Source organism: Eumetopias jubatus, unplaced genomic scaffold (genome assembly GCF_037043125.1).
Source record: "Eumetopias jubatus isolate StellerSeaLion01/CBP00866 unplaced genomic scaffold, mEumJub1_p1.0 scaffold_1, whole genome shotgun sequence".
In the NCBI taxonomy this organism is placed as follows: domain Eukaryota; kingdom Metazoa; phylum Chordata; class Mammalia; order Carnivora; family Otariidae; genus Eumetopias; species Eumetopias jubatus.
This window is the reverse complement of record NW_028274807.1, coordinates 26,205,143-26,277,231: the sequence shown is the minus strand read 5'-3', so window position 1 is coordinate 26,277,231 and position 72,089 is coordinate 26,205,143. Positions and strand designations below refer to the sequence as shown.

Below are 72,089 nucleotides of genomic sequence, written 5' to 3'. Positions count from 1 at the left end.
AAGAACAGTGTGATTATGACATGTGCCAAAATGGTAGCAGTTGTAAAAGGGCTCCGTGAACCGAGGGGGGGACCCCCCCCGACCTGGGGAGTTGAGACAGATTTCACAAAGAGGGTACACATGAGGAGTATCTCCAGGAGTGGTAGATGGGCTCCCCAGAAATGGCCTCAAACTTCTAAATATGTGGGTCAAAATGGAAGAATCCCTAAAATTCCATGCAGAGCTCACAAAAGATGGCCTAAAAATGTTTGGGAGCAACACATATTTCCACTGACCCTCTTTTTTTCTCTCAGGCACTCAGCTAGCTCCTATTCCAAGACTTAACTATTTTGACCACATGGCTCTGTTGTGGTGAGCAGACTGTCCGTAATATTTTTATTAAGGAGCATAGTTTCTGTCCTCACCACCCTCCGCCTTCACATACTGGTTTATTCTTTTCACTCCACTTTCTTTTTTCAAAGATCCTTGAAAAAGCCTTGTTTTACAGAACCCTCTTGAGGAAGAGCTAATTAGTTTTCTCAGAAAAATTAAAGGTGAATCATCTTTGAAACTCATAGACCTTTACACATTTCTGAATTCTGCAATTTCCAGTAAGAGTCCCTTATCTTCTGATGAAATTTTTTTTTGCTGATAGTCATTTGTAATGCAAACAGATTGCTTAACTCTCTCTCGGGAGGGTGGAAGAGAATCTGTTTCCAGAGAAACCATGTAATACTTAAGACTTTTATGATTACATTAATTTGGGGGAACATTTTAGTGTGACCGTTTTTTAAAAGAAAAAGGGTGTAAAGTTTCATCCTTCTGATTCTTTATAGTCTAAGAACTTGTTTAAAAAAAGGAGGCTCCTGAAGACCCAGAGTTCCTGCAATGGGCGGTTTTAACCTTGAACAACAATTCTGTGTTCTCAAAATGGCTACAATGGAACCTTTGAAGCTTTGTGGGAATAAAAAGTACAGCAACTTCTTAGAACCTCAGGTTCTCTATCTACTAAACTAAAGCATTAACTCCTATCCCATGATGCATGATTATGTCGCTTTAGTTTTATTCCCTCAACATTGTTTTGAATAATGGGAGTAGGGGGCATGGATAGGTGGGAGATAGCCCACGTATGGGTTTTATTTGTTTTTATAGTGTGACACACATGAGTGTTTAATAAGGGTCTTTTGGTGAGTGCTTGTGTCATTGTTGAAGGAAGCAAGGAATACTGAAGGCAGCACAGAGACTACTGAGTTTTGTGCTTCCCTGGTGCAAAGATACCTCGCCCTTCATCTCCCAAATGGGAGTGGGGGTGGGTTAAAAAAGCTCAGAGAAATAGGTTTGATGGGAGGCCGACACTCTCAGCCTCCTAGGGAAGTGCCATGCACCCTCCTGCTCCCCATAGTCTCCACACAATTGGGGCAAAGAATGGTTTTTGTCTATTGTGTGGCATTGCTCTGTCCTCTTCCTTCCCCATCACCTCTGCCTGCAAAATTTGAACTCCACAAGCAAAAGATCCTGCTACCCATACTCAGCAGTTTCAGGACAGCTGAGAAGGTTGAAATAATTTGGGTTTGATTCTCTCCCCTGCACACCCTGCATATTTATCCATGGATTTAAAAGCAAAATCCTAAGAGTTATCGAAACAGGGTTTACTTGGTAACTGTCACAACTGCTAGGGCACCATTGTTCCCTCGGCGTTCCTTCCCCCGTGTGGAAACTTTCTTTTAAATATTACTTCCACCGCCAACCTAAAGTCAAAATAAAGGTGAAGCATGATGACAGATTCCCAAGAAATGTTTCACAATTTGCTCACTCAGAGTAAGGTAGAGTGGGCTGTTCACTTGCAAAACAAAAACCATCCTTCTCAGCAGAATTCGCTTTTGTTTTTCTCCCTGTAATTTACTGCCTGGTTAGGGTTTAATAACACAATATACTCTAGTTCACTGCCCCCGTAAAACTTGCAGGCGGAGAAACAGCTACAGTCGGATACGTGCCCACTATGGGTAAAGAAATGAAATCCTGAAGTTTAATCTTGGTGGCAGAGGAGCTGTGAAATGATAAGACAAATCAAGTTTACCAGACATTTTTGCTGAGATCAGGTTGCTAGACACTCAAACACTGCAACCCCCCTGGGGGCCTATTTCATTCAGCACGCTCTACTGCTCTCACTTGGTTTCATTTCTTTTTTTTTTTTTTTTAAGATTTTATTTATTTATTTGAGAGAGAGAGAGTGAGAGAGAGCATGAGAGGGGAGAGGGTCAGAGGGAGAACCAGACTCCCCACTGAGCGGGGAGCCCGATGTGGGAATCGATCCTGGGACTCCAGGATCACAACCTGAGCTGAAGGCGGTCGCTTAACCAACTGAGCCACCCAGGCACCCTTGGTTTCATTTATGAACATTTATTTGTGTTGATTGTTAGTATCGAGTGATGCAATATTGTAAGCGATGGCAGAGCTGAACAGAGCTTCCAGAGCTTTTCCAAACAGAGAACACTCTTGCATACCAGAGGGGTTAAATCTAGAGTGATTTCAACATGGTCTTTCCTTTTTTTTAAGAGAAGCATTTTTCACTTTGTGGGTGCTAAAGGGAGTGCAGGATGTGATGGGGTGCAGATTGTAGAATTATAGGAGATGCCTGTGTATGTGTCTGTTACAAAATGGGAGTTTTTATGACCTCAGGATAGGTTGATGAATAGACATTTAAATGCCGGCTGGAGAAGCAGCATCTTTTATTAGTTGTCTCCTAGTTTTTAAACTAAAAGATCATCTATGATCTGGTCCATTGAATTAATATCACATTAATATCACATCTCATGAATTAATATCACAATATAATTGAATGTATAGTATCTCCTTTCATAGACACTCTTTAGCATGAGGGCTGTTTGCAAGGCAAATCTGCTGGTGCTTAAAAAGCCAAACAAATGGGAAGAATCACAACAGGTGAGAAGAGCAGTAGTACATTTTGTACACGGATGCTAGAATTACTAAATGCTGGAGCTAGCAGCTGAGCCCAGACCCTGTTAGCCAGAATGCCTGGTCTCAAATCCCAGCTTCACCACTTACAACCTCATGATGTGGTCAACTCAATCTTGTGCCTCAGTTTCCCATCCATAAAGTAATAGTACCCACCTCTTAGTTTTTTATTTTTTTAAAGATTTTATTTATTTATTTGAGAGAGAGAGAGTACAGAGGAAGAGGGAGAAGCAGACCCCCGCTGAGCAGGGAGCCCAATGCAGGGCTCAATCCCAGGACCTTGGGATCATGACCCCAGCTGAAGGCAGATGCTTAACCAATTGAGCCACCCAGGTGCCCCAGTACCCACTTCTTAGGTTTGTTAAGAGGACTAACTCATTATTAGAGCAACTCGTGGCATATGGTGTTCATTGTTTTGTCATTATTATTTGCTATTATCATTTATCCCAAGTTCCTCCGGTCAAATATCTTGCCTTCTAGTTCAGTGCTCTTCTTTTATACTACGGCTACCCAGAAAAGAATCTCTTTGTAGGTTCAAGTGTGCTACATCATGCTGGTAAACACAGAAACTGGAATGTGTGTGTGTGTGTGTGTGTGTGTGTGTGTGTGTGTGTGTGTGTGTGTGTGTCTCAAATACGTCTATGCTTCCTTTTTTTTTTTAAGATTTTTTTTATTTATTTAAGAGAGAGAGAGAGCACAAGATGGGGGAGGGTCAGAGGGAGAAGCAGGCTCCCCGCTGAGCAGGGAGCCCGATGTGGGACTTGATCCTGGGACTCCAGGATCATGACCTGAGCCGAAAGCAGTTGCTTAACCAACTGAGCCACCCAGGCGCGGCACAGTCTATATTTCCAATCATGGTACAGTAGGGTACTTGAAAGAAATGTTGTGTCTCCTTCCATGGAGACAGGCCAGCTAGAATACTGTAAGAGCTTCCTAAGTGATGTGTCCTTAGCCGTCACTCTCACTGCCCTCCTCCAGAGTGGAACATACCTCCAAAAACTACATTTTGTAAATGATACTAGGTTTTCATCACTGACCACAATCAGCATTGGATTTACTGTTATAGTCCTTAAGACTCTTACTCTTTTCTGAAAACAAAAAAGTGCTTTTACCCGAAGGGCAAAATGTAAATGTGTGACACGCGCTTGTCCCCAGGCAAGTGACTCACTGCAGATATAGTGACAAGCTATCCTTCAGTTTGATAGTTGATCTGTGAACTGGATGTGGAACTGCAGGAAATTTGCAATGTTAGGAAATTAGATAAGCAAGATTATCTCTAAAATAAACCTCTACTTATTAAAATTACTACTGCAGCCAAAGTTAATGGCTATCAAAATTTGGAAGGAGTGTATTCGTAGATCCAATTCATTCCCTCAACATTAATTTAATGAGCATTTACTACCAGTCTCTGCAAGGGTTGAGGATCCAAAGACAAGGGGATACTGTCCTTGCCCTTTGGGCATTTTTTAGTCTTGGGCTGAAACTGATCCTAAATAAATGCTTTCCAAAATAGAGCTGTAAGCAAAGTGTTAAGGAAGCACAGAAATTTGGAGAAACCTTTTAAGAAGGTTAAACACTTAAAGTGGGTCTCAAAAGGTAAAGATAATTTCTGGAGAGAGAATAGGGGCAGGACATTCCAGAAACAGCCAGAGAGCGTATGTGGAGGCAGAGAGAAGGGGCTGTGTGGGCTGTGCTTGGGGACTTAGCTGGAGGGAACATTTCATTGAGAAGTGTAGTGAGAAATAAAGTCAGCAAAAGTAATTGGGTCCAAAGGTACAGTTTTGAATACCCTCCTGATGGGTTTAAACCCCACCCTAAGGCAACATGCCATCACACATTTTTAGGAATGAATTGTGACTTGGGTAAATGTCTTTGAAAGCTGACTTAGGAGATCGCCTATACTACAGGTAAGGATGGGGAGAGTGGGCCTCGGGGAAGTGTGTTGGTCAGCTCAGGCTCTGTAACAAAAATGACAGACTGGGTGGTTTAAACAACAAATATTTTTTTTTTCTCATGGTTCAGGAAGCTGAGAAGTCTAAGATCAAGATAGAGGATGATTTGGTTTTTGGGGAGGGCTCTTTTCCTGGCTTGCAGATGTCTGCTTTCTCACTATGTCTTCACAAGGTTGAGGGGGCTGAAGGAGGAAGGGGGTGTCTGTGTTGCAGGAGAACACTCCGGTCTCTTTTCTTCCTGGGCGGACACTAATCCCATTGTGGGCCCCCTCCCTCATGGCCTCACCTAAACCTAATTACCGCCCAAAGGCCTCACCTCCTAACACCATCACATTGGGGGTTAAGTCTTCAACACATGAATGCTGGAGGCACACCAACATTGAGGGCGTAACAGAATTAGAAGGCCCCTTAATAACCAAGGCATTAAATAGCAGGGCTGGAATTAAGGTTGAGATGGTTATGGGGGCAAGAGAGAGCTCCTACACAATGTTAATAGATCTTAGATGACCCATTAAATGTGAGGGGGGATAGAACTAAGGGTTAGGGTTAAGGATTAAAACTGCCTGTGTAATGATTAAATTCACCTAAGTTCACTCTGTGTGATGTGGGACTTGGTTCTTAAATTCTCTGTACCTCAGTTTTCTGATCTGTAGAGCGGGGATAATAATTATACCTGCCTCTTACAGAAATTTTGAAAGTTAAATGTCATAAGGTGTAGAAAGCACGAAGAACAACGCTTGCTATTTAGGAAGACACTACATGTCTGTATTTTATTACCCACTAGAACAAATAATAGTATTCACTACATTTTTGAGTTGATTCTTTCAGATTGGTGACATTTGAAATTCTGAGGGTCAGGATTTGTGTGGAGAGCCATTATATGATTTTTTTCTTTGCAAAAATCTTGTCATTTATTTTTGTTTCAAGCGCTTTGTTATCATGGGATAGCCTTAATTCATTAAATTTGTTTATTTTTTAGCTTTCAGTGAATCAGACATAAGAATAAGAGCCAAGAATTGGAAAATGTTTTCCAATTTGTTATTTTTATCAGTTTTATATTTATATCATTTAAAAAAAACTCAGATTGCATGTTCTGATGGAAAATAGCAGTTCCTTGCCTCTTCCCGCCCCACCTTCACCCCCACTCTCCAGCGTCACTTTGATTAACTTAAGGTGGAGCTGTAAAGTTACTCGTTTCTACTTTGTAAATCATAATTATTTAGGGGGAGATGTTTTGAGATTATGTAACTCTTCCATCTCTCATGACAAACTCAATTTATTCACTTTTAAAAATCAGCATGGACATCTATTTTCCCATCTTACTCAATTGATTCACAAATTGTTTTGATACTTAAATGGTCTCTGATTTTGCCAATGGGGTCCTTTTAATGTAGCTTCTGTGTTCTTTTACATGTCCATGTCAGTTTTTGAGCACTTTTCTACTTTTTGGAACAAAAGGACTCATCATGTTCTTTTGCTGCCCTAGCTCTAATGTCAATCATTTCCCTGAGGGGCCTGATTGAGTAGAGAATGATTTGTAGAAATTAAGGTTTGGTTCTAGGTTTCTAGGTGATACTTGTTGCTTTTGTCCAGGTTCAGTGTCCCAGACCCTTTCAGTGGACAAGCACATATAGATGCGTTTACACCTGTTTGCACCTTTGTTCCTCTATTTATCATCTACCTTGAAAATTATGAATTTATTATCTTCAATTCCATTCAAGCCCACAGCGTTCAGTCTAGGATTCCCCCTTTCCAATTTACAAATTGGAAGGCTCCCATTGTATTTGATCAATCTCTCTCTCTTCCTCCTCCAGATGCCATCCTCAGCCCATTGAGGCTCTGACACCCCATAGCCAGGTCTTTATCTCTCCTGATGCCCCCATGGGTGACCTCCTTACCTCTCTGGTGGTCCGTCAGCCGGCATCAGCAGCCCCCACCTCCAGCTCTAATACCCCGCACCATCAGGGCCCCCTCCGCCCACTCTGGACACCTCACTTATTTGTCTCATTTAGTAGTTATTACACCGAATTGTTCCAGAAGGAAAGGGAAAGAGGCAACACAAACTTCCTGAATTTTCTTAGGGCATCTTGCTTGTGCTATTTCTAGCATCTCCAGTAATGAGATTTCACCTAAATTGACTGATCAGAATAATTCAGCACACCCAGACATGTGGCCAACTGCAGGCTGCATTCAGACACCAGTTCATGCTTCGCAGTAGTCTCTCTCTTCCTGTCCACTAGCACAACAGGAAACCAAGCAGTGGGTAATTGGATAGGGCCTCCTTTTACTTCTAATGAGCATTAAGTTAGTGGTAAGAGGGTGACTTACCTAACAGTTTCAGATCTTGTTCTAAAGTTTCTTTGTATCTAACTAGGTTTCCATTTCAAAATCACTTAGGTATGGGATTGGAATTTGGCTTAATGAGATCTGCTGGTCCAGCTACCTTAGCTGCCTTCTCATTGATTCTAGCGTGTGATTCAGAAATACGTCACTTCTGCAAAAGAGATTAATATAATATAATATAATATAACATAATATAATATAATATAATATATATAGAATATGGGCCATTTGGACTTTAGACATGCTGTTATCATTTCCTTCTTTTGACAGAGGAAATTCCACCCACATCATGCACAGTCCCTTTAACATGCAATTATTACAGTAATATATGACTTTAGCACCTCTGTTTTGAAGAACCAGTTAGGAGCAATGGGGTATATGTTTTCCTTTTTTTTTTTTTTCTAGGTAATAGCAATGGGCATTTCTAAGCTTTCATTTTTCCTCAGAATGAATTTTGCTGAAACTGGCTTTTTGATGTCAGGAATGCACTTGCTGTCTTCAGGTTCTGATAGGAACTGTTCCTGGAGCCTCTCCTGGTTGCCTTCCAGAATGAGGATATCTAAGATACTCTCTGGATTCACTAGCCATTGTCCTGGTTCAGACAAAACCTTGCTTTACTTAGCAGGGAAAACTTGCCCTATTTTTTTCTTTTCCCTGTGTTTTCCTCTCCTGGTTTTTTCCGTGGTCCATCAGAGTGAAGAAATATCCTACAGAAATATCCTTGACAGAAGATCTTGTGTGATAGAAATAAAAACTAGGAGCCCAGGTACAGGTGGGGACTCTGGAAATGGAATCAGGTGATTTGGGATTTGATCCTTGCCTTTGTGGCTAATAAGCTCTGCAGAATGTTTGGAAGTTTCTTAAGTGCTTTAGGCCACTTTAGGAGGTGAGACTAGATCAGCAGTTTCTTACAGCACTTTGTAGGTACCCCAGGGCTGTAGTCACTCAGAGCTGACCTACAGCTTTGGTGCAGGTGACAGTTCGGGGGAACCGGCGGGATAGTCACTGACAAGGATGTGAAGGAAGCTTTGCTCCAAGAATCTCCATTGTCTTTCACGTAGAACAGTGGCAGCATCTCTACGTTCATATATGTTACAATTTATGTTCTTCAAGGATCTTTTTGTTTTGTAGGGCTCTCCTACAATAAAATGAAATCAAATCAAAGGTCCCTTTAGTGCCACATGTTTAGTGGTTTCCTATGATATTTATGTATCTCCCAGGCTGGGTCACTTTGTTCTCAGAGATGAGACCAGGCTGTGTCGATCCGAGACCGAAATTCCCTCCATACTTTGATAAAAAGCAGGGTAGCCCAGCAGGATGTGAACTTCTATTTGCTGGCGCTTTGTTCACACAGGTATGAAGATGAAAAGAGAGGGAGGTAGCAAAGGAAGTATGGTTTTCTATGTCAGTCGCTTGACTCCCCCTGCATTTTCTTTTCTGTTAAGGGAAACTCCCCCAATCTCTCTGAAGGGCAGCAGCAGTGCCCAAGGCCCCCACATTTTTTTCTGGTGCTTTTCTGAGAAGCACTGTGGCAGCAACTAGCAGGGGGCCCAGATGCTACATTTTCTAGTCTCTGAGCTATCTGATTAGGACAGAAAGGAACTAACTCCCCACAGTGAGATCACCAGAAACTTAGTGATTTACCCTATTAATTGTGGGGAGCACTAGGGCTCTTCTGCCCTCAGGACTAACTAAATTTATTTCAAAAATGTTTGCTTTGGAGTGATGGTGGTTGAGATTTGGTGATATCTTTCTCTGATACAAAATAACTCTCTAGAGAATGATTTGTGTGGTGGAGGTAGGAGAGTGCGAAGATGATAAGAGATGTACAAACCAACATTCAGTATTCCAAAACCTTCAATAATTTATCTAAAATTATTGGGTATTGAGCCTACTAGGGGCTCTATCTTTTACTTTTTGTAGAACACTCAGTTTTCAAATAATTCAAGATCAACACCAGATTAAGAGGAAACATATTGGTAGATAACTGTCTTTGTTACTCAAAAGATTATTTAAGAAATAATGAAAAGTTGTTCCTCTAAGCCCTCTTAGAACACATGAAAACATTCAGAATAGAAGAGCTTGTTGAGTGCATTTCCTTCTCTGGCGATCATAACCTAAGCTGACCGTTTTGGGGGAAGTGCTGCTTAGTGGCACTTGCATGGATGAGGTAATGTCAGATCCATGGTTTTCAGACTTATCAAATGCATGGAGTGTTAAAATAAAATGAAAAATAGTGACCAACAATGGTTCAATGGTTGAATTTATGTGTCAACTGGACTAGGCTATGGTGCCCAGTTGTTTGGTCAACACCAGTCTAGGTGTTGCTGTGAAAGTATTTTTTGATGTGGTTAATATTTAAATAAGTAGACTTTGAATAAAGCAGACTCCATAGTGTAGGTGGGCCTCATCCAATCAGTTTAAAGGCCTTGAGAGAAAAGACTGAGGTTCACTGAAGTGGAGAGGATTCTGCCTCCAGATTGCCTTTGGGTTCAAGACTGCAACATTAAGTCTTTCTGGAATTTCTAGCCTGCCCTGCAAATTTTGGACTTGCCAGCACCCACAGTTGTGTGAGCTAATTCCCTAAAATCAATCAATCTCCCTTTCTGTGTGTGTGTGTATACACACACATGCACACACACACACACATACATATATATACATAATACATATTTATACACATACATACATATATACATATTTATACAAATATGAATATATACTATATATTAAACATAGTGGTTTTGTTTTTCTGGAGAACACTAAGTTAATCACTGACATAAGATTGTGGTTTTAATTTTTTTACCAAATAAGGACTCAAAATTAAACAAATAAAAATAAAAACTACCATCTACTGCTGCTATCACTTTTTGAAAGAAAGAACAATTTTCCACTCCCATTATAGGAAAGCTATAATCTCAGGATACATGGCAGTTCTGCTGATGGAATACATGATGTTCTACTACACAGATTATCACACTGCTTGACATTTTCATTTTCCATGCATAGGTGCAAATGTCCGAGCCAGGTATCAGGAGCTGAGCTGCAGGTGACCCAACTTCTGATTGTGTGGCAGAATCATTCCACTGTTACTCTTTAAGAGAAATAATTTTCCCTGATATAAGTCTGTGGGAGAGTAATAAGGTGTCAAGACTTAGTCTTTTTTTTTTTTTCCCCCTTTCTCCAGACAGTACACAGAGAATCGTATAGCTGTTTATGAGCCAGGTTGATTCTGCTGTCTTTTCTGTCACAGATGATCATAGAAATATCTTGCTGTAAAATCACCTCACAGTTTCTTCTTAAATGAAACCACACTTCCTTTATGTTCTTTTCAGCTCAGTTCTGCTGTTCATGCTGGGGGCTGGGGAGATTTTCCTTTGCAGGCTTCTTAAAATTTATGATCCTTTTAGGGTATGGGCTGGCAGTTCCCCTAAAGAGCACCGAGTTCAATGCCACTCTTCACAGATGAGAGCACAGAGGCTAAGAGAAGAGAGGTAGAGCTGTGCCCAGCAGTGACCAAGGAGGGTTAAAACCCAAGTTCTCGAATGCAGTGTAGCAATGGACTTCCTCTTTAGAACTTCCTCTTCTGCCTCCATCACTTCCCATTCTGTTGCCTCTTTCCCCTAGAAGTGCCCCCCTCTTTTTACATTGCCTTCTCTTTGCTTCGAAGTTGCAGATCCGAAACTGTCTAGCCACACCTTGGCTTTGCTTCACATTCTGTATACCGACTCGCTTCTAATAAGCTGCTTTTTTGTGGGTTAGACACGTCCCACTTCCCTCTGCTGAAGCCTGATAACCAACTGACCTAGAAGGGCTTGGCCTTCACAACAGTCTTAGTCCACTCTTCAAATGAAAAGAATTGCTCGAAAATTTTGCTTGAGTTAAAGCTACAGAATTCATTTTTTTCCCGCAACACACTATTTGTAGTAGCTCTTCAAATTTCTCATTTTTCCTGTGTTTGAAATTTTATCTCTTGGGTAAGGATTTTGTGAATTTCCTTTTTGAGCTACAAATTTATCTGAGTTTCAGATTTCGATTTTCAGTAGTGGTTTCAGTTTAGTTTACTCCAACTGCAAAAACAGTCCTACTCTGTATTTACAGCAACAAAATCTGAATGCAAATGGAGAAATTCAATCAATGGCAAGTCATGGACCCCAATCCCTATCTCTTCTCAACAGTCCGGCAAGCGCTGTCTCCTGCAGCCAGGACCTCTCTCTCACTCCTCCGAAAGCATCTATTTAGCACTTCACCACTTCTGAGCCTCTGACCCCATCATCTTTTCCTTTTCTCTCAGAGAAAATAGAATCAGCCAGGTGGGGGCTTTCTCAACTTACTCCCCCAAACACATTCATCTGCAGTTCTGCCTTCTCTCCAATGTGAAAGCCTGAGATGATCCTAAACTTCTTCAAAGACAAACCATTCTAAATGTGCTATTGTGTCCTGCCTCTTCAGTACTTTACTCCTTTTATGATGACTACTTCTCCATCTGTAGTCTTTCCACTAGATCTGTCCTCTTAGTATTTATGCATGATCAAGTACTTCTTGACTTAAAAACATAACCTTGAGTCCACATCCAGACTTCATTTATGGTTAAAATTCGTAGAGATCACAGCCCTGGTCCACTATCCTCTTTACCCACACTTCAATTCATTTTGATCTACTTTTGCTTCCAGAGGTTCATTAAAACTGTTCTCATTGAATTTTTGGTTGCTAACTCCAATGGACATTTTTCAGCCCTTATTAACTTAACCATGGGGTGGACTCCATTTCAGTTGACCAAGAAAGTCTTGTTGGCTTTTGTATCCCTTGGCCCAAAGCCTCCAGGGCTTGGAAGAGTTCCTGGCACATAACCAAGTCTCAATTTGATGAAAAAAAAAATTTTAAATGGAAAATAGGAGCCAAATGGTGAAGGCTTTTAACACTGAGGTCTGAGAATTAATTTTCATTTTTTTGGACAGTGGTCATCTAAAAAAGTATGAGCAGGAAAGTAATATTATCACATCATTTGGGAAATAAACTCTGGGGCAATGGATGGTTTCGAGCAGTGGTTTCCGAAGTGCTATGTAGACCAGCAGCATCAGCATCACCCGGGAATTTGTTAGATAAAAGTTACAGGTCCCACCCCTGACCTATTGATTCAGAAACTCTGGAGGTGTGGCCAAATGATGTTATGTCTCATGAAATTCAGAAGAACCAGTGGTTTGGAGAAGAAACAGAGACAGAACAAGTGTGAGTTATCAAAGGCCTGAAATAGTCATGGAGGTGTTGTGAAGAGTGGGATACCAGGAGAAATGTATTTAATCACTGGATGAAGGCCTTAGGCACTTTTTGGATAACGACTGATTTACTTTTAGAGAACATGCAATCCTAGTGCTGCCTCTGAAGTGTCATTCGCATATTCATTCAACAGATGCTTACTGGGCTGAAGGTCATTTAGTATTATCAGGGAGCACATGGGCAAAAGCCCTGAGCTAAAGTTATGATCTTCACTGTTTCTATAAGATCATCTCTTCCAAGATCCCGCTAGATACAAACTGTCAGCACTTTCAGTAATTAGTGGAGAACAGTGAGAGGTTCTCCGATGTCACCCCAAGTCTGAACAATGAACACGTTTTAACAGGAAAACAGACATCCACATTACCAAAAGGTTTATTTTCTTTTCAGAATTTTCCCATCATTTTCAGTTGACCCAACAGGCAGACCATGTGGTCCTAAGGGCTCTCAGCAGTTCACTTTTAGGAACCAATTTTGTTAAGATCTCAGAGCAAAAGAGCATTGGACATGGACCCAGTGGATGAAGTGAGGAGTAACTTGAGTTCTCAGTTATAAACCAGGGAAAGCAACTAGTTGACTTAGGCTGAAAAGGAATTTATTCAATGGGCAGAGAGCACCCAGAAGGTTTGGAAACCAGCAGGAACAAAACCTACAAGATTCATGGGCAGATTTACACAGAGCAATGGCTTCTCAATATCAGATGCCAGGAGCTTACCTGCTGCCCCTACTCGATATTGGATACTGGATGTTTCTATTGATGGACACCGCTGCTCTCAAGATGGATCCTCCCCTACCCAGATTCTCTGTTTTGCTGATCAAGGTAGGGTGTTTCAGATGCAAGAGAGGTTGGGATTAAGTTTTTGCTTCTAGAGGTAAAGGTGGTTTGTGCCATTTGAACACGGGAATGGAATTCAGATGCAGAGCACCAAAAAAAAAAAAGAGAGAGAGAGAGAGAAAACCACTAATACAAACTTGCAAGTCATGTAATTTAAGATCGTAGTGATCTGAGATGCCATCTAGATCAGAACCCAGAAGTAAAACCTTTTATGAATAACTCAGAATACCAATATATGTGATATAAAAAGGACATTATTCTGCATGCTGCTCTCCCTCCTTTCTATCCAATACATGCACACCTACTTGCTGTGCTCTAAGATAACCTGCAAAGAATTCCAGGCCCTATAAGGACTTTTATTTATTATTTATTTTAAAGATTTTATTTATTTATTTGACAGAGAGAGACACAGTGAGAAAGGGAACACAAGCAGGGGGAGAGGGAGAAGCAAGCTTCCCGTGGAGTGGGGAGCCCGACACAGGGCTCGATCCCAGGACCCCGGGATCATGACCTGAGCCGAAGGCAGATGCTTAACGGCTGAGCCACCCAGTTGTCCCTCTATAATGACATTTAAAAATGAGGGAGAACAAATCATTTTTTAAGTAGTTTGAAAATTCCCATCAAGGCTTGGAAACTGGGCAGGAACAAAGGTGATAAAGGAGCAGTAGGCTTGCATTTTACCCACTCTTTGCTCTAGCTCGGTGAATTCAGGCTTAGAAAAATGAAGTGACCAATTTCCCTTAACATCACAAAGTAGTTAAAGCTAGACAGAACAACGTCATTTGTGGTCTGGTGCTCTTTCCAGTACTTTCTCCAAACCAGACTCTCTTGGTCTTCATTGCCTCCTCTGGAAAACAAAGTGGTCTTAGACTGTTAGATGTTCAAAAGACCTTCAAGGATGATTACTGTTCTCTTAGCAACCCGTTAAATGTTCCAGTTCTCCAACATCCCTTGTTTTGTATTCGGCCTCTGATCTTTTGTACAACTGTCCTTGTTTCCTAGTTTGAAGCTATCACAAAAGCATATACATTACTTTAAAAATCATTTGTGGGGAAAAATAGTAATTGTAAATAGTCGGATTCATGATGCTAACCACAAGTGACCTTGAATACTTTAACTTCTATTTTTAATTTTCTTTTCAGAGCCAATTTAAACATATTCACAACAGCTTTATTCGTATTAGCCCCAAACTGGAAACTCAAATGTCCATCACAGGTGAATGGATAAACAAGTTATAATACATTCCTACAACAAATGAACACGAGTCAGGAAAAAAAAAAAAAAAAAAGAGGGCACAAACTAGTGATCTTTGTGTTACTATGGAAGAATTTCAAAGTATCCAGTAGAGTGAAAAAAGCCAGAGGCAAGTGACTATAGTACATCCTCTATGATAACATTTATGTAAAGTCTTGAAGCAGCCAAATGCAAGTTACAGGGCTAGAAATCAGAACAGTGGAAGGGAAATGGGGAGTGCAGACACCGGCAAGGGACACAAAGGTTGACGGTTAGCCAGTTATGTACGTTTGTTAAAACTCACAATCTGTGTATTTGCTGTATGGAAAGTACACTCCAATTTAAAAAGTTGCACAGTTATCTGGTAAGCCACAGGAATCTTATTTCCTGTTTCTGAGCTCTTGGGACACAGGCAGTAATAACTATCAAAGACAGACTTTCACAAAACATTAAGATAAACTGTTAGATAACGATGGTTAAGTATAGATTCCCTAAGCCTGCAGAACCAGACCCTTCTTATAGGTCAAAAAAAAAAAAAAAGTACACTGAAAAATATACACTGAAGCTAACAGATAACAAAATATTTATTTTATTGTTGTAAAATTAAAAATAGTAGACAAGCATATGTAGTTACAGTTCCAAGGCAGAATACAAATATATAAATTATTGCAGTTTTAAAAGAAAAAATTGCCAAGTAATGTCTAAAACTCTTTTAAAACCAACTTGTTTTTCACCACTGCAGTTTCATTTTCTTTTTCCAAAGACTCTAGCTCAATTCTGTAAAGTAAATTTCTAACAACAAAAAGAGATCAAGTTCAATGATCACAGTATATGCTACTCAGATTTAAAACAAGGTTAACACACACATACGAACCGTAAAAGTAGAGATGATGGCATTTAACAGAAATCACAATGGAACACTTTCTAAACTCTTTTGGAGACAGCAGAATGAAAATAAATATTCTACATGTTTCAAGAAAAACACATTTACTAAAATTCCTTTTGAGGGGTGTGCAGTTGAGGGAATTTCACCGAACACTTTTTTGGGGGGGCGAGGGCTCAATATTCATCTTCATGATTTTTTGGTTTTACTTTGGTAAGCTTAAAATTGTGTACTAATTCAGTTTTACTAAAATGCATTAGTAATTTGGACTCTTTTTAAACTAAAAAGAATAGGGAATGTATATGTTACAAACTAGGTGCTAAAAAAATCTTAGTGCTATAGACTTGTTATGATTGGTTCATAGCAAGGTGACCAAATTGCTAAAGGAGTTAGATTAAATTATAACAAGAGCAATTAGGAAGGGATGATGTGAATGCAGACACTGATGTATAGGACAAAACCTCGTTATTCCACAGTATGAGAACCCTCCTCCAAGATCCCTTTGCTTGTGCCAGAGCCCTAGTACCTTATTATTCTGCTAAATAAACTCTTTCCCACCCCACCACCACAAAACTTAATGTGGCAAGAATAACCTGTTGAAGGTTTTATCTCTTACTGATTCTCACCACAAATTTCCTCAAATAATTATTTCCACCGACCCAAATTTAAAAATGCAATTAAACACTGAAACGAAAATCAATTGCCCTTGCTTTACAGCTGCATCTGAACAAAAGATCTTTAAAAAGTTCGTAGGGTACTAAACTTTTTATTAAGTACTTAAAAATACTCAAGATATCTTACTTTAACATAAGCAATATCTCAGTAAATCAGAAAAAAAACACTATAAGAACTTTACATTGTACCATTTGAAAATTTTCATGTCACAACCTAATTTTAAGGTCACCAACTGAACCTCCTTCTAAGCTACACAAATAACTTATTCTTTAAAAGTTCTTAAGTTTAGAGCATATACATTTTGAATTGCATTTTACAATATTTAATAACACAAGCAGACTTCTTCTAAAACAAACCAAAATAAAACCAAAACTGGTAAACATCAACACACACAAATAGATCTTCAAAAATTAATTTAAAAAAACCTAGCAAAAACTGACAAGCTTCAACAGTGTAAACACCAAGGTAAAAATATGTATCAACAAAAAAAGTACTTTAAACCATTTTCAGTGGTAAAGAATGTGATCAGATGAAAAACCCAAGAAATTTCAAGATGCCTGTCGAGATCCCAACAAAATAGAATATAATTTTGGCTATATTTTTGAAATCACTTTCCAACATGGACTTATTTTAAAAATAATTCTCAAGTGTTACAAAAATGGGCACTTTGTGGTGAAATGAGCATAAAATTTGAAGAACTAAGAACATTTCTTTGCTCCAATATCTCAGGAACTACATGATGGAACAAAACGCCACTATTCTGCTCTCTGCATCACCTGTTACCGGGTCCTAAGTGCATGCCTTCTTTTTTTCCTTAAAGAAAAAAAAAAAAAGACTAATTTGGGTATTAAATGCTACGATCAAATGAGGATAATCTCAAATTAGAATAGATTTTTAGCTTAATTAAAAGTCTGAACAAATTTGAAAACTTTAATCTTGAAAGTGAATAGTCTTGTGTTCTCAAAATTGCCTTTGACTTCAGATTGATTTTTTTAAACTCAATTCGTCTAATTATGAAATCTAACATGAAAAAACATTAGTCTTATTTCATTCTCCCTAATCATATAAGCTCTGAAAATGTTAGTAACAGCTGATTGGCAGTCTTCTCCCTTTTGCTGTTTTTGAGACTGATGGCATGTATGAGATTTTCTTCTAAACTTCCTCAAAAAGTACTAACAACTATACAGAATAGCCAAGTACGGTAACCAATATTTGTAGTATTTCATCTTCTCTCAAGATGGAACTTAATTCTGTCTCTTATTCTTATTTTAGCATATATAATTGCATATTCAATCAAGAAAACTAACATAGAAATCAGTTTACCAAATAGTTGGATAAACTGCTGTACAAAATCCTTCAAGAAAAAATTCTTTTACTACAATATTCATCCAAATAAAGTACTAATGTGAGTACCAGCACCACAGATATTTTTTTTTACAGCACCTTTCCTTTAAAAAGCTTAGGCAGAAATATCTAAATGGAATAAATCAGAATTCCGAATTAAGACCTTAGTACACCGCACCATCCCACCCAATTGTTCCAAACTCAATTAGTAAAGCTACATATTTGTCAGAAACAAAGCAAACACTTTTCTTTGGATTAACACTGTTGCATTTAGGACTGCACCATATGGCTCATACTCTGGAAATATGCTACTACTGATATCAAATGCAACACATCCCAAACTTTTATGACTATCCCTAAGTGATCTATATAGAAGCACAAACATGTGCGAACACACTGGCTAGTAACATTCTTGATGAATTATGCCAAAAAAGAGCAAAGTCAAATTAAAAAATGTGACCTAACAACTAAGCACTAAGATATTTACTGGCATCATCAGGAAATGTCTTTATTCAACTTGTAAAGTAAATTTATAAAGATTTTGATATTGCACACATTCAGTTTAAAGCTTATCAAAACTAAGGCAATGTATCCCCACTCCCTGGATTTTAAATTCATTTTGGATGACTCAAAAAATTGACAGAAACTGAAAACTTTTTTCAGAAGCTCCAAAACCAGTTATGTCATACTTAAAAGAAAACAAATCAATTGTGATATCAATTAATACTCTCAGGCAAATTTAACACATCTTAGCATTACAAAAAGTTGTTTTCTAGTAGATAGAGGCATTTCTTTGCTTAGTCAAATACTGTTTGTGTTCAAGACTCAAATCTGACCCACGCAGGGGCAGGCTGCCAGATATAAGATAGAAATCATTCATATCTTTATGCACGAAGCTGCCAAGCTAATGGGCTTTTCTGCAGATTCTTTCAAGCAAAGAATCTTACCTCATAAATATATTCTAAGTACCAACTAAAAACAGAATTTAGAGCCCATTTTAATTCTGCACATATTATAGATTTTACTACATAATACACTGTTAAAAAAAACGTATCTAGCTGTTTGAGATGACCTACTAGTTCAGAATTCTTTGGAAACATCACAGGCAACTTCCAAGAATATCCTTTCGAAGTGGGCTTATTTTTTTGAACTAGAGTCTTATTTTTCTGTGTCAAGCAGTCTTCTCTTTCCTCCTTTAAATTCTAAAGTTTAGAAAAATACCTCCCAATGCCTTCTTCAGGTATGAATTTCAGTGATGCTGCTAAGAGAATCTGGACAGTTTAAGGATTCTTGAACCTGTATCTGAAGCGGCAAACAGAAGACTTTGAAGCTTTTTTCAAAGATAGGACAACAATTCTGCAGCACATTCAATTTGACAGATATTACATTTGACTTGGAAGTGAGGCTTGACTTACTCTGTCCAAATTCTAACACATCAAAGTCATTAGAATGAAAATAATAATGAAGTAGAAGGGGCTTTTACTTCTATGGAGACAAGGTGACATATGAAAACTAAATCAGCATTTTCTTTCTGAACTCAGAACTGCTTTTGTTAGAAAAAAATAATGTACTTTTTTTTTCTTGGATACTTGCTTTAAAAAGTTATTAATTCCTCTTTCATAAGAGTTATTAGAAGTCAAAACAATTCAACTAGAGTTCTACTCCAAAATACATTTATCTTTGGAAAACAAGGTAATAGTAAAAAGAGCATATTAAGAGAATAAAATGCAGTGATCTGAAAGATGGATGAACATATTCACACAGGAAAGTGTAAATATACAGAGGCATTCAAATACACATTTATAAAGAGAATGGAAAGGTACCTAAAATAGCATTTTTATATATAAAATTTTCATATTAAAATATTGCTCATAATAAATAAGAGGTGTATTATGAATTCCATTTCCCTCTTAAAATTATCTTTAGTAGTTCAGACTAATCTAAGGAGTTTTTTTAAATTTTGACAGGTGAATTACATTAAAATATGTTTAATAAAATCACACTGTAACAGTAGTCACATGTGGTAAGTCAGGGAGGGCCATTTAGTAATTATGGGAAGAAAGATTCCCAAAATGATTAATCCTAGAAGACTAGAGTGTAACGATCTGCTTTATTTGATGAAGATGTTAAATACTGCCTTCAGCTTTGTAAATTTAATGACCATAAAAAAATGGACCATAACTTTCTTCAACTTCTTCAAAGTTGGCATGTCTGGCAGACCAATAAATGGTAGGGGCATGAGGGCAAAGGACGTAAGTGTAAGTTTAGTTTAATTGTTTATGGGTAGGTGTGACTTCGTTCCTGTTCGCCCCACTTGCAGACATGGTAACTTGGAATAGTTCTTGAGAAGCTGTTCGATGGCGACATGGCGGACGTGGAGCTCTGAGGCCAAAGAATCTTTTTCTTGCACTTGGTGTGTTAACTCTTCAAAAACTTCTGTAAAGATTTAAAAGGTAGTTGAATACATAAATGGGTTCAATCAGTATCTACAATGGTTTATGGACAGGAAGTGCCCATTAATATCTCGGTCTGCAAACCCCTCTAAGAGGCTTTGGAATCAGACTACCTTCATTTCTGAATTCTTGTTCCTATGCTTTTATGAGTCTCAGGCAAGTAACTTAAACTATATTTTAATTTCCTCTTATGTATAACCTCGATATTGACAGTAAGCACATCACAGGCCTACTGTGAGGAGTAAATGAGATTGTACCGGTAAAGTACTTTCCAGAGAATAAGCACTTGATAAACAGAAGTTGCTAGTACTATTATTACTGTTACACTGGCTGTGGAGTTAAGGAAGGGGTAATCCCTAATCTGTTATTAACCGAATGCATGATCTCTGAAAGCACCTTAATGCTCTGAAGTGTTTCCTCACCTAAATGGGAATCAAGTACTTAAAAAAAAAAAAAAAAGAAACAATTGGGGAATTTGCACATTAACTGTTGTGTTAGCATACTATTTGACGATGTTAAAAGAATTACTAGCTGTTTTTCTTTTTTTTTTTTTAAGGTGTGATAATGAGGTTGTCATTACCTTAAAAAAAAGTTATGTTTTAGAGAGAAGCTGAAGTATTTGTGCACAAACAATATGTTGTCTGGAATCTGTTTCAGAATAATCCATGCTGGGGGTGGGGGTGAGGTGAAAGGAATGGGTGCAAGTAGAGATGAGAGAAAATTAGCTATGCTTTTGATAAGTTGAAGCTGGTTAAGATGGATCAAGGGGTTCACTATACTCACTACTTTTGTGTTTGAAATTGTTTATAATTTAAAAAACTCCACAAAACAGGGCTAATACAACCTTGTGGAACTGTTAGGGAGTGCATGCATAGGTGTCTGGCATAATAAACTGTTAGGATGGGGTAGCGGTTCAGCTCAGAGGTAGAGGTCTCCATTTTTACTGAAACAAGAAAAACTTATTTCCTCTTGATTTCATAAAGAAGTTGTTTTCTTATTCTTTTTGCACTGGAAACTCCAAAAAGTTCTAATCCCATTTCCAAATTTAAATGCAGATAAAGCTAATAGTGTCCTATCACAGGGGATTTTCTATATCAACATTTTCACATGCATAAAACATTGACACTGATTCTTTACCCTGTATTTCCTGTCGGAGCTTTGCTTTCAGTTGCTTTACTTCACCAAGAGTCATCGAATTCACTGAAACATGAAAATATGTTAATTATTACCACAGTAGGAAAATAAACTATCTACAACACTAAAACAATATCCTATTTTTATTTTATTTTATTTTAATATTTTATTTATTTATTTGAGACACAGCGAGAGAGGGAACACAAGCAGGATTCCTACTGAGCAGGGAGCCCGATAAGGGCTCGATCCCACATGACCTGAGCTGAAGGCAGATGCTTAACGACTGAGCCACGCAGGCACCCCAACAATATCCTATTTTTAAAAAAACACTGTCACTTATCTGCCAATATAGTATTCACTAGTATTCTAGGACTCATTCATTAACTCCTGCAGGGTGGAGGACATTTTCAAATCTTGACCGTAACCCACAGTAAGAAACATTTTACACCAGTACACCTCCACCTGAATCAAAAGTTTTGCCAGAGAATACTTAGTATTACATTCATTGGATTCTGTTATTTCCCTTTGTTTCAGTTTTTCAAAAGTGCTAGAAGTCACTGCTCATTAAGTTGATTATACTTAAGCACCACATAGTTCATGATGCACAGTTGGAAAGACACAAAAGTACTGTGGAAATAATGTGAAAAACTGATTTGTCTACCTTGTTATGTAACCTTAGATAATTCATATGTAGAATCAAGAAGTTGTATAAAAATACACCCATAGTCCCTTCGAGCTCTAAAATCACTTGACTTAGGAGTCAATTAAAATTATCTTAGCTTCTGTGAGTTTCTGGAGAAATAAATGCAAACTGAAAGGCTCACTTGGTTTCCAACTTTAAAATAAGTGCACACATTACCTTTGTCCTTTAGTGAAATGTCAGATTTTGGCTTTTGAAATGCCACCCCAGTCAGTCTTGTAGGGATGAGCAATGGGCTCCACCCAGGAGCCCCTCTATCTCCCAAGTTTTAAGCAGAGCTCAAGTATGTCATTTCAATTGTTTTTTAAAATGCAGATTATAGAATACATTTTCAAAAACACAATATATTTCTTAATACAGAATACATTCATACATTTTCATAAATTCAAGCTATATTATTAAAGTCAAACAGCACTGCTTTTATACTGAAGGTGAATAAGGGATGGGGAGCTGAAAATTAATGCCCGCCAGAATTAACCAGTGTAAATACACTTCAAGCCAATGCTTGAAGACGTACTTCTAAACTATATGAACTCTGAACTTCCTTCTGTTTGTCAATTCCATTAGTTCAATAAATTTAAAATGGCAAAAGATATGATGGACTGTAAAATTTGAATGCTTTACGACATAATAAGGAGTATTTCAGAGAACTGATGGAGAATTTTTTTGGGGGGAGGAGAGGAAAGGGCAGAGGGAGAGAATCTTTTTGGGGGAGGGACGGGGTGGAGAGACAGACTCTTAAGCAGGCTCCATGCCCAGCATGGGCCTGACACAGGGTTCCATCTCACAAACTGAGATTATGACCTTAGCTGAAATCAAGAGTCAGATGCTTAACCAACTGAGCCACCCAGGCGCCCCAAGACACCTCATTTTTGCTAGGGTGATCCGGTCATTTAAATATTAAAAATCTATAATTCTACAGCCAAATTCTTGACATATCACATATATAAAAATGTGAAAAAACCAAAGCCAACAAAACTGCAATCTTTACCTTTCTCCCCATTTTACTTACATTCCTCTCTGCTGTAACGTGGATGCTGGACCCGGACATTAGCCTCTGGATTAGAGATTATCTCTTCTTTTTTCTGTGGCTGGTTGTGACTATGAGGCCACAATACACTATTGTGGCATAAAGTGGCACCTGAATCTTGCAACATAGCAAGCCCAAAGTCTGTATTTCCCCTCTGCTCCAATATTCTTTGTGAACAGTTTGAGAGGCCGCCTGTACTTCCATCTATCCACTTTGCAGAATACTTTGGTACTTGGGAGTCAAACTGTGGGAGTAACTTTTTATCTGGCTTATGCCTGAAATTTAACAAGTGATGCTGGGGATTTTTAGAACATTCGGAATCAGAATCTAGATCCTTATTTTGTGCATACTGTACAATCCAGTTTATCTTCTTACTCAAAATGGTTTTAACTTCTTCATAAGTACTTTTTGAAAGTTTAGATCGAGGACAATCCTGGTTCGCGATCAAATGGTATTTTTCAAAGCAGTCTTTATGGCCCCTTAATGATTTGGTGTGCAAGAGATTTGATTTTGGTACTCCTATAGGAAAAAAAAGAAATAGAAGACTTAAAACAGTTTGTTTTTTTTAAAAGTTGCAGTAAGAGTATACAAAAATCTTAGTAAAATGTGGATGTCAGTCTGTGGTGGTTTGTAAATTAGAGGAAAAATGCTAAAGAAGATTGGTGTTAATAATATAAAATATAGTCTAATAATTTCTGCTTCAATTGAACTATATATTCAGTAAAACTAAGTTCTTATAAATAATAAAGGCCTTTCCAAGGACGTTGGTTCAGAGGCATGTTATTGCATACAATTTTAAAAAAGTACTACCAAACCAGCAATTTACATTTACAAAATGTTGGCCTTTACAGTATAGTGCTTTCTTCACTAATCCTCCTGAAGTACACACTTGCATAAATTTCTGTTATTAAGACTCAACAAGAGAAATGCTTGACAATTTTTTTTCCAATAAATACACAGTCAATCCTGTTCTTAAATTATTAGTTATGTTTCACTGGGGAAAGATACACCAGAACCAGAAATATACACATTAATAAAAGCCTCAAAATTCAATGAACTGGTTAGATTTATTTTGTTAAGAAAATGAAAGCATCTAACATGTTTTCACATTTGTTTTAGCTTACTAAAACGTTATCAAGATAATTTTATCTTCTAGAAGAAACACATTACAATTATTTTTCATACAGCAGTAAATTCAATCTGCTAAGATACAATAACCAGTATAATTCTTTAACTCACAAATGTTTATTATATACCATAAGTAGCAGAAATATTCTTATTACATTTTTCTATCTCCCAACTTTTTTTTTTTAAAGATTTATTTTACTTATTTTAGAGAGTATGTGAGCATGGAGAGGGGCAGTGGGAGAGGGACAGGCAGACTCTACGCTGTGTGCAGAGCCCAACACAGGGCTCAATCTCATGACCCTGAGATCAAGACCTGAGCCAAAATCAAAAGTCGGATGCCCAAATGACTGAGCCACCCAGGAGCCCCTCTATCTCCCAAGTTTTAAGCAGAGCTCAAGTATGTCATTTCAATTGTTTTTTAAAATGCAGATTATAGAATACATTTTCAAAAACACAATAATTTCTTAATACAGAATACATTCATACATTTTCATAAATTCAAGCTATATTATTAAAGTCAAACAGCACTGCTTTTATACTGAAGGTGAATAAGGGATGGGGAGCTGAAAATTAATGCCCGCCAGAATTAACCAGTGTAAATCTGCTTAGCTTTGAAAACAGGGTAAGTGGAGAGCCACTCAGGTGCTAGGTTTAAAAAAAAAGTTAGCTGACTCCTCAGAAAAAATTACATTCTGCATTCATCCTTTGTTTTAAAAATTGAAGCTGTAACAATTTTATTAACCAAATTTCAAACTCTGGGCTAACAGTAAGATAATGAAGTATTTGCACTTTGATGGTATTAAATCAGGTATAAACATGCTTGTATTAATTTGTTCTAAAACGATGTAACATCAGCCAACGGTGGGACCTGCTGAGTTTGCCAAAACCAGTGTTAAATGGGCTATCGGTTCCTTCATAAGTAAGCTATGTGAGTAGACCTCCTGAGCAGTGATAATGTAATAAGCATATGGGAACAGCTGCTCTCCTGAGGTAAACTCAAAATATCTCAGCCTTATGTCTTCCACTGAGCACTAAAACTGAACTTAAACTGACTTTCATACACATTCTATTTATGCCTTTGCTACTTGTACTGCAGTTGTGTGTGTGTGTATGTTTTTTACCAGTTATTGTCTGATTAGGTCAAATTTTCAGCAAAATTAAGGTACCTGAAGTGCAAACTCTCAAAGCTCTACTTGATGACATAGTGTGCGTAAATTAACACAAAAGGAAGTTTACAAATCTTGCTTATTAGAATAAAATAAATTAAAGTTTTATTATATATGTTTTAGACCAGAGGTAAGATAAAAAGTAGCTAGTACAAATTACAGACCAAATAAATAGCTCCAATCTGCTGTTTGATTCTAATACTACTGCCCTGGATAAACAGGCAGAGAGAACTTGAATTTGCTTATTTTACTAATTGGAAGATCTGTTAAAGAGCTGCCTTACTCTGCAGCCTCCCTTCAGTCTCACTGCCAACATATGGCCACAGTCAACACCTGAAACAGTCAACGGTCTCGTTAGCCCACTGCCACAGCTCTAAACCATGGAGCAATGATTTAGTTGAATCTAATAGACATAGTAAATTTTAAGTTTCTCCTTCTGTCTATATGAAAGGAAGTTCTTTGGCATGTAAAAAAGGGTTCTAAATTATGCTACAGAAATTACTTTTTTGCTGTTAATTTTGTGGGCTTTTGGTATTTATTTAGAAACTTCAAAAACTGTATTGATAAAAAATAAAAAATTATATAAAAGGATGAATTTTGTGATATACCCAGAGTTTCAAAAGCAGGTCAACAGATGTCTATTTGAAGAATAACATGGGCTTTTTGAAGTTAAAAATTTTTCTTATCCAATGTTCCTTCATAGTAATTTGTGAAATGTAACTTTTCTTTCTTCAAAAATAATTTTTCTTTTAATTTTTACTTAAATCCCCCAATGAATGCTAGGAACCCAGATAACATGATTATATGCATATAGATAATCTTTTGAGATAAATAGCACATCAGAGAACTACAACATTCAATTTGCTGTGCAAATACATAAATGTAACATAAATGTCCAATTCTTTGAGATACTCAGGAGAAAAAGTCACCTATAAAGGACATGAAATAAAGTGGCTCTTCAAACAAACTCTGCCTCAGCGAAATGCCTTTTCCTCCACTCTCAGTACCCCCAAACCCGCTTCTCCTCCTGAGTCTGGCACCACCTGCTCAAGGAAGAAACCTAGGGGTCCTCCTTGACAGCTCCTCACCTTACCCACCCCAAATGTTCTGCTGTCCATTTTAATAGATTTTTTTCTGCCATAAAATCTACAGTACAGTATCACAAATCCTGCTTCACCCTTGGATCACCCCCCCCCCCACACACACACAACACTGTCGGGTCACCCCCATCTCCTATCCAGTTCTTACTCTAAGAAGCTTCTTTTAACCAATATACCCGGGTTAGTTGATCAGACCAGACTTCACAAGTGCCTCTTCACTGGTCTTTTTCTCCGACTGTAAGTTCTGTGAGAAAGGGGACCGTATCTGTTTTACATGCATCCTCGGCATCATGCCTGGCACATGGCGAGTACTCAAGAAAAAGTTGTTAAAACGAATAAAGGAAAAACTTAAATTATATTAAAAAAAAAAACCCTAACAAAACTTATTACCAATTATCATTCAAGGTCTACTACAATGAACTTCTGCCCATCCTAGGCAAGGGAACCAGGCTGTGCAGTTTTGCCAGGGTACTCAGAGGTTAATGAAAGAAAGCCATCTTCCAGTGAAGTTACTCCTGCATTTAGTTCAATGGGCCATTATTCTGAAGAACTCCATAGTGGCACGGATATAGACATGGCAATCTTGTGGCATCGTTCAATCTGCCAGGCAAAATCATGAACTTCTCCTCAGTTGTATAATTTTAATAGAATTTACATGCAGTGAATATGTAAGAAGGCTGTTTTACACAAACTGTAGCTCATTAATACCTTTAATTTCTTTAAGCTCTCTTAACAATTTGAAACTTGACTGAGTTTTAAGGTTCAATTTGAAAATGTTTTATAAACGTGGTTTAAAACATCCCACGCAGTAGCAGAGGAAACAAAAAATTCAAAAAGGATAATACACTGACTAGTTCACATATCTGAACAAATTACTTTTTAGTCTGGCAAAGAATGTTGAGTAGCCCACTTAATTTGTATCCGCGATATATGTACCATTTTATAAACTCTTGAAGTGATTGTTTTTTTCCACTTCATCAGTTCGCATTATTATAAGAGAAACAACCATTGCTATTATCAGAGGTCCCAGTGAGTCTCCCTACTGACTTTTCAATTTTAATTGCATTTACAAGTGTAAACAGCTCTGAGCACTAATTTGTTTCCTCAGCAGCTTTGGAAAGGGAATGAATCTAAATGCAATTAAATGAGTTGATATTTTTGAGGAGCTGAGTTATAAGGAGTTTCCAAACCAGGTCAACAAAAATTGCATTACAACTTCCTTACTAATAAAGAAGGTGAAGGCCAATGTAACTGACACCCTATTACAAAAACTTCTTTAAAACATACTTCAAAAATGTCCTTGTAAATTTTTTTGTGATGACATCATTATTATTAGAGAACCAAGACTTTAATTGGCAACCATAATTGCTTATATTAAAGTACTAGTTTCTTTAAAAAAAAAAAAAAGGGCGCCTGGGTGGCTCAGTTGGTTATGGGTGGCTCAGTTGATTAAAGTACTAGTTTCTTCTGGACAGAGGCCATTTAGAAATTTATATAGGCAATATATTTCTATATGAACAGTGGTATTTTAAAAAGTTCTGTTCCTATTCAATAGTTTTCTTTCTTTATCTTTTCCCACTTTCATCTCTGATTCTACCATTCTCACATACTTTGAAAACCCTCCCACTAACCCATCTGGCATGCTATCCCCATTTCTATTCTTTAAGTCCCTCTTTAAGATCAATTTACTTTTAAGAAAACTTGGTTAAGCCCACGGAAGAGCAAAAAACACTCAAATATAGATTTTTTTTTTGTCTACCTACCACAGTGGCCCTTTTAAAGTAAGGATTACTTCCATGCTTATATTTAATCTGCCTTTCGTAGTACCGCATTTTTTTCCCCTAATAAGATGATACTCTAAATGGCACTACAAAATGGGCAGAAAACCCGAAGGCTTAACAACTCCTATTACATGTTCCATCATCCTTGGATTTTACCCCCAGCCTCTTGAAGACCTGATTTGTGATTTGGTGGTAATGAGGTAAGCTAAGCAATCTTTTCTTAATGGTCCACCAGCTGGTCCCGTCAAATAGCACGCTTCTCAGCTGACTACACTGATGCTACATGGCTTTATGCCTCACAAATTCTTGAAACCTATCATCTGGCTGCCTTATGCGTGCTTACTCTCTGTCAATTAGACTTCATTTTGAATTTGATTCTTTCATTTCCCAATCAAAGGAGTGGCTTCCCATAATTTGGTGCTCCCCAGGCAGGGCACGTCTAATACAACCAATAATGGTTGGATATAAAGCTGTAATACACAGCAGTAGCAGACTGGACAGCCCTAAGAGAGTGTCCATGAGTTACTTCAAACATAAAACAGAGAACTGGCAGTACTGGTTTTCCAAACTGTGGGTTTGTGTGTTCTTTCTTAATATTTAAATAAGGCAAGAAAATTTAGTATGAATTTAAGTTCCAGGCTGTTAACATGCTGTGAAGAAATTTTAAACATATTGCCTTCAAATATGACCAACATTTGTGCAACGATTCATGCAGTACCGCTTCAAAATCTTTTATATGGAGGCTCACATTGTACCCAGTTTAAAGAATTTTCTGAGTTCAGGTGTTTTTCTTTATTTGATGATCTTCTCTTGGTTGCTAAGAGAGGGAGGACAAATACCTGCACGTTTATGTGCTGTGCACCTGAAGAAGTAATCCTGAACTTATGTGTTCATGGTAAAAACGGGACGGGAGCTAAACTTTGTTGTCCTAAGAAAGACTAAAGGGATTAAGGGGTTACTTCTTTGTGAGGATCAGACTCCCATTTCTGACCAAAGGAAGAGAGGAAAAGCTCTAGAAGCAGAGGTAGCACACCCACAACCATACTGCAGACAAGTTTTGTTTAGCCTACAAGTGTTTGAAAAGAGAAAAACAAAAACAAAAAATATATATACATACTTATCATTTGTTTTCTCTTAAAAACCAAATCAGAAGAGCTGGCAGCAACTGGCTAGTCATGAGAAACAGCTACATCTGAAAAAAGGACAAGTGCTCTTTAATTTAAAACAGTTCTTATCATTTCCTTCATGAGTGTGTAGGGCACCTGTGACCTAGCAAGCTGTGCAGCCATGTTGGTTAGCGACACTTGTCACCCATCAAGACTATGCAGTGATACAAGGTCTGAACTGCTCTGGTGTAAAAACTGCTTGTTCCAATGACGCTTTTCCTTTTTTTCCCCAGGGATGCTTTGACACCAAGCTCGCCCAGGCTAGTCTCCATCTGATGAGCTAGCAGGAGCAGCCAAGCTAGGATTCAAGAAGAGTTATTACTACTGTATCTACTGCCCATCACAGCCACTCAACAGTGGAGGAAGCTCAGATCATCTATTGTGTCAAGGGACTAAAGGTAGGAAATTAGACCAAAGGCACGAAGGCAAGGATAGAAAGCTGGAGCACCTGCCTCCTTCCCCACCCACAACGAGCTAGCCTTCTGACTTTTCTCGGTTGTCCCAGGTGCCTCAGTGAGTCCTGTGGGTGTAACAGTGTCCTATCCCCTCCCAGCCTGTGCCTTTAGCTAACCGAGGAGTCACTTAAGAGTGTGTCCTATTCAAGTACCAAACATACTGTTTAAGAGTAATAGGTAATTGCTTATCTCTGCATTTAGCAGATGGAATTGCCGGCAACCACAATAAGCCACTATACAGATGGGTTCAGCAACTTGCTTTTCCACATTTTGAGAATTACTGCCCTAAAGAAAGATATACCAACAGGTGGTCTTTAGACAGCAGACTGCAGCTTAGAGATGTTTATTCCATTCTAAAGTTTTTATGTGTGCTAAGAGAAGGATTAAGCAGTTAAACAGCTTAATCCAGTAAATGAATTATAAGGGAAAATTTTAGTGAGCAAGAGTTCAGAGAGATAATGTTAAAAGATAAACTGCAGTCTCCAATAACCAAGGAACTGAGGTCTGGTATTGAAAGGAGATATATAAACTGCAAGTGACTTGTTAAAAAGAGAACCGCTCAGTGAATTTTACTTTTTCATTTTAACAGTTGGAACACTGGGGAAACACACCTACATAACAACTGTTTATTACTAACCATACAAAAAATAACAATCCACACTCAATTCTATTCCCTAATTTAGCTACCTGTTTTTTAACTAGCAATGTCCAATAGAACTTTCTGTGATGACAGACAGGTTCTATATCTGTGCTATCCAATACGGTAGCCACCAGCCACCCGTAGCTATTAAGCATTTGAATGTAGCTGGTATGACCAAGGAACTAAAGTTTTAACCTTATCTAATTTTAATTAAGTTTAATAACCACATTGTGGTGAGGCTACCAAATTGGACAGGGGCAGTTTGTCCAGAGGTAATTAAACAAGAGTACTTGTATTGAGAACATGGATGGAAGCTACCCATGTTCTTACTGATGATTTCATATGGGATACTAAGCTCACAGCAGCATACAATACAAAAAGCTAAATTTGTTTTTCTAATACATTAAAATATGTCAAATTTAGACTATAATTTCTAAGTGGCACAAAGTTGCACTATAAAAAGTTTTAAGTCAATAATCCAGCTGACCCAAGTAAACCTCTACTTGTTCCATTTTCTCCAAAAGAGCTTTAACTGAGTGTACTGATGTTTATTCTAAAATTGTTTTTGTGCACGAAGCTGTCATAAAAGACTCCTAAAAAGCTACACAAATTTACTGTAGTATGATTGAGTTATCAGTTTTAAATATCTACTTTTATGTGACACAAAGAGACACTAATTTGCAGAAAAAAAAACAAAAACCCCCAACTTTCCTAAAAATAAAGTTAAAAAGATACATGTTACTTAAACAAAAGAAAGACTCAAAAAAACCACCTTTAGAGTAACACCAGATGAATGGGGGCAAATCATTATGACAAAGTAAAATTACAGGTTCAAAAGTCAGAAATGTGATAGGTGTATGAATTCTTTGCCCCTTATTTAACTCATGAAACCTTGTCTGCCTGGTTAAGGTTCTGAATGATTTATTTTCTTACAAATAAGAAAAACAAAATGAAAAGCTGTCCCACAGGTATTTTAAAACCTCAGTTTTGCATTTCAAACTTCTGCATACGTTTGAATCACAGTTCCTGAAATTCTAGTTGACTATTTCTTAAATAAATGCTAAATGGCAGCATCTAGTAGAGATATATTAGCTAGTGAATTTGAAAGCATGTATAATTCACTTACTGCTATAGGTAGTAAATGGTAAAAGTTCAGGCTGATGGTTAACAATCATTACAATTCACTAACCATTTGATAAGAAAAACTAAAGCTAAAAAAAGCAATAATTGATGAATCATACTGCAAAATGCTAAAATAAAAAAATATTGTGACTGTGTTATAATTGCATCATAGTAATTCTAGAGTAGAAAGAACTAAACAAAGGGGTTGGAGAACTGATGTACAATAAAATTTTCCCAACATGAAATAGTTTTTTTTTTTTAATTGGAAGATTACATGGTATTAATTCAGCAGTAATGGAAGCCATTAAAACAAATGATAGGACTGCAAGTTGGGACATGCCTCTGATCTAAAAGTCTACCTCTGGGAATTTAAGCTACCATGGAATGGGGATTTAATCAGACATGCATAAAAGATGTACGTATAAAGATGTTTTAATACTGGTATATTGCAAGGAAGCTAAACATTCATCATCAGTGCGATAGTGGCTAAATAAATTAGGGTACAATGGGACGCAGCCTTAAAGAAAAAGTGGTAGAATTTTACCTAACATGAAAAAGATGTTCCTAATATAGTAAATGAAAAGGCTGATTATTAATTGGTACATACAGTTTGATTTCATTTTTTAAACACAATTTACTATACATGTGTGCGTGCACATACACATACATAATCTACTGCAGAAAATAATTTAGAAGAACATACCAAAAGTATCAAGAAATTGATGGTAGATAGGTAGGTGGGACTATGAATCTTAATATACTTTTTTTTTTTTTTAGGGTTTTATTCATTTATTTGACAGAGACACAGCGAGAGAGGGAACACAAGCAGGGGGAGTGGGAGAGGGAGAAGGCTTCCTGCAGAGCAGGGAGCTGGATGCCGGGCTCGATCCCAGCATTCTGGGACCATGACCAGAGCCAAAGGCAGACGCTTAACGACTGAGCCACCCAGGTGCCCCGAATCTTAATATTCTTATTACTTTCTGTATTTTGATTTTTCTGTAATAGGCATAATTTGCTTTTTCAATGAAAAACATTTAAAAAATGCCCGTGAAGAAATACATTTTGGTTTGGGAAAGAACACAGCATTCCTTAGTCCAAGACAAATTATGCTTTAAGTATTGTACTGTATGTTCCAATGGACTAAGTGAAACAATAAAGACTGAGATACTGAAATGGTAAAAGACACATATGGCTAAAATTCTCAAGTTTTACCAAGACTGTGGGAATTTTCTTAGACTAACAATGTATGGAGCAAGGAAAAATATTTACCTTCAAATGAAAGCAGTTCTCCTGCCCCAAAGAAAATCATAACCACATTATAGTTTTATCTGGCAATCCTTGGTGAAGACCCGAAGACACAAAGGAAGTAAGGGAAAAAGACACAAGTGAACACAGTTTTATATTGTTGATAAAAAACAAACTGTGGTGAAAGGACTTTCTGAGCAGCTGCTACATGAGAGAACTGATGAAAGCTAGAGGAGAAAACCCTAGTGACATTAAATCACAGAAAGGTAAACTCAGGGGCGCCTGGGTGGCTCAGTAGGTTAAGCGTCTGACTCTTGATTTTGGCTCAGGTATCTCAGGGTCGTGAGATTGAGCCACACCAACGGGCTCCGTGCTGGGTGTGAAGCCTACTTAAGATTTTCTCTCTCCCTCTAGTTCCCTGAAGGTAAACTCAGAATAAATTCAAGCCTCCTCAATGTACATAAAAAACATTAAATGGAGAAGCTGTTCAATATACAAACCAATCACAGGAATCTTTTCAGTATTTCATCTTTTGAGATGAAATGCAAACAAAATCTTTCTATATTTGAATTTAAATACTAACATTCACATCACATACTATATTTACCACAGGGCTTCTATATTCATCATTTGTGTGATCCTGACAGCTGCCCCTTGAACACAGGCAACGATGTTACTTATCATCACCTCTATTTAATGCCATGTACTCCCAAAAGTTGAGCCATTGCATACTAGGAGAACGGAGAAGTTAATGATGTTTAGAGCAGAGGAAACTTAGACAAACCAAGACATGGAAGTGAGAAAGGGAGGGAACTGGAGTGAGAAGGACAGAGATGGAGGGGGCACCCCTTTGGAGGAGTAATGGAAGATGAAAGTGGTAGCTGAACACATTTTAAATGTCATGCTAGGGAGCTAATAACTTAACCTGAAGACAATGGCAAGGAGTCAGTGGACAGTTAGTTCTATGACAATGAATGACAGGAAGAGATCTGTACTTTAAAGACCTTTCCTGATACTGAGGGAGAACTGGGGGTGTAGGGCAATGAGGGGGATAAAGGGATCGAATCTACGAAATGAATTAAGTGGTCTTGAGGAAATACTGGTAAGGAGGAAAAAGGGCCTGGACAGAAGTACAGCAGCGGGAATGAAAAGTAGCGAACGAGTGGGAGAGCATCAACAGGACTCGGGGACAGACTGCAAAGAGAGGGTGGGTAGGAGTCGGGTAGCAGACAGGACCAGCTGCTAACTCATTGGCCAATTCGCCTTTGTATATCCGAAAATTATCCCTGCCGGGGCACACAGCTTGAACAGCAGAGCCTAAGTAAGATTTCTGCTCTACACATCCCTGCACCTACACAACTCTACATGAAAGTCGTGAAGAACCTGGAACCCTTCATTCACTAATGGTGCTTTTTCAAAGTTTGCTCCTGAGAACCATCTGCCGAAGAATTAGCTGGGATTCTTGTTCACATGCAAATTTCTAGACTCAATTCTAGACCTACTGAACCAAAATCCCTGCATAAGAAACCCAGAGTTTCATGTGAACAAAGATGAATGAAATATAAATTGCATGTGTATATGGAAGTAGAGATACATTTAGTTCAAGAAACTTTAATTCAAGACGTACAGAACATCTAACGGAGGGGTCTAGCAAGCAGGTGAATATACAGGTCTGGCACTTAGAAGAAAGACTTGGTTTGGCCTGGCACTGTGTCTATGGTAAAGTACAAAGGTATGGTTGAAGATACTGCAGTGAAAGAAACGCAGGCATGCAATATGAGAAGGCGAGGACAGAATTCGATGAAAACACTAGTATTTCAGGGACCTGTAACAGGCAATGAACCTGGAAAGACAGAAAACTGGATAGAAATAAGAAGACATATATTTTATCATGGAACCCAGGGAGTCAAATATTTCAAGAAAGTGGGAAATGTTAAATGTCAGATTCTGAAAATGGTGACCAGTTATGGGGCGCTGAAGAGTAAGAGGAGAGGACAGACAGTGAATGAACACTACTGTTTCAAGAACTATGGTTTAAAGGAAAGAATGTTTTTGTTTGATTTTTCCTTTTAAATATGGGAGACAGGAGCATTTCTGCCATTCTGATCACCTTTTGGTCAACCTGGCAGGGTACGGAGATGGTAACTGTAGGCAGGTAAAATGATGATTAAGCCTCAGTTAAAACAGACGGAGGAGAGGGTAAATAAATGAATTAAGAAAGTGGGTGGTAGAAAAGACAGTCCGTAAAAAGCATGACATTTTTCTATATCCAGTCTTAACTGGATTAAGATCTTAATTTCTTTCTCAAGACACTTATGGCTGGTATTTATCAGACACAGTTAATAAATACACTGGTAACCTAAAACTGAGTTTTCTGGAGAACTTTCTGATACAGTAGGTAGGAATTATATTTTATCTATATTGTATTTATTCTACTTTGTAGTAGAAATATAGCCAAATGTTGCTTGACATTGAGTTGAAAATTGATGATGTCCTGAAAATAATCTGAGGAACCAAAGTAACAAAGTCAAGATTATAAAGGATACTTTAATAATAACAAACAGAAATGTTCTCAGGGCAAATATTAACAGTGTTAATGAGGAAGTAGAAAGAACACAAAAACTTTAAAATTTTTTACACTGTCCCCAAAACTTAAAAGATCATTACGTATTTTATGTTAATTTTGAAATACTCCCCAATGCCACTAAAATTTCTCAACATATGGGCTGTTTTCAAATCAGACTAGCAATTTTTTTTCCTTAAATTCATTGTAGATATTATTCTACCAGTTATCCTAAGTTTTAGATATTAAAAATGTCATTTAAGTATATTTGTAGAACACTTAGACATTGGAAGGTGCTTTTACTGTCTATTAAATTTAATCTCCATGTTATTACATAGGAAATGAATAAGTGTGAATTTTAAGAAAGATAATACATGGAAAAATATATTGGTGACTGAATTTATACTTCATAAAGGCAAATAATTCCATATCCTCTTCTAACATGTTATATAATTCATTTATTCTATTGTCTTTTACCTCCTCTCAAGTAAGTTTTGCAATGGTGGGGATTTATGTTTGTTTTGTTCAATGTCTTATCCTCAGCTACTAGAATAATTTCTGGCAGTTGCTTAATTTTTACTGAATAACTGGGCTTAAAAAAATTGCTATGGATCCAACCACATAGCTTTAATTACGAGATTTAGATTTTAATGGGTACATAGAAATCATTATTCTGCCTTTCTGGTATACAACTGAGACAGTAATGGCAAAAAGCTACCAGAAATCGGAGCACCTGGGTGGCTCAGTCGTTAAGCGTCTGCCTTCGGCTCAGGTCATGATCCCGGGGTCCTGGGATCGGGCCCCGCATCGGGCTCCCGGCTTGGCGGGAGCTTCTCCCTCTCCCACTCCCCCTGCTTGTGTTCCCTCTCTCGCTGTGTTTCCCTCTGTCAAATAAATAAATAAAATCTTTAAAAAAAAATAGCTACCAGAAATAGATAATACTAGTTTAAAATTATTTGTAAATAGACAATGTTTCCTTATCACAAACTATAAATCCAAGGCTGTGTTTAATGGGTTTATTCCCCTTATCAAAATCCTAACAGATGGTGTGCCAAATTGGATTAACATAATTTAAATCCACTCGAACTAGAACTATAGTTAATATCACATTTTGACAGTTTTTCAGGGTTAGCCACTTTGGTTTCAATCACTTACACATTTTTCATATATTACTATATTTGAAATTCACACTCAATGTTAATTTCCTCTATGATGTGGAGATTAAATTTAAGGTGCTGTAAAAGCACCTTCCAATTTCTAAGGAGCTATACAAATATAAAGATATGTTGTCTTCATATTGTATTCAGTAATAAACACTGGAAAATTTTAAGTTTTATTATTAGAACATCAACAGAGGTGCAATATTTCTACATATGTCCTAAATATTTCTAAAATGTTCTATTGATGTAGTTAAGTTCAATGTTCATTATCTTCTAAACTCAGAAACTTTCTAGAAAACTCACCTCAAACTACTTTCTCTCTTTCTCAAAGCACCCCAGGCACTTATTGGGGCTGATGAGCAAAAGGAACACAGTGTGCAATTCCAGGAATGGTGCTAACATTTTTCACTTTGTGTTTGCACTGACTGCCTTCACTTACTCAAAACCCTATTTCCTCTTGAGAGAAAGACTAATCAGGCTATGTTGGCCTCCATTACCTAGATGGTTGGGAGGACAGAGAACAGTGTTAGAACCATTACCTCATTATAAGCTGACACCTGCACGATTCTGTAGCAAATGTCAGTCTACTCTCAACTAGCTTATCCTTTCTGGGCAGGAATGGCAAGACAGTCACATGTGTGTGTCCGTTCTCCCTGATCATTACCAGTCCAACCTAAGAGTTCTAAAAACTATTTTCTTGACAGATTGTTGAGATTACAATCTATATGGAGACTGCATCATTCCACTCTCTTAAGTCATCAGAAATGTACATTTTCAGATATTCCACTGAACATGCATTAATTAAATATGGGTAGAAATAATTTTTAAAAAATTACATCTCTCTTGAGAGCCAGATTTTGTTCCTTGCCTCAATATTCAGATTTGTATAATTCATCTCTAACTTTGCCTAAAAGTTACTTAATATCTCCTAAATTTTAACAGTTCATGTAGTTTTCTTTGGAGGCAGAAATGATTTAGGTACTTGGTTTTTTAGAATCAGAGGCCTTGGGTCTGAACTTGTAAGCTGTGCAATTTTGAACTAGTTACCTAGACTCTCTGCTCATTTTCCTTATTAATCAAATTGCAATAACACAGTACTTTACAGTTATATTAAGAAGTAAAACAATGCAAGGCGCCTGGGTGGCTCAGTTGTTAAGCGTCTGCCTTCGGCTCAGGTCATGATCCCAGAATCCTGGGATGGAGCCCCACATCTGGCTCCCTGCTCGGTGGGAAACCTGCTTCTCTCTCTCCCACTCCCTGCTTGTTCCCTCTCTCGCTGTCTCTCTCTGTCAAAATAAATAAATCTTAAAAAATAAATAAAACAATGCATGTAAAGTGCATAATACTTGACAAACAATACCTATAATTTGGATAAGTCTCTAATCTAAAAATGTAAATGCCTTAAGTATTTACTGACAGTTGAACTAGCTTCTCCCAACTTGAGAGTGATATTTCACTTCTTCCAGAGAACAGAGAAACCTACTTTGGTCTTCTTTCTTCACAGGCCAATATTACTTTGCATGGAACAGACAAATTACCCTTTTATTTCTGGATAGCTGATTTCTCTTTATCAACTGTCCAGTAACAGTTTTAAATTATTTTAATCACAAAATTTATATCCCTTTACTGAGAATAATTTTGACCTACATATTAAAGATTTTCAATCTAGACTTGTTTCCATATCTCATAAAACATTTTTCATCTTTGTCCACAATGGGATGAAATAACTATGAAGTTGAACCAGAATGCCATTTTTAAATATTCTAACAAATCCTTTTTATAAAAATAATTATATAATTATAAAATCATGATGCTGTTACTAAGATATTCTGGGTTGTATATTCTGCTTCCTTGTTTTCAACTTTAAATTACTGATTTAAGGAATATGTTCTTATCACTGATTTAAAAAGGACTCAGGATCATCAAAGGCCTTGGGGTCATCATTATGAGCACAAATCATTCTGTTGGGGTGTCCAGAATAAGAGAAATGCAATGAATAAAATGAATCTAGAAACCCCCTTTCTAAACATAGCCCTGTTAAAAGTTCTTGCTCTGTGTTTGGGGGAAAATACTGTGTTTTTTATCCTCCTGACTGAAAAGGAACCAATTATCAGTTAGTATTATTGGCTACATTTTATTTTTTTGAATATGATACAAAGTTCTATTAGTAAGATTCATAAAACCTTTAGTAGACTCCAGAAAGATCTCATGAAATTCTGTAAAAGGGCAGAAAAGAGCACAAAAGTTTCATTGTGAGGAAGTTTAAAGGAAAAGAAATGTAAAGAAAAGCAGTACTCTTGTCTCCTTTAGATTGATTCACTCATCAGTCAAATATTTATTCATTACTCCTTGCCAGTCCTTGTGCTACTGCTGATTATATACTAGCAAATAAAAGAGACTCTAAAAGAAATCCATGCCCTTACGGAATTAAAAATGGGGGGAGGGAAGCACATCCACCAAACAGGCAAGCAAATAACTGCAGTAAACAATTATAACAAGTACCATGAAGAAAAGGGTGCTGTGGGGAAAAGAACATTGGGGGGGGGGGCAGTGAAAGGCAGGGAAGGCTGCTTTGAGAAGTAACTTTTTAAGAATTAAGATACAGGTGGGTTCTCTCTGTGGAGCTACCTTGCATCTATTTTAGCTAGGCATGTAAGTCTATACCTTCTCCACACTTGACTTCCAACCTTGGTATTTTTGGTTAAAGGGATGGAGGGGGAATTCGCTTATTTATTCACTCACTCATTCTGAAAAGAGATACGGAGAGGGTAGGAATAATAGCTTCGATCTGGACATGTAATTTGAAGTACTTATGGGTTATACAGGTAAAGATGTCTAAAAATTAGTTGCATATATTGATGTGTATGTAGCTTGGTTGGGGGGAAGATAGGAAGGAGGGAGGAGTGATTTTGCTAGTTTTCATTATATAAAAGTCATGAAAGCCCAAAGAGTCAGGATAAAAAGCCTAGGACAGAGTATGCTAACATTAAAAAACCAGAAAAACAAAAACCTATAAAGATTATCAGGACTAATCAGAAACATTAGGAAAACAACTGAGTGAATGGCATCATCATACAAGTGCTGGTCTGTAATTTAAGCACTTAAAATATGACAAAGGTCAAACAGAGAACAGTTCATTTCCCACAGTGGTACAACAACTCTGACATGAGGGACCTGATCTGAATCCCTTCTGTGCCGTTTACTATCAAGGTGACTTTAAGGCAACTTTACTTGACCTCAGAGCCTTCATTCCTCCACATGTAAATGGAACTACTACCACTTACCTCTTAGTCCTGATGGGAGCGCTCTGTTAGCTATAATAAATGCTTGATTCTGCTTAAAAATCAGTTGGCAAATGAGGGTTTCCTACCTGCCTAGTCATTTCTACAGGCATTTTAGCTATACACTGTGTCATAAATGGGAGAAAATAAATATTAATCATTCTCTATTTAAAACTTGGATGGGCATATACCTCTAGCTGAACTGACAGAATTATAATACCCATAAGTAACTTGCCCAAGTTCTCTCAGTTAGTAAATGGGAATTTGAATCCCGACAGTCTGGCTCTGGTATGTATGCCCGACCTGGAGTTTCTGGATCTTTGGAGCACAGTATCACTACACTTTGGTTACTCTGCAGCCCCATCCTGAGCATCAAGAACAAACAAATCTGAGCTCCACTGCTTATTCTGCCAAGTACTCTTCTTGGAACAAATGGCAACAACTGGAGTTCGGCCTTCTGAAATAGATTCTGGCACAGTAACTTCAAGATTAAGAAATACAAATATGAAACTGCTTTTACTGGTTACATCTGAGAACCAGTATGACACAGAAACTTAGGAATCTTGCTAAGAAAAGCCAACTAGTATGTGGCAGGGTCAAGATGCAAGGCCAGGTCCGAGTCCAGGGCCCACATGCTTCATCAGTGGAGCAGAAGTGGAGCAGTGACAGATGTGTCCCGCTGCAGAAAAGTGAAGTATGTAAAGGTGTGAGGAAGGCGGCATTACCATGTTAGTCTATCATGAACAGAGTCAGGGAGAAAGCAGGAAGAGTTTTTCCAAGATTATAATCTCTAACTTGCTTCATCACACAAGTTTCCAACAGAGTAAAATATGGGCGGGGGGGTTTCTCTTTAAGAACAATAGCATTAATCATTACATGTTATATACTGAGACAGGTCAGAAACTTAAAATTCTTACAGCTGTCTGGCAACAAGTCCACACGTGATCTGGCTGCATGTCCATCCTCAGAATATAAACCTTCATTTTACTAAAATCCCTTATAGTTCTAACTCCAGGATTAGAAGAATCATTAGAGCATTACTTGTTGGTATTAGCTGGAGCTCAAATAGTTTTGTCCTCAACGTGGAATCACCTTTAATTACTAGAAAGGCCTCTCTGTGGCTGATTTTGCGTGTTGCCTACTCAATATCCTTTGTCCCTTTTCTTTAAGAAACACTGATTTTATTTGGAGCAGCTTCTCTTCAAGGGCAATGAAATGTGTAAGAAACTATTAGGTGGAAATTCAGGAAAAACTCCTTTTTAGATGTAGGAGACTACTAACAGATGAACTTGAAGACGGTTAAGTATGTGGTAAGGAAGGTGGAATAGAAAAACAGAAGCAGCTTGAGACCTTCTGATCATGGAGCTACCATACCAACTCCAGATTCAACTTCTTTTTATATGGGAGATATAAATATCCATTCTATTTTATTTCACCATTATTATCCTGTTATATACAGCCAGATCTCATTCTTAATGGATATATCTTCCCAACCAAAATTTGGGTACAATCTACATTTTAAATTCATCCTAGACTTTAGATTTAGAAAACTTAACAAAGTTAAAAGGGAGGGAAAGTTGGGAGTAACTAAAAAGAAGCCACCATGACAGGGATAAGACTAGAACCTGGCTCCTCAAAGATGGGTTCCAGTTAAGTCCCAAGTCTTCACTAGATGTTGTTAGCCTAGATTCAATTATTTTTTTAATATTCTATAATTTAAACTTATCACCAGTCAAACCCACCTTCCACTTCCATCCCTCCCTATTTCTGTCCATATAATGAGGTTTAACTGTTACTGCCATTTAAAAAGTATTCAAGTTTATTTAAAGTGTCACAGGTACTTTAAAGGCATCAAAAAGGCAGGTAAGAAAAAAAATTAACCTTGTGTCTGTATTTCTAAGTATATCAAAGATAACCAAGTTAAAGTTCAAAAGTTACATTAAGTTTTATATTTAAAAGTGTTCTCTTAGTTAACACCAATGTATGATGTTTGCAATTATGTGAAACAACAGAAAGAGGCTAATGCCAGATTGTTAGCTGTATATACAGTTTCCCTATCACAAGAGGTGGGTCATTTTACTTAAGTGGAAAGATGCTAGTATGTCAGAAGCAGGACAATGGAAGAGCTATAGAAAGACTCTGAATAGTAAATAACCATCTTGACATCCAAACTGAATCAGGACTTAATATTGAGATTCAAACTGCTCCCTGACTACTAACCATGTGAACAGTGTTTTGGTCAAAGACACAGAATCAAGGAAGAACGAGATTAAAAGTAAGCACTGGGTTCACCAGTGCCTTAACTAAGAGAAAAGACCTATAGATTTTTCTTTCTAGAAAGATTACCAAGGATCTGAATTTGGAATGGCTTCCAGAAAAGTTCCTAGAAAGTTCAACAAATGAGGGGGAGAAAGAAGACCGAGATGCACTAGTAAGCATTAGTGATGCTTACTAATCAACCACCAAGTTAGACTAAAATCTTGGTTGGCATAAGAGGAATTGATCCAGTCTTAGAAAAAAAAATTATTTTCACAGAAAAGAAAGGAAGTCAATTATTAGAGGAAGGTAGGGATGCTCTAAGAATTATTTGCACAGTGTTTTGGCACAAAATTAAATAGATAGTATGAAGTAACAGATCAGAGTTCTGGATCTTTGCCCCCTCTAGTTTCATTTCTGACTCTGTTACGTTTTACAACCGAGTTTCATTACTGGCTCCTGATTGCCCTGGGCTGACTTCCTCCCAGCCTCAATAGCTTAGGGAAAGGTAGTAATTTCATCACTAACTGTAGAGATTTTAGCATAACGAACTATGATGCATATTACAGTATCTGACCATACATGCATAAAAAAGTTTATAGTGTTTTAGGGCCATGGATATAGGCCACGAGTATTAGTTAGTTTATGCATCTGTGTTCTAATCCATAGGCAAATTATTCTAATGGTGAATTACAGGTACAAAGAAAAGTCAATCTTACAAGCATTTCAAAAGAGTTGAATTCTCAAAGTGCACTTCTTAGATCCTTGAAGTATACAAGGAAATATACAAGATGTAGGTACTATTTCCTTTTAATTACCAAAAAGTCACAGAAAAAAGGCAATTTAGAGCCAGGCTCAGAATATGAAATCTGACAAGATTTAACTGTCTTTTGTTATTTTTCTTTTATTTTCATTTTATAAATATATGCACACAGCTTTTAAACAAGAGGCCATTTGAAGAGACCAGTTTTGATTTGACCTAATGAGCAATCCTAAAGACATATAAAATATTTTTGTTTACTACAAATGTGTGGAGTCAAAATTAGGTAAATTGTTATTATTTCTTAAGAAAATTTTTAACTGGTCTCTTAGCAGAGAAAACAGAATGCTTCAGAGTAAATTTAGCTATTAGTAAACTAAGAAACCAGGTAAGATCAACATTACTATACTACAAAAAGTTATACCAAACTAGTAAAGTTAAATGTCATGTTTTACAAGTTCTTCTTACATTCTAACATTCATTGACTGGCATTGTGCTAACAGCTTTGTAGCTTAAAGTGTTTTAAACCTTAAAACACTTTAACAGATTTACTGACATAGACATGAATATACCTTATTATTTTTCAGGTATGTGATTACTTTATTATCACCTTTTTTTTCATTGACTTTTAAAAACCTGTATACTGATATGAAAAACCAAAACTCTGCGGAATTCAGTTTTCTCCTATAATAATCTTAGGACATTAAGTTAAAATGGTTATAACAGACTAGTGCGGTAAATATAAAAATCTGTGTATTTGGGAGAACTCACATCAAATAAATTGAGATAAAAAAGTTTAATTCTAAAATAATTTTTCCTCATGAAGGTTTAATTCACATTTTAAAATATAAAATCCTGAGTGTATGTAGAGTACAAAATGAAACAGTTCTAATTCAAATAGAGAACGGTCTTTTAAGTTAAACATAACTATTATTTCAACAACATATGACTTATATATTAAGATAGATATTATTAGGGGGTGGGGGCGCCCGGGTGATTCAGTCCGTTAAGTGTATGCCTTTGTTTGGCTCAGGTCATGATCTCAGGGTCCTGGGATGGAGCCTTATATCGCCCTACATTGGGCTCCCTGCTCAGCAGGGAGTCTGCCTCTCCCACTGCCCCTCCCCCACTGTTCATGCTCTCTCTCAAATAAATAGAATCTTAAAAATAAAATAAAATAAAAAATATATATTATCACAGGGCACCTGGGTGGCTCAGCTGGTTAAGTGTCAGACTCGATTTCGGCTCGGGTCATGATCTCATGGTCCTGAAATAGAGCCCATGCTTAGTGAGGAGTCGGCTTGAGATTCTCTCTCCCTCTCCCTCTGCTTCTCCCGCCCTCCGCCCCCCCCATGCTCTCAGAACGCATGCTCTCTAAAAGAAATAAATCTTTTAAAGAAAAATAGATATTATCAGAAATGAAATATTTACAAAAGTGGTACCTGAGGAGTATTTGTATATTCTCTATATAATGACAAAAAACCAGTTAAAAGGCTTATTTTAAAAAGGCTAGAAAAGCAATTTATGGAAGTTTAGGTTTCTGTGGAAAAAGTCCATCACAGCACGATCCCCACTAATGATGATTTAGTAGGAAGCACTGGTTAGGAAAAGTTGGCTGACCGAGTAGCAAGGATAGCTAATTAGGATTCAGGAAAATGGGTTTCTAATATTAGCCCTATCAACTAAAATAACTACTGACAATAGCTCAACGGTATTAAGATCATATATATATACTGGAAACAATCACTAGGCTTCAAACCCCAGCATGTCAATTACTGCTGTGTGACTTCGAAGTGCACTTCTTAGGTCTCAAAGGTTAGGTTCCACTACCTTTAAAATGGATAACAGAAGCCATGCCAGAACTATTCTGAGTTAAATAGGGTAACTCATGTAAGGTGCTTAGTACAGAGTCTGGCCCTAACAACAGGACGCCATCACCACTAGAGCAACCTTGAACGGTCCTATTTGGCCCTCAGTTTCCTTCAATGTAAAATACAGGTTTGAGCTGGATCATTTCTAATGCCTTTGCCCATCCAAAATTAAAATCTACAATGTAGGGGCACATGGGTGCCTCAGTCGTTAAGCGTCTGCCTTCGGCTCAGGTCATGATCCCAGGGTCCTGGGCTCGAGCCCCGCATTGGGCTCCCTGCTCAAGCAGGAAGCCTGCTTCTCCCTCTCCCACTCCCCCTGCTTGTGTTCCCTCTCTCGTGTGTCTGTCAAATAAATAGATAAAATCTTTAAAAAAAAAAAAAAATCCACAATGTAAAAGAATACATATAGGGCCAACTCTTATTTTCAAAGAACATAAATTTAGATCTTTCACTGTAGTATTATTAAGGACATGGTAATTCAAATGCTATACAAGAACCATATTTTTAAGTGAGCCCTTTTAAATTAGTTATAATGACTACACTTATTAAAGACAAAGTTATAGGTATTCTATTTACCCCCAAGAAATTCAAGATCTTCCATCGATTATCATGTTCAGCAACTATAATTCTTCCAGAGTAAAATGGCAAAACTATCATAACCAATATGATCTTAAATGGAAAATGAATACCATATAATTATACTTTATTTTAATATTAAGATTCTTTTTAGTTTGAGTCATAAATATTTTTTAAAAGTCAGGGTCCATAAGATCAAGATTAAAGAAAAAAACACATCCCTCATGTTTCTTGAGGGCAAACTATTAACATCCATACACATATTAACTGTATACTAATCCAAACAGCGTACATGATAACATTTTTTTTTAATATTTGGAGAACTCTTTTTCATATGCTTTCAGAGACACTATTAAGAAATGTAAAAAACCTTTTTAATTTTTAAAAACTATTGAAAGTGTGTGTGATTACTGAAAAGAGGTTATCTAAAAATTTAAAAAAAGTTTTTCCAGATAAGACAGCACTAGGGAAAAGTTCTAGCTCACCTCGGTCAGGTACCGGCATGGAAGGCCAAAGTAATTAAATTACATTTGCCCATCAACTAAAGAACAAAAGCATACACACAGATCTATTAAACTTGACAACTTAATAAGGCCTCAAACCAGAAAGCATATTTACTAATCAATACTCATACTTTGTTTTTATATTAGCAAAAATGGGGTTAGTACTGTGGGAGTTAAAAAAAAAAAAGGCAAAGATTTAAGTTCACAGCTGTGAGAACTTCAGCTTCAGTTTCCATAAATCCTTATCTTTAACAGATCTTCACACATCATACTTGGCACAACTTCCAGTCATTCAAGAAATTTTATTTTACCTTATAACCAGTTCAGCAAAAGTAAAGTTCATGCCATAAAATGAATCTATACTGTGTCCTTACCCTCAATATTTAGCTCAAAACAAACGTGGCAGAAGGAGAGTGTTTCTTTGTCTGTTCCCAGTTTACAAACACTGCAAACGTTGTCATCATTCAAATCAATGTTTACAAACTGCTCCTCTTCGTTCATAGTGCCCCTGTTAAGAAACAGAAAGGGAAAGTTATGCAATTTCAAGAACCTGACAGGATGGTAATATTAGGAACTTCTAGAAGGATGCTCTTTATCTAATGCAACAGACTCATTAAAACAAGCATCGCCATACTTGTACTTCAGTATCGCTCTTACTGTGTAATGACACAAAGCTAGTAAAACTTAAAGCCTTGCCATAGGTGTCACTCTGCCTAAACGCCTTTTTCTGATCCCGTATTTCATTCGGTTGAGGAGGGGATCTGAAGGAAAGCAGTTTGCGGGGGGTTCTGCTCTGTCCCATCCCCGGCCCACGCACAGAGAGCTTAGCAGCGCTGCCGGGGGCGTCTTTCAACCTACTTAACGCCGTTAAATGCAGGAAAAACGACCTGTTCGGGACACTGCTTTGCTAACTTCATTGTGGGAACCGAGATGCGTTTCGCTAACTCGACGTGGCGAGGCTTCCTATCGGAGATCCGCAGCAGGAAAATACACGTGGAAGCGCTAACACCCGAGGACGTCCCGGCAGCGTCTGAAGCACCCGCACGGAAGGCCGGGCAGAGGCTCCACCGTGCTGATCCGGCACGGCGGGAGCCGGGGTGTTCAAGCCGGGCCGGGAGGTGCCTTGGGGTCCCCTCGCCCTGGACTTCCTCCCGCCCAGGAAGAAGACGTCCGAGGGCCAAGGCAGCCGGTCAGCCCGGGACTCAGAGCCTCGGGGAGCCAGGCCCCCACTCCACATCCGGCGTTGGGGGCGCGCACCCGCCGCGCAGGATGCCGCCGACCGGGAGTCCGTCTCTCCGTCCGTCGGGGCGCCCCGCGCGGAACAGTGCGAAGGGCCGCGGGGCTTGGAGCGCGAAGGCGGCGGCACCGCGGGGCAGCGGGGCCGAGGCGCGGGCCGGTCGGGGACCCGGGCGCGAGTTCTTTACCGTCGGCTCCGCGCGCCGCAGAAGCAGTTCCGCGCGGATCGGGCTCCTCCACTATTGTTTCCGGCCGCGGCGGAGGCGGCGGCTGCAGAGGCGGCAGCCGCGCGCCCGGCCCCGCCCCCTCCCGCCGGTGCCATCCCGCGAAGGCTGGTGGGGGGATGCGCGGGGAGGCGCGGTCGAAGGCAAAGCTGCGCGCCGGCACAGCGGCTGCGGGCTTCCCCTCTCGCCGCCTGCACCGACGCCGCATCCTTGGCTAGGAGTTCCTCGTGATTCCGCGTCTCTTGGCCGGATCTCTTACGGTTCTCTGGAACGTGGCGACTCATATGCCCCCCTCCTCGAGGCAAGCAGATCGAGGAGTCCGTTACCACCTACCCCTTCAGCGTAGTGGAAACTACTGCCCCCGGGCTGGGGCCGCGGGGGGCGGGGGCAGAAAAGTGACGAATGGATGGGAGAAGGGGACAGAGATGCGTGGGTGGGATTTTGTTTGAAATCAGTAGCCTGAAGCAGTAGTATCACTGAACGTCGAGTTAGGTTCCAGTTGAAATATTTAATAAGGGAAAAGTTCATATTTTAGGGTTTCGTAATTTAGGGATAATTTTAAAATCCAGAATCTTGCTTTTTAGATGGGGCTCCCCTTCCCTATGATATGGTCCATTCCGTGCTCGCCCACGGGGATAATCCCGGAGGCCCCTCCCCACCTTACTTTTAGGTCCCGCCCTGTTCTCAAACTCTGGCACTTAAATTCTTTTGCCTACTGTGCTTGACGTTTTAAGCTTTTTTTTTTTAAAAGATTTTATTTATTTATTTGAGAGAGAGAATGAGAGATAGCACGAGAGGGAAGAGGGTCAGAGGGAGAAGCAGACTCCCCATTGAGCAGGGAGCCCGATGCGGGACTCGATCCAGAGACTCCAGGATCATGACCTGAGCCGAAGGCAGTCGCTTAACCAACTGAGCCACCCAGGAACCTTTTTTTTTTTTTTTTTTTAGGTTATAGTTCATGCAATACTTTCCACTTACATTTTCTATTGTAATCTTCACAACCGCCTAGAGAGGAGAAACAGGAACTATTCTCTCATTTTGCAGCCTAGGAATGAGTAACTCAGATTATGGTTGCCTGAGGAACAGAACTGGGATTTGAACCTGAGGCTGCTGATGGAAAATCACTGATTTTCCACCGCATCATGAGCACCTGTACTGGTTACGTTCACAAATAGGAAGCGGGCTGGGTTGTCAATTTGCATGGAATGGATTCCATAGGTTTGAGAAACTTCTGGGCCAAATTGGCTCTTGATACAAACCAGCAATGCCTCACAAAAGTGGTGTGTTCTTGCTACTCAAAGTGCGGTAGATGAACCAGCAACATCGTCATCACCTGGTGTTTTGTAGAATCTCAGCTCTTACCCAAGACTTCCTGAATCAGAATCTGCATTTAGCAAGACCTTTAAGTGATTCCTATGCACACTACAGTTTGAGAAGCATTAATTGAAATAGAATAATCTGCCCTTTTTCTATTTGAATTTCTCAGTCAAGGTACATATAACTGAAATATCTTACATCATGGATTCCACACGGCTTCAGTGAAAGTGCTATATAAAATCACTAACACTTTCCTTGTAGTGAAACAAGTTATTTTCAATTCTCAGAGTTATCTTATTTTCTGTGACGTTTTGCCCTGTTAACTCTCCTTAAACCTCCTGACCCGTGTCACGTTGTTTTAAAGTCCACAAATCCAGGCCTAATTTACAGAAATAAAATTTTCAATTTTAAAGGTACAGTCAGTAAATTTTGACAAATGCATACATTGTGTAACCACCACCCTAATCAATTTATTGAACATTTCCACAACTCCCAAATTCCCTGTGTCTCTCTCCAGTTAAGCACCCGCCACCTCTGATCTAATTTATATCACTACAGGCAAGTTTTGCCTCTTCTACAACTTCATATACATGGAATTAAATGATATATATTCTTTTGTGATTGGCTGCTTTGAGATTCATGATGATGTTTTATAGTAGTATTGCACAATTTGTTAGCTCTGTGAGTTGTTTCTAGTTTTGGAATTATTATTATAAAGCTGTTATGAATATTCATTTAAAAGTCTTTTTTTGTATTCATGTTTTCTTTCTTGCAGCTAAATACCTAGGAGTGGAATTACTGAATCGTATTGTAAGTGCATATTTAATTTTAAAAGAAATTGTCAAAGTGCTTTCCCAAGCACTTATGTCATTTTATGCAGTTAGTACTGTTCTGTCTTCTTGATGAATTTACCCTTTTGTCACTATATAATTTTTCCTTTTATCTGTGGTAATAGTTCTTCTGAAATCTACTTTCTCTGATATTGGTATAGCCACTCCTGCTTTCTCATGCTGAGTGTTTCCATGTGTATCTTTTCTTCTCTTTTTATTTTCACCTCCCCTGTCTTAAATTACTGCATTTTTTTTTGTAGACAAACATAGTTGTGTCATGCTTTTTTAATTCGGTCTGACAATCTCTGTCTTTTAATTGGTGTGTTCAATCCTTTTATGTTTAATGTAATTATTGATATATTAGGTTAAGTCTACCATCTTGCTATTTGTTTTCTACTTGTCCTATATGTTCTTTGTTCCTTTTACCTTTTTGCAGGGCTTCTTTGGATTAGTTAGGTTTTTTGTTTTGTTTTGTTTTTCTGTTTAGTATTTTGTCTCCTCATTTTATCTCTTCTACTGGCTACATTTTATGTATGTATGGATGGATATATTTATGTATTTGGGGGCTGAAAAATAGCTATGGTTTAGTAGTTTCATCTTTAACTTACCACAATCTACCTGAAATAAAATTATACCATTTTATGTATAATGTAAGAAGCTTACAATAATATATTTCTCTACTCTGATCATTTATTGTCATATATTTTACTTCACATGTGTTATACACTCCAAATACATTGTTTATTTTCTTAATAAGCTATATTTTAAATAAATTGAATAAGAGAATCAAATAACTTTTATATTTACCCACATATTTACCAATTTCAGTGTTCTTCCTTCCTTTGGTTATGTCCATATTGCAGCTCGTATCATTTTTTTTTACCTGGAGAACTTCCTTCATTATTTTTTGTAGTGTTGCTCTGTTGGTAACAATTTCTTTCAGCTATCATTTGTCTGACAATATCTTTATTTCGCCTTCAGTTTTGAAGGAATCATTCTGAATATATAGAATTCTAGGAAGATACATTTCTGTCTTGGGCGCCTGGGTGGCTCAATTGGTTAAGCGACTGCCTTCGGCTCAGGTCATGATCCTGGAGTCCCGGGATTGAGGCCCGCATCGGGCTCCCTGCTCAGCAGGGAGTCTGCTTCTACCTCTGACCCTCTTCCCTCTCGTGCTCTCTATCTCTCATCCTCTCTCTCTCAAATAAATAAATAAAATCTTTAAAAAAAAGATACATTTTTGTCTTTCACCCTTTTAAAGATGTTGTTCCATGTTCCCTAGGATTGTATTATTTCTTATGAGAAGTCAGCAGTACTTCTTAATTTTTCCTTGCATGTGTAATGTGTCCCCCACCACAATGCCCCATCTGCTTTAAAATTTTCTCTTAATTGTCTTAGTCAATTTGATTATGATGTGTCTTGGTTGATTTTCTTGTGTTTATCCTGCATGGGGCTTGTTGAGCTTCTTGAATATGGAGTTGATATTTTTCATTAAATGTAGAAAAAAATTTGTTTAATCTTCTCCTGTATTCCAGGATTGCAATTACATATATGTTGGATTAATTGATATTATCCCAGAGATGACTAAGGTCCTGATCATTTTATTATTCAACATTTTCTCTCTGTACTTCAGTTTTTACAGTTTCTTTTGACAAGTCTTCAAGTTTACTGACTGTTTCTTCTACAGTGTTTAACTTTATTCTTATGTTTATCCAGTGAAAATTTAATTTCAGATAATGTATTTCCAACAAAAAATTCTGTTTAGTTCTCTCTGTTTAGGTTACATTTATTTCCTCAGTCTTTATGTTTTTTTTTTAAAAAAAATTGGATATGTTTTTAATAATTATTTTAAAATCCTTATCTGCTAGTTCTATTCTCTCTGTCATTGCTGACTATTTATATTAATAGATTTTTGGGGCACCTGGCTGGCTCAGAAGAGCATGTGACTCTTGATTTCGGGGTAGTGAGTTTGAGCCCCATGTTGAGTGTAGAGATTACTAAAAAATAAAATAAAATGAAAAAAATATATATTAACAAAATTTTCCCCCTCCTGCATGTAAGTTATATTTTCCTGCGCCTTATCTGTATGCCTTGATTGGATGCTGAATATTGTAAATGGGACTTTGTTGAGTGAGGTAGGCAGAACAGCTACCCAAAGATGTTCACATTCTAATCCCTGCATCCCGTGAAAAAGTATGTAACATAGGAAAAGGGATTTTGCAGATATAATTAAGGTTACAGACTTTAGGATGGGGAGATTATCCCAGATTATTGGGGTAAACCCAGTCTAATCTCATGAGCCCTTAAAAGCAAAGAATTTTCTCCAACTAAAATCAGAGAGATACAGCAGATGGAGAAACAAAAGTGAATGGAAGCCTGAGAAGGACTTTAGCCACCATTGCTTTAGGAGCAGAGACTGGACCCCAGCTGATAGCCAGCAAGAAAATGGGGACTCCAGTCCTAATGCCGCAAGGAACTGAATTCAGCCAAAAAACTGAAAGGGTTTAGAAGTTTATTCCAAAACCCTGCCAACACCTTGATTTCAGCCTTGTGAGATCTAAACAGATGACTCAACTGAATCACACTACTTGAAATTTTTACCTACAGAACAATGAGATAATAGGTGGGTATAGTTTTAGGCCATTAAATTTATGTTAATTTGTTGTGGCAGCATTATAAAACGAATACATTGAGTGTCTAGAATTTTAATGAGTGTTGGGCTTTGTTTTGGGAGACTGTTATCTAGTAGTGGATCAGCTTGATCTTTTAAGGCTTGTTTTTAAACTTTGAGAGGGTCTAGATTATCCTTTTGTTTTAAGAATTTTCTAGTCCTTTCCTAAAGAATTTGGCTTAGGTTTTCTATTGTATGTTGCAGGTCTTCAACAAAGTTTCTATTCCCTCATTGGATAAAACTCAAATGACTCCTTTTCTCTGTGAGTTCTGGTAGTCGTTCAGACTATAGTTTCCCAGTAATTTTTTTTCCTCTGGTAGTTAATTTTTGTCCAGTCTCTTGGAGCCTAACCCTACATATGCACAGCTTAGTATTCAGGCATAGACTTAAAGGGTATTCTGAAATTCTTTCTGTATAGTTCTTCCTTTCTAGCACTGCTTGTTGCAAATTCCAGGCATCTCATACTCCCAAACTCAGTCTTTGTCTCCTCAGCCCAGCTTTGCATCTCCCTATGTTGACCATGTTCCAAAATTACCTCCAGGCATAAAACTGGGGCAATTGTAGGGCTCATCTCATTTTTTTCTTTTCTATTTGTGATTGCATTTTTGCTTTCCTGTGTTTCAGTGTTTGAAAATAGAGATTTCACCTATTCGCCCCAGTTTTCTAACTTTTAACAGCTATTCTGGTACTCCTTACTCCATCCTGGCTAGAGTCCCTTATTTTGTCAGTAGATTCTTCATTCACCAAACAAGAGCTTCTTCACAGGATCTCTTTGCTTCCAGTCTGGTTTTTTCAGTTCACCCTTCACAGTCCATTCTGAAATAAACACAGATGAAATCCTCTTCCCAAAAACTTGTCATGACTTCCTCACTTTCTCATAATAGAAATACATAAATCTATTTAGCATTTAGACGGTTACAGTGGGCTTCCCAGTTTACCATCTCTTTTGATAAAACCTGACTTCTTTACTTGAATACTTAAGGGTTTTATCTTTAACTGCAATTCTTTCAACTCTGGTAACTCAATAGAGTGAGCAAAAATGTGTTGTAAACTGTAAGGTAATGTACAAAGACCAGGTGTATCATTGGTTCTTGACCTGAAACAGGTATTACCTCGACTTCAGGCCTATGGCAGTTAGGAATTCTTCCCAGTACAAGTAACAGAAAACCTGATTAACAGTATCTGAATCAAGTAGGTTTTACGTATGTCACAGAACAAAATCAGAGGAACCAACTGCTAGCAATCGTTCATTGGCTGATGGTTGTCAAGACTGTCTGCTCTGGAACTGTTCTGGCTTTCCTCTGAAGAGTGCAGAATGTGCCCTACAATTAGGTTAACATATTTTCTACCAGGCAAGAAGACAGTGTTGGAAGGGGTAGGGGAATTTGGAGGGGAAGCTGCCTCTTTCATTTTTGCAAGAAAGGAAAACTTTCCTGAGAAACTCTGGCAGATTTCTGGTTATATCTGATCACCTGAACTTGTATGACAACAGTGGATTTAGTATTTGAGTACTGAATATTTGAATATTGAGTATTTAGATTTTTCAGCCTCTATGACAGAGGCAAGGAAGAGAGATTAATAAACCAACAATGACAATTAATAAACAAACAGAGAGTTTACATACTTTTCTAAAAGTCGCTTTTATATGTGGGACAATGAAAATAATCCTTACTTATCATTCAAATGAATGTCTGCTATAAAAAATTCTCTCATCTTCTCACTTTTCTGAATCCCCACAACTCTTGTCCATACCACTACTCTTTTTGGTATTTTTTTCAGGCATTGTTCCTTTTTTTTTTTTAAGATTTTATTTATTCGGGAGAGAGAGAGAGAACACAAGAGGGGGGAGGGTCAGAGAGAGAAGCAGACTCCCTGCTGAGCAGGGAACCCAATGTGGGCCGATCCCAGGATCCTGGGATCATGACCTGAGCCGAAGGCAGTTGCTTAACCAACTGAGCCACCCAGGTGCCCCATTGTTCCATTTTAAAGTAAAGGATTCAGTATACTTAGTATATCTACTCATTCATCTCTCACCCTCTGTCTTCACTTTTCTTCACGTGTTATCTCTTTCTTGGCTGTTAGAGATGTGCTTCATCCATTTAGCCTGGAAGATGGGTGCATGCTGCCACTGGCTTAGAGCCTTTTAATACCATGACTCTGAAGGTACTGGAAAGTCAGGATATGGGCACAATTTATTACATTGTCTTTTCCACTTCTTCATATACTCCCTCTACCACGGGACCTTACAATTCACTACACTGGGTAGAATATATTTTCCCACTCCAGTGGAATGTTAACAAACATGACATGAGTGAGACCTTAAATGTGCTTGTGTGGTGTAGCTGGGCTTCCTGTGCCTCTGCCGCATGGCACAAGAATTTCACTCAGATGATTGCTGGTCCAAGGAGCAGGAGAGATGTGGAGCCGACCTGGGCCTAATTGGCAGCCTAAAGCTAGGTAGGCCCAACTGACCTAGAGACCCAGGATAGGTGTTGGTTGCTGTAAGCACTGAGTTGTCATTTGTTTTGTTACACAACATATTGCAGTGATAGCTGTTAATACAGTGGGATTCTAAATGGCCAAGTTTAATCCATGTGCTCATTCCTGAATGAGTCACAATGGCTGGTACCTTAATTGGCCAGGCTTGGATTACATTCCACTTCTCCCTTCCTCTCCATCTCTCCAAATAACTGAGGTTGGCTCAGGAATGGGGCCACAGGTATTAAAATTTGATCCTATGATATGGGAGAAATGTTACTCCAAAGGAAAGTGGTTGCTGTTATCAGAAGAGGAGAATTGGTTTGAAAACATAATACACAGGCAAAAACTATCATAATCCACCCTGGTGCTCTTTATACTTAGGTATTCACTGCTAAATTTTAAGCTGATCGTGTGCAGGAATTCTGCCTTACTCATCTTGTGTTTATTTCAACACTTAAAGTATCTTTTTTTTTTTTAAGATTTTATTTATTTATTTGAGAGAGAGAATGAGAGATAGAGAGCACGAGAGGGAAGAGGGTCAGAGGGAGAAGCAGACTCCCTGCTGAGCAGGGAGCCCGATGCGGGCCTCGATCCCGGGACTCCAGGATCATGACCTGAGCCGAAGGCAGTCGCTTAACCAACTGAGCCACCCAGGCGACCAACACTTAAAGTATCTTACAAATGTCTTGTATCAGTTAAGATTTGCTTTCACCACAAATACCATAAAAACCCCAAACAACAGTGACTTCAAAAGATAGGACTTCTTTCGTTTGCATTAAAGTCTAGAGGTGGGCAGTCTAGGGGTGGGTGTGGTGGCTCTGATTTGCTAAGTCCTTAGGCATTCATACAGCTTCCAGCCTTCTTCTTGGTCATCCCTAGGAGGTGAGTCTCCTCTTTTTTTTTTTTTTTTTTTAAGATTTTATTTATTTATTCATGAGAGGCAGAGGGAGAGAGAGAGAGAGAGAGAAGCAGAGGGAGAAGCAGGCTCCCAAGGAGCAGGGAGCCCGATGTGGGACTCGATCCCAGGACCCTGGGATCATGACCTGAGCCGAAGGCAGACGCTTAACCATCTGAGCCACCCAGGCGCCCCGAGTCTCCTCTTTGTGTGCAGGACCTAGGCTCTTTCATCAGAACCACGTTCCAAACAGCAGGGTGGAGGAAGGTGAGAGGGCAGAGCAAGAATATGCACCAGCTGCTTTTTAGGAACATCTCTCAGAAGCTGCCACGTGACATTTCTGCTTACCCCCTCACTCTTGTGGTGGGAAGAGCCTAGCTGAAAGGGAAACTCCGGGATCGGGTCTTTCTTCCAGCATCTGTGTGCCCATCTAAAAACCAGGGCTTCTAAAAGAGGGAGCGGGGATTTTGGAGTAGGCAGCAAGCAATCTCTGCTACAGTGCCCGATAAATATTTGTTGTATGAGAGTGTGAGTGAATGAATTACATATTAAAAATTAAAATTGGTTAATAAACACCGAAGAGGAAATTTTCATCCTTAGATGCGAGGCAGGCTTAAAGAAGATATTTGAGGTTAAAGTGCCTATTTAAACTATTTCTCATTTTTAGGAAGCAAGAAAGCAAAAGTGGATGATTTGTTTTAGGATGCTTCTTGCTCCACTCAAATTGAACAGTGTGGCAGGCTTATTTCAATTTTGTTGATCCATTTTCTAAAAGTCTAACCCTTACAGTATTCTGGACAAAGTCTAGTGCTGCTGTATTGGAATCCTTAACTCTAAAGAAAATGTCTCTCTTAAAATTATGTCTCCTCTTAAGCTTCGACAAGCATCCCTTTGAAAGTTTGGGATACAAGTATTTGCATTAAAGGGATTTACCACCTATAGTTTCAGTAATGCTGACATTATGGGTTAGCTGTCTGCTGATTCATTGTCCTGTTGTGCAGGCAGAACAAACCAAACCTATTTTCCAGTCTGTGGATAAATTCACTGTTGGCATTGCTGGGAGGAGATCGGGAGTTAACTACCAAGCTATTGATTCTTTTTTTCACTGTGGGCCAAATCCAGTCTTTAGTAATGTGCACATTTCCCACTGTTAAATTCAAGGTGGTAAAAGGAAAGTTGGGGATTGATGTCTGAAGTTAGAGAAGAAGTCTGTCTCATAAAATTTTATTAGAGGTTTATTTTTATATTTCATTGTATAAATATCAGATGTCTGGGTGTGGAATACTCCAGCTAGAAATTGAAATCCAGACATATTTCTGAGTTAACTGTTGGTGTGCCTATTGAGTTAGATATACTTCAAAATTTCAGAATTTTACATTTTAAATTTTCATAATTTTCTTTAATTCTGAAAGATTTGTTGATGGGAGATAATAGCATTAAGGGTAAGTGGGAAAGAATACAACTTTTTGTGTTTTCGATTTCTGTTAAATGTGCTTTTTCATAAAAATTAAAACTGATTGAACATTTTATTTTATTTATTTTTTAAAAGATTTTATTTATTTATTTGAGAGAGAGCTGGGGGGAGGGGTAGAGGGGAAACAGACTCCCCACTGAGCAGGGAGCCTGTTAAGGGGCTGGATTCCAGTACCCTGAGATCATGACCTGAGCAGAAGGCAGATGTTTAACCAACTGAGCCACCCAGGTGCCCCAACTAATTAAACATTTTAAATATTTTTTCAGTCAGTCATTCATTGAACACATTTTTATTAAATGCTCATTATGTGTGAGATATTATGCCAGGTATTAATTATACAGTAGAAAGCAAAGCAGTCCCTCCTCTTGAGAAATTTATCACTTAGTGGAAGAGATAGGCATTAAGTGATTGCTTTTAGACTGGAGTTTTTAACAGTATTGAAATATACTTGCATTTTAATTGCTGTAGCACAGGAAAGATGTCTGAGTACCACATTGGTAAATAATATTTGTCTTTTCTTCTGTTATTCTTCTAAATCTTACATGTTTAGTAAGGATTCATTTGTCTATAATTTTGTAGGAAATGAGGGGTTCCACCATAGTTTTTTTTTCCAAAACTTTAAAAAATTTTAGCTATTCTGAAAGAAAGCTACAATAGACTGAATGCTTATGTCCCCCCAAAGTTCATATGTTGAAATCCTAACCACCAATGTGATCATATTAGGAGAAGCCTTTGGTGAGGTGAGGTGAGGTGAGGCCTCATGAACGGTGTTAGTGTCCTTATAAAAGAGATCCTAGGGAGCTCCCTTCCCCTTCTGCCACATAAGGACACAGCAAAAAGGTGTCTGTCTGTGAACCAGGAAGTGGGCTCTAACCAGACACCAAATCTACTAGCACCTTAACCTTGGCTTCCAGCCTCCAGAACCATGAGAAATAAGTTTGTGTTGTTTATAAGCCCCTTAGTCTGGTATTCTGTTATAGCAGCCCAAACTGACTAAGACAAAAGGTTTCTGAAATGAATTATATTCTTTTTTTGCTATCTTAAAATACATAGAAGATAATTCCTGCATTAACCAGGGAGTTAAATTTCTGTGTTAGAGTACACTAAGTTGTTGTAAAAATAGACTTGGAAAATCAGTGACTTAATGAACAAGTAATAGTCGAGGGTGCTCCAGGTTGGTAGCGGCTCTCTTCCACTCTCTTGAATGTTGATTCAAGGACCAGGATTCTTCCATCTTGTGACTCCTTCATCCTTTAGGACCTTGTCATCAGGTGCACGGTCAAGGCTTATTCACCACATCCAGGTTTTAGCCGGTGGAAAGGGGAACAGTGTACCTCTCTTACAGGCCCCAGTCCTAAAGAGTCAGGCAGTATCACATTTACTCACGCATCATTGCTGAGAATTTAGTTTCATGGCTGTGTCAGTCTGCAAGGGAGACGGGGAAGTAACCTAATTATGTGCCTGGGAAGAAGGGGTAGATGAATGTAGGTGGGCTGCTGTTGTCTCTCTCACAGCCTGCACCTCTGGCTGCCAAGTTGCTGTGTGGATCCTTCTCACATTCATCCTTTCTCCAAGCAAGACTCATTGAGCACACTCACCCCTTCCCAAGGGAGACAACTCAGAGGACCATCCAGCTGCTGTATTCAGCTCAAATCCCATGATTCCTGGGTGATGTTCAGTCCTTTCACTCAGGTCCAGATGTAGCTCAGGTGGATCAGAAAATCGAAACTTCTATTCAGAAAAGAGAAAAGTGAGAAACAGTAGTCACTGGTCCCTAGCGCTGATGGAGCTCAGCAGGGCAGGAGTCTCAAAGACCTCTTCTCTGCTCGTGGATGAGGCCCTTGATTGGACCCTGTTTCTGCTCTCCAGAAAAGAATTCTTGTCCATTGCTGCCTGGGACCCGCTGCTCTATTCTCTGGAAGGACTTACCTTGTCTATTATTTTTCTTGGTCACATCTGAAATTGGTTTTGGGAATATGTCCTCCCTGGGGGGCTGCATATATTTTGCAGGTGTTTGTAGGCCCATAGGTTGTTCTAAGCTTCAAAGTGTCACATGGCTCCTTGGTTCTTAGGCTCATAGATTCTTTAACAACATAATTTCCTCAATTTTAGTAAGCTCCTACTTTATTTGCTTCCAATATGTCTATAAATACAACCCCCAATTTTTCTTTTCTTTTTCTTTAAAGCAGTTGTTTTGTTGTTGTTGTTGTTGTTTTGTTTTTTTTTAAAGTAGGCCCTACAGTCAGCATGGACCCTAACTCAGGGCTTGAAATCAAGACCCTGAGATCAAGAGGGTCATGTGCTTAACTGACTGAGTCACCCAGGTACCCCCCAAATTTTTCTGAATATATTCTGCGCAGCACTTCAATTTTTGCTGTACCTCCGATATGGTCTTTCATTTTAATGGCAGTTATCTTGAGGCCATCTGAAAAATTAGGTGGGCCTGGGAAGGCAACAGTCTGACCTCCTGCCATTTATGATCCAGAATCAGTCACTGTTTCAGGACAGAGGCCTTAATCTTTTCTTTTTCACCTTCAAATCATTGTCTCTTTCTCAAATGGCCTTCTCTGATCATCCTATTTAAATCTTCCACACAGTTCCACCACTTTACCCTGATCTTAAAAAAGACAAAAGTACCTTATCACATATATGTGTGTGTGTGTGTGTGTGTGTGTGTGTGTATGGAATATGTATATATGATACATACCTTATTAATTTTCATACCTATTATTTATTGTGTATTTTCCTCCTCTATAATATAAATTCCATGAGGTTTGGAAGTTATATTTTTTTCTATGATATACTCCAGGGATGGAGAATAGTGTCTGTCTGCCCCATAGTAGGCGCTCAACAAATATTTGTTGAATGAATGAATGAATGGGTGATTAGAGAATATGCAGACTCTTTAAGATCTTCTGTATATCATGCTGTTAGTGAGCTCTGTAAATACTGGGGGTTACAGCCCTTTCTTCCTCTTCCATGTAAACAGAATCCTCGTTTTGTTTATTTGGTAGAGTAGGGCAGGGAGGATGCATCTTTGTTCTCTGTTCTCTAACTATAGAGATTCTATGCCAGTTGTGGAGATTCCATTCTTCTTTGTTCAGCCTAACAATGGACAAGTGACCCAGTCTTGGCTTAGTGAGAGGTAAGCAAAAGTGTGTTAAGATGGAGAACCTCTGGAAATAAAAAAAAAATTTTTTTTCTGCTCACTCTTCTTCCTTTCTGCTTTGACTGTTCTTTATTCTTGTGACAGTGTGATGTCGAGGCTTTAGCAGCCATCTTGTGACCATGAAGGCAGATATCACTGACACACTGAGGTTGGAAGATGGAAAGATAGAAAGAACCTGGACTCATATGACATAATTGAATCACTTCCTTTTAAAGTGAGATAATAAGTGTCTACTTTATTTAATCCACTTTTTGTCTGCTATTCTGTTACTTGTCTATTGCAGCTGAAAGCATCCTAACTGATAGTGTGGCAGTATTTTTAGTAGCTGCTCAAACTCATTGGCCGCCATACTGCTACTCATTTAACCATTTGTCCATTCACTCATTAAGTGTATGACAGACCAGGCTATATGCAAAACTTAGAGTAAGAAGATTAATAAGATAGAGTTCATGCGTATCCTCAAGGAATCGACAGTAGGGTTACAAAGAAAGAGTTATATTCACAGCCTCCGAGTTATGAAAGTATGAAAGCAATACGGCATTCAGTAGAAGCCATACTTTGAATTCTGAATTTTGATCTTTTCCTGGGCTAGTTATATGTGGTGCCATACTGTGTCATGACACTGGGTAACAGCAGTCACCATGGCTCCTAGTCAGCCACGCGATCACCAGGGGAAACAGCAGATATACTTACAACCCCTCTGTACTCATATAACCATTCTGTTTTTCACTTTCAGTATGGTAATCAATGAATTTCACAAGACACTCTTTATTGTTACTTTATCGGAAAATAAATACACTTTATTATAAAATAGGCTTTGTGTTAGATGATTTTGTCCAACTGTAGGCCAATTTAAGTGTTCTGAGCATGTTTAAGGTAGGCTAGGCTAAGCTATGGTGTTTGGTAGGTTCATTTTATGAAATGCATTTTTTAAAAATATTTTATTTATTTATTTGACAGAGAGAGACACAGTAAGAGAGGGAACACAAGCAGGGGGAGTGGGAGAGGGAGAAGCAGACTTCCTGCGGAGCAGGGAGCCTGATGCAGGGCTCGATCCCAGGACTCTAGGATCATGACCGGAGCCGAAGGCAGACGCTTAACGACTGAGCCACCCAGGCGCCCCTATTAAATGCATTTTTTTAAACATTTTATTTATTTATTTGACAGAGAGAGACACAGCAAGAGAGGGAATACAAGCAGAAGAGTGGGAGAGGGAGAAGCAGGCTTCCCACTGAGCAGGGAGCCCGATGCAGGGTTCGATCCCAGGACCCTGGGATCACGACCTGAGCTGAAGGCAGATGCCTAACAACTGAGCCACCCAGGCACCCCATTAAGCCCCATTAAACACATTTTTAACTTAAGATATTTTTAATTTACGGGGCGCCTGGGTGGCTCAGTCGTTAAGCGTCTGCCGTCGGCTCAGGTCATGATCCTAGGGTCCTGGGATTGAGCCCTGCATCGGGCTCCCTGCTCAGCGGGAAGCCTGCTTCTCCCTCTCCCACTCCCCCTGCTTGTGTTCCCTCTCTCGCTGTCTCTCTCTCTGTCAAATAAATAAAATAAAATAAAATAAAATAAAATAAAAAGATATTTTTAATTTACATTGAATGGGTTTATAGGGATATAACCCCATTGTAAGTAGAAGATCTGTGTCTAGCACATTGTTATCATAGAGCAAATGTTTATTAATGTCCAAATTCAGTATAACTAGTAGAATTGGCTAATCTTCTGGGTAGACCAACATGGGTAGAGGTGGTCTATCCTCTCATCTCTGCAATGGGTAAACATGGATTTTACTCTCAGTCACCATTTGAAGGAGGCTTTTTCTATTGCCAGAGAAGGAATAGCACCAATGTAGGCAATTTTGACCATATTATTTATTTCCTGTTTATTCAGACATTAACTCATTGTTGGAGAAGATTATAGAGTTAAGGAATCAGATGGGGTCGTGGGAATCAGGGATAGTTTGCCTCTTTCTCCTCCATGTCCACCAATGGGTCCTTCTTAAACACCCAGAAGCATGGAACTGCCTGTAGTTAGAGTGTGTTGATTAACTTGTGGCAGCTTAAGAAAGCTGCTTGCTACAGCTTATTGGTAAGATTTTCATGTATGCCTAGAGAATAAATTAGAATTACAGAGTGTTAAATATTTCAGTTTAATCATCTGGAAAACTATAGTGTTTTTTTCTGTTTTGTTTTCATTTTGGTTTTTTTTTAAGATTTTATTTATTCACTTGAGACACGGAGATAGAAAGAGAGAGAGCATGAGCAGGGAGAGAGGCAGAGGGAGAGGGAGAAGGAGGCTTCCCACTGAGCCAGGAGCCCAATGTGGAGCTGGATCCCAGGACCCTGGGATCATGACCTGAAATGAAGGCAGACGCTTAACCATCTGAGCCACGCAGGCACCCAAGTTTTTGGTATTTTTGTCTGCAAAAACAAAACAAAACAAAAAAGCTTTGCAGCTTTATCATCCAAAGCTAGCTATCTAATCATTGATATATTGAACTTTTTTTTTTTTTTAACAAAGCCATTCAGTGTGCAGATCATAATGTTAACTGCCAAATGAGGATGTGGGCTCTATACCTAGAGCTCAGTAAGGGAAGTTGACTGTATCCTGTTCTTTTTCATAATTAAAGTTCAAATGACAAATGCATGTATGCTTAGGATGAGTCTTAATCTCTCTAAAGTGCATTATGTAATATTAAGTTCACTGGCTTATATTTTATTTTAGGCTCATTAAAAGTTTATGTAGAAAAAAAGCCTATATAGCAAACTTAAGAAAAGGTAGTGACTCAGGGTAGTACAGTGATTTCTAACAGATTTAATAGGTAGATTAATTTCTGTGCCCACAGAAACTGTTTAGGAGCTATTCTTGGTTTTCTTTATTTATTTAAAGTTTATGCTAAGTACCTTTAAGTCTAAGAATCCTTAACTTTTTTGTCCCCATTGTGGAATGTTTTCACGATTTCCATTCTTTATTCCTGTCTACTCTGGGGTCAGTGACTTCTCTAATGGTATTTGACAGTTTTCTTTGTTGCTTTTGCTTTGTGAAGTATAATAGCTAGCTGTAGTTAGCTAAATGTAGAAGAGAGATTATAATTTTCATTTGTGATACATGTAAACTTGTTATTTTAAAGAGAGGAACCACTTATGTATGTACCTGTGAAGAAAATAAAAAATGAAGGATATAAAAAATGTCAGAGGTAGTAAAGCTAGCAACTATGCCTGAACCAAAGTGTATTTTGATTTTTATAATGCCTTTCTTCTAAGGAGGTCAAAGTATTTCATGTATTATTTTATGTTTGTGACACTCCTACTATTGTAGAGAAACAATGCCATCTCTATATTGTAACATTGAAGAGTGACTTATCCATGGGATGGAGATGAGAATGATTCCACAAACAATGAATTTCCCATAATCATGAGAGACATATTTATTCCATATATGGTAGCCTGTATTGTGAACTGAGTTATTGCAGTGCCCACCAGGATGGTCTCTAAAAATTCTGACTCACAAGACTTCCATAGGATATAACTGGCATCAGATTCATTTAGAGGACTAGGGGCTAGACAATGGAACTTGCTAGAAGGACGGCATTTAGCACCCCTCTTCAGTAGGACTTCTTACAGCACTCCTCACAGCAATCAAGGGGCATAAATTCCTGAGTCCCTGCAAGGGGCCTGTCAAATTATGAGAATCATCACATTCAGGGAGCTCAAAGCTATGATTTCCACAAGGTATTTATGGTTCATATATAGTTTCTCTCCTGCTAGATGCAATTTGTCATTTTTTTATCATAAGAAATATTGCTTAGTAGTACCACTTCCATTCTACCTTTTTCAGGTTTCCAGAGAAAGAGTGTTTTAAGTTAACCCAAGGTCAGGTTTGTTCATAAAGAACAAAAGGTTTTGTTAATGCTTTACCCACAGTTATGCAGCCTCTTTTGTACTATTAAGACTAGGTTGGATGCTTAGCAGATATCCACCACTAATTGAGCGATGCACTTTCTCTGGTCCTTGAGAAGATGGAATGGGTTACATTTAATTTTATAGCTAAGGAAATATTTTTCAACTTTGTTATCTTATAAATAAAATCTTATTATATCATATTCTGTATTTACAACCATAGGTAGAGATAGAATTAACTTTGACATGCCATAGTACAGATCTAACAGGGGAGAACACGGCCCCACTGCTGGGATTCCCACTGAGTTAAAATGTTGTAATCTGGAATGTAAGCACTTCCAGCACATAATCTTGCTCTCTACTTGCATCTAAAAGGACACAGGCAAGGACAGATCTTTCCAGGCATATAGGAAATACAGGCGCACCCCAAGAGAACTTCTCTCAGTTTAACATTTTCCAGCAGAATGCTTGTGACTTATAATACCTAAATGTCATAAAATGTACATATCTCTCAGCTCTGCACATTTAGGACAAATTTATACTCATCTTCCTAAAATGCAGTATGATGTACATTTTGTGAGGTCTAATTTACATGTGCTGAAATGTATACATCTTAAGTGTACAATTCAATAATGAATCAATATCTCCATGTAATCCACACCATTGTCAAGATATAAAGCATATCTATTACCTTAGAAAATTCCCTTGTACCACTTCCTGGGCAATCTCTTCTTTCCCTCCACCCTAAGGCAACCACTGTTCTAATTTCTATCAACATCAAACAATTTTACCTGTTTTGAATTTCATGAAAATGGGATCATAAAGAAAATGCTCTCTTGTGTCTGGCTTCTTTTGTTCACCATGTTTTCGTGCTTCATCTATATTATTATATGCAGCACTAGTTCAAGTAAATACTTGGAGTAGAATTGCTGGGTCATAGAGTAGAGGTATGTTTGATGTCAAAAGAACCTACCAAGTAAGCGTCCAAAGTGCTCGTATTATTTTGCATGCTCAGCAGCAATTTATGAGAGATCTGGTTGCTCCACATCCTTTCTTGCATTAGGGGTTGTCAAACTTTATTTTTAGCCATGCTAGTGTGTGTAAAACTTCTGGAAGAAAGAAACCCAGGGATATATTTGTGACCTTGAGGTAGGTAAAAAGCTCTTGTAGAAATCACTAACCATAAAAGAAACAATTGAATAATTGGATTCATCAAAATTAGAAGTTTCTTCTCTTTGAAAGACACTTTATGAGGCTGTCAGTGGTTAGGCTTCTAACCTGCAAGTGGTTAGGCTTCTAACCCACCTCTAGAGCAGGTTTTTCAACCTTAGCATCATTGACATGTTTAACTGTTGATTGCTGTTACTGGGGACTGTCTGTACATTGTAGGATGTTTAGCAGCGTCTCTAAAGCTGTCATCTTCAGTTGTGACAACCAAAACTGTCTCCGGACATTGCCAACTTTCCCATGGGGAGCAACCCGCCAACCCCAGCCGGCTGCTTCTCTCCACTTTCCCCATTGAGAGCCACTGCTCTAGAGTTTATCTTAACTATCTGGCCAATTTCAATACCTAATGCACCTTCTTGATGTCCTCTGGACTTTAACTGACCTAAGAATGGACTGGAAATCTTTGGAATGCCCCATACTGAAGAATATCGGTTAGCAACCCTTATCACCTTAGTGACCTATACCCAGCATTAGATTAGAAGAAAAGCCTGCCTCAGAAGGCCAGGCATGAGGAAAATAACAATTCACTTTGTTACTTTCAATTTAGTGTTGAAACCCTTAAATGACTTATTATTTTTTTAGATAAAATATATTGTAGTTCCCCAGAGAGAGCTCTTAATCCTCTAAAAAATGCAGGGAATAATATTGTAAATATAATTTTCATAAGCCCTAAAGTCATATAAGTTAAACAGGTAACATTTTGTTTTCTTAAAATTGAACTCAGTTTCTACTGTATGCTCCATTTTTTCCTGATGCTGTAAAACTGTATGTTGGCATTTCTAGGTGAACTTAGTCTTTGTCACGCTCTTTAGTCATTTCAAGTTTAAAATCATGTCGTTCCTAGATTTTACCTTTTCCTCCTCCTCGTCAGGGTGACACTCCTGTCCCAAGGTTTATTTATGATAATAACAGTGGAAGTTGGGAAAGGAGGTCAGGGAGGGAAGGTGTCTGCTTTCTAGTGGTCATGGTATTTGGCATTCTTCCAAAGGCCACCTCGTGAAATCTCTGCAATTGTAAGGCCTCAGTTGCATGATTCACACTGGCCTTTGGGTTACAAATTCAAGCCCCTTTGGCCCTTGGCCTTCTCCTTTAACTAACATCTGAGCCCTGCTTGGGGAAGCGGGGAAAGTGTATTTGTCGACTTCTCACTGATGAGCTTAAGGTAGAAACAGAACTGTCTTGGTTCCCAGATGTCACACCCAGCTATGTCTAATTGTTGGCCTGATGTCATTTTGATGCAGAGAGACCCATACTACCATTTCTTCCCTGATGCATGTAATAGCATTTGTTTTCTGTTTTGATGATCTAGCATCTGAACACACTTTCTACTTTGGGGAATTTTTTATTTAATTAAACAGAACCCATATCCAGTTGTAGAGGCTGGAGGTATCAATGTGAAGCAATGGGCACATGACTTAGGCTCCATCAATTAGATGTGCTTTCTCTAGGCTTTGAATTGAAGGTCGTGATACCAAAAAACACTGATGACACAGAATCTATTCTGGTGGGCCCCGGCAGTGGCGGTAGCAGCTGCATGCCGTTTCCTCCCTCCCTCCCTTCCTCCCTTCCTCCCTTCCTTCCTTTCTTCTTTTTTTAAAGATATATTTTATTTATTTTAGAGAGAAAGAATGAATGTGAGCAGGGCAGAAGGGGCAGAGGGAGAGGGAGAGAGAGAATCTCAAGCAGACTCCATGCTGAGCACAGAGCCTGACGTGGGGCTCACTCTCATGACCCTGAGATCATGACCTGAGCTGAAATCAAGAGTTGGCCACTTAACTGTGTGCACTTTCCAGGGGCACTAGTGGCAATGCCCGTGTCCAGCAGTACAAGCTGTGGTTTCTAGGTCTGGAGAAAGAGGTGGTAGAATTTTTACTGGACCAGTCCTGTGGCTTCCATTTTATGTTATTTAGATTTTGTTATATAACAGACCACCCCAAAACTAAGTGACAAGTAACAGAGACTCTCTTCTTGACTAAACTTTAGGCAGGCTCCTCTGAGTTCTCTTTTCAGCTAGGTCTCAACTTTGGCCTAAAAATAACCCAGCAGAAGTCGGGGCAGATGATGTTGTCTACTTCCTCTCCCCCTGCTACCATGTGCACTAAAAGACTTGAACAAACACTAACATTCCTAATTCAAGGCCACATCCCTGGGGTGACACTCGCCCCCTGGGTGTTGCTGCCTGAGAAAGTCAAGATTGCCAGAAGAATTACTGTTTGTTCCAGCCCAAACCTGGTAATAAGTAGATAGGTCTCTGGACCACCTCTCATAGAGCAATTACTTTAGAAAGCTTACAGTTGTAAATCCTTTCTTCTCCCCCTTTGAGATGTAGCTCTTCTGCCACCAAGAAGATAGTTCTTCTCTGGCCAGAGAGTCATCTCTTTGAAATGCAAACATTCAGGAAAATAACTTCCGCTCTCCCTGCCAGGATGGAGGGTACTCTGCTCTAACTTACACTACCCCTTCTGGCATAAGGCTACAAGAAATTTCCTTCTCCTCCAAATAAGCTCCAGTTAACAAACCTGATCTTTGCTTGTTCCTCCTGTTTACTCCCTCATTTCCCTTGAAAATTCCTAGTCAGCTCTGCATAGATCACAGTGGACCCTCTTCCTCATTGCTGCAGTTACTACTGAATAAAGTCCTCCCTTCCCATTTCAACTAGTCTCCAGATTTGTCTTTGAACAAGCCATCTCAAAACTTGGTAGGCTATGTACTCCCGGATACTATGGAATCATCAATTTGGACTGGGTTTAACAGGACAGCTCTGAGCCCACTCATGTCTGCAATCAGCTTCTGGTCAGGGAGACAGCTCTGTTTCTGTAATGTGGGTGACAGTCAGCTGAGGCTATGGAGACAACTGGACTCTATGTCCCTGTCACCCAGGAGGCCAGCCTAGGCTTATTCCCATGACTGTTCAGCAGGGTTCTAAGAAGGAGTGGCTTCACAAAGCCTACATTTAGAACTGATGTAAATCACTTCTGCTGCTTCTGTTGGCTAGCCCAGAATCAAGACGTAAAGACGTACACTCTATCTCTTAATGGGAGGAGCTCCAAAGTTACATTGTCAAGGGACAAGGATATAAGGAGGGGAATGTTGGAACCATTTTTGCAGACAACCTGCAGACATGCTAAGTAGCTGTGTAGACTCCAAGCTTGGTTCTTTGAACCAGGTTTTGGAGCCTCCTCTATTTTTCAGTGAAAACTTTTTTGCTTATATCAGCCTAAATTGTTTCTGTGGCATATAATTAAACATATTGTTGAATATACTGAGTCACACCCACATTCCCCCCACCCCCCGAGTCTCTCTTCACGCTGTGGCTCTTTTCCACAATTTCTAGAACAGTGCTGTCCAATAAAAGTTTAATACAAGTCAGTAATGTAATTTTCAAGTTTTTGGTAGCCATATTATAGAAAGTAAAAAGAAACCAATGAAATTAGTGTTAGTAATATATTTTATTTAACCCAATATATCCAAAACATTATCATTTCAAACTAATCAGTATAAAGTTATTAATGAGATACTTTACATTTTTTTAATGCTGATGATCTGTTGTGTAGCTGACACTGTCAACACCTCTATTTGGACTAGCCACATTTCAAGTCCTTAATAGCCATGTGTGGCTACTGGCTACCATCTTGGACAGTTGTTTTGCTGGGATTGGAAAATGGATTCATTAGTAGAGTGAATGGCATTTATGATTTTCTCCTAAAGCAGAACCTGAGACAAGCATTTGGGAGAAGATAATCTATTTGAGAAATGATTCAAGGGAACCAACTAAGTGTGCATTATTGAACCAGTTATTGCTATGGGCAACTGGTGCTCAAAGCCACTGGGGACCCCCTCAAGGAACTGTGTAGAATGGGCTTTAGACTTTTCCCTCCAAAGTATGGAAGGAAGACTGGGGCATTTGTCCACCAATTCCCAGTCCTCATTGGTTGAGGGTTGCTTCTGTGGGTGTTAGTCCCTCATGTTTCTGGAATGTTCTTCATAAGGCTGAGCAATGGACATCTTCAGAACCAGTCCTGAGGTAGAAAAGGTGAGAGATAAGACAGACACTTGGAATGGAGTTTTGCCATAACATGGGAATAGCCTATCACCAGTTGGAATTGAACTGGAATCAGTGATGGACTGGCACATGGCAAAACCCTTACTATGAATATATTATATAATACTTATAAAGTAGACATTAAGTCACATTGGCCCTAAGTGATAAAGTTTTTCTATACAAATGTGACTCACAACAAGGCCTATGAAAGACATGTTTTGGGGAATTTTTCTTTTTCTGAGGGAGCTCTCTAGAGATTTTTTCCCTTTTATTGCATATTATTTATTATTTTGGAAATTTAGACAAATCTACAAGGTAGGTTTTGATTGAACTATCTTTAATCAGTTCTTTTGAAAGGGTAGCATCATAAATTTTACATTAGAATCTCATGAGACTATGGTACACTGTTTAAAAAAAATGCATATTTGGTATTGTGTTTAATATATCCTCTGACCTTCAGAAAGAAGTTTCCAATAAACTTTGTAAGTTCACTTATTTCCATCATTCACTGCTGAATTTCTAGTGCAGAGTTCATTTTCAAGTCATTTATTAGTACAGCAGATTCTTTGTAAATGGTAGAGACTGAACACATCACAGACTGGACAGCTCCCATTATCTGAAATAGCTGTAAGCTGCTTTAATGTTAGAGATTTGCTTTAAAGGATTGTCCTTTGGAAGGCTGGCTGTGGTTGTTTGTGAGGCAGAACAAATTATAAAGTGATTATGGCTTCAGAGATGTATGTTTCTAAATGATTGCTTCACCAGTCCATAAAATGTCTGCTTTTAAAAAACAGGTGAAATATGAGAGCCTTAAGAGGTTAGATCACTGGGATATTATTAGAAATGTCTTTATAGGGCCTGGATGCAAGACCACTGGGGCATATAACTTACCAAGAATACTGACAGGAAGTCATCAGCATAAAGAAAGAAAGGCACGTTTAACAACGAGAAAGAAAGGCCTTAAGAACAAAATAATAAATAAAAGTAACTTAGAAAAAGAATTGAAAGGGTATAGTCCAAACTGTTAACTGTTTTCCTCTATAAAGTCCCATGGGATTGAGGGTATTCAGGGGTGACAGAGGTAAGACCAGAGAAGCTTTTTCTTTTCCTCCCTATGCTTCTGTATGTACTTGAACTTTAAAGTACACAAATATGTATACAATTGGTGCAACTAAAAATAATCTTAGAAGGGAATGTCACTAATAGACTTACTTCTTAGTTTTAGCCTGCTGTTTTTTACCGCCAATCTAACTTTCAAGTCTAACAACATGCAAGAAATATTCACTAGGCATTTACTGAAGAAGGGAAAGAATCTTCAGAATGTTTGGTATTGTCAATAGTTCCATTTTGCAGTTTGGGTTACATTTTACCTTCTCAACGTTTTCTTCAAAAATGTAAATTTTCCTGTTAAATATGATTTTATGCCTGTCAGACTCATTCTGTGCAGTGAAGGCCGTGGTGCCTTGTGCATTTAATAGGCACTCAACAGAAGCTTTTTAAAAATTTCTATGATGAAAAAGCTACCTGAAACAGAGAAGGAATATTTGACAAGAAAGGGGAAACTAAATTTTTAACATTTTGCTGTTTTCCCTTTTCATCTCTTCTTTATCAATATTTAAAAGTTATTCTTAAAAAAAATAAAAGTACTTGTTTTTATTATAAAAGTGAAACCTGCTGCTTTAGAAAGTTCTATTTGGGGTCCTGCTTGGCTGGTTTCATTGGAGCTGCCTCTCTCCCTAACATTTGGCTAAAGGAAAGGGGTGAGGTGGTTGCCATATTTTGACCAGCTGCCTTCCCATTCCTGATTCCAGTGGATTGAACCAAACAAAGAGCCCTGATTCAAACTGAGCCAATCAGCTGGCCTCTTGTAAATTTTGTCTGAGAAAGACAAAGACATAGTCAGGTGATGTGGTTTCTGGAACTGTGAGGCAAAACAAGAGCAGCCATATTGGGGTCCTGTGCACTGATCTACAGACAGAATAAAGGGAATGGTGCAGATACCCAGAAGAAAGCAGACACAGGGGATGATGTTCTCAGAGAGAGAAGGGACAAAGAGAATTGTTATCTTGTCTTATTGCTTTCAGATTTAAATTTCTTGTTGGACCTAGCACTCATTCCCGCTCTGGTTATATGAGATAGTATTTTTTTTTTTTAAAGATTTTATTTATTTGACAGAGACACAGCGACAGAGGGAACACAAGCAGGGAGAGTGGGAGAGGGAGAAGCAGGCCTCCCGCCGAGCAGGGAGCCTGATGCGGGGCTCGATCCCAGGACCCTGGGATCATGACCTGAGCCAAAGGCAGATGCTTAAGGACTGAGCCACCCAGGGGCCCCTATGAGGTAGTCTTGAATACTAGCTTACTTAAGGTAGACTGGGTGAGTTTTGATTTTTGCAAAAAACCTTAGAGAATATCTAAGAAAATAAAAATTGCTGGGAAAACTATACCCTTTTATACATTTCCTTTCCATCTGTTTTTTTCCTATGTAAGTGTTATGCTCTATTAAAATTTTTTGTCTTTTTCACAAAATTGGGAGAGTTTTCACATTCTGTTAATCCCAACTCTGGTTAAAGCCGACTCTCAGTTCATCAGAGTCTGTCCTTGTATGGCTGAACAGGTCTGGAGAAAGAAAAACACCCTCTTGCTGACTGGTCTCGCTTTTAATTCATTGCTACTAACCACAGGTGGGCACTGATACTCTCTGGCAACCACACTTCATTTCTCTATTCCTCTATTCCTCTAGTCTTCCCTTCACCCATTTCCCAGACACTATTTTCTTCTTCCTTCTTTCTCCTCAGTTTCTCCCCCTCCCCTAGTCCTCACCCCCATTCTCCCTCTGCTAAGACCTTGTTTCCTATTTTACTGGGATATTAAAAGCCACCAGAAGATACTTCAGCATGCTTCTGCCACCACATCCCTCCCTTCCCTTCTTGCCCTGTGCCCACATACTCTGTTTTTCATTATTTTCTTTTAAGATTTATTTATTTATTTTAGAGTGAGAGCGAGACGGAACAAGGAAAGGGGCAAAGGGAGAGGGA

The 72,089-nt window shown here is 38.5% G+C and overlaps 1 protein-coding gene across 4 annotated transcripts; it reads right to left on the bottom strand.

The window, feature by feature from the left end:
- Positions 1-18,569: 18,569 nt before the first annotated feature.
- Positions 18,570-47,142, bottom strand: CUNH21orf91 (chromosome unknown C21orf91 homolog). 4 transcript variants are annotated; one of them, XM_028115788.2, is made up of 5 exons: positions 47,009-47,142; positions 45,959-46,092; positions 22,794-23,330; positions 21,085-21,147; positions 18,570-19,930 (listed from the first exon to the last, which is right to left on the bottom strand). In XM_028115788.2, the coding sequence occupies exons 1-5, from the start codon at positions 47,140-47,142 to the stop codon at positions 19,764-19,766; spliced, it is 1,035 nt and encodes a 344-aa protein (XP_027971589.2). In that variant the 3' UTR covers positions 18,570-19,763. The 4 variants fall into 4 exon arrangements, with proteins under 4 accessions (XP_027971589.2, XP_027971599.1, XP_027971578.1 ...); XM_028115798.2 differs by lacking the exon at positions 47,009-47,142 and adding an exon at positions 46,842-46,991; XM_028115777.2 differs by lacking the exon at positions 47,009-47,142 and adding an exon at positions 46,443-46,795.
- Between the last annotated feature and the right edge of the window lie 24,947 nt (positions 47,143-72,089).

Bases quoted from the DNA above. Each gene is read 5' to 3' on its own strand.
- CUNH21orf91 (XM_028115788.2), bottom strand. From the start codon at position 47,142: ATGGCACCGGCGGGAGGGGGCGGGGCCGGGCGCGCGGCTGCCGCCTCT. The intron at 46,093-47,008 runs GTAAAGAACTCG...GTTTCTTAACAG, and splicing joins TGCGGCGCGCGGAGCCGACG to GGGCACTATGAACGAAGAGG. The intron at 21,148-22,793 runs GTAAGTAAAATG...TTCATGTTTCAG, and splicing joins ACGTTACAGCAGAGAGGAAT to TGAATTCGATGACTCTTGGT.